This window comes from Pinus tabuliformis, chromosome 5_2 (assembly GCF_031772625.1).
Source record: "Pinus tabuliformis cultivar Carrire ecotype Pingquan chromosome 5_2, CPIR1, whole genome shotgun sequence".
NCBI lineage: Eukaryota > Viridiplantae > Streptophyta > Pinopsida > Pinales > Pinaceae > Pinus > Pinus tabuliformis.
The window spans coordinates 627,088,690-627,160,778 of record NC_142306.1 but is presented as its reverse complement, the minus strand read 5'-3'; the positions used below and the strand labels follow the sequence as shown (position 1 = coordinate 627,160,778).

The following is a 72,089-nucleotide window of genomic DNA, read 5'->3' as shown; positions in this document are numbered from 1 at the left end:
TTTTCCTAGTTTACCCCTTTCTTTATTTTGTGTCTTTGATTTCTAAGATCAATTAATTGACTGTTAAATAACATCCTCCCCATGGAAAAACTCCTTAGTGGAGCTTAGGTTGAGACTAATCGTAATAGTTTCAGAGTCTACCAATCAAGAGAACCCCTGTGATGAGAATCCTGGTCCTTTTCCTTCTTTTGGAAATATTGTTGCTCCTTTTATGGCAATGTTGTCCCTTCCCACACTTACCATTGGTTTTCCAGTTTGGTTATTTTCGACCACTATGGTTCTGAATGTCCAAACTACTTCTCAACTGAGTTCTCCTTCACTTGAACAACATTAACCTCATGTTGATCCTAAAGTTGACCCTTTTCCTTATTCACCTAGTGTTTCTTCATCCCTTTCTTCCTCTTCTCTTGGTGAAAGTATTGATTCTAGTAACTACGAAGCTAAGAAGAAGTAGAAAAGGATGAAGAGGAAGAAGCAAAATAAGTAAGGCAAGAACCAATAAACCATTGCTATAGACACAACTATTAGGGAAAAGTATTCCAATCAGCTCCATAAAGTTAAATTCCCTTGCAGGTTATGTAAATGTGACCACCTTCTAAGATATTTTCCTAGTATTCCAAAAGTATTAGATGTGTGGTCCACATGCTCACATCATCCTTCGTCAGTAGCCTCTAGATATCATGTTGGTAATAAGCCCTCAACTAGTGATAGTAAGGTCCATGGGAAAAAGGGTATAGTCACTTTTCCATGTAATTTATGTGAAGGGAATCATCATATTAACCTTTTCCTTATATGGATGAAGCCTAAAAAGTGTTGGAAAACCTTACAACTTTTCGGCCACGACTTCTAGCTGGTTACCAAAAGATTTATCCCAATCCTCCACTAGTTGATGAAGTGTTTGGTCAGAATCTGAATCCCATCAATCCCACTCTCTTTGAACATGAATCCCATGAGTTTGTTCCTGACCAACCATTGGTTGAGAAAATGGTTGAACCGATTCCACGTTTAGTCGATCACACTTTTACCGTAGAGAGTAAGGATCATACAACTCAAGTTCTTCTTGTTTCTTCTTATTCTACCAGACAAGGGGGCATTTCTCTTGTCCATACAAAACCCCCTCCAAGGAAATAGGTCATTGCCTTTGATTAGAGTCGATTGACAGAACCTCACCTCCCTTCTTACATGCCTTTTAAGATCATGGTAAAGGGTTCTAATAAGGAAACCCATCACAATTTTAAAGATGAGGGAACTTCTGTTAGTTATATATTCTCCTATGCTTGGAAATTTTTTGGTTCCCCATAACTTGTGTCCTCTACTCCAAATATATTAGCTTTTAATATAAGAACCAATCAACCCTTAGCGATGCTTGCTCATTTTCTTGTTACCATGGGAGGAAAAATTATATGTATTGATGTTATGGTTTTCATAGACCCTTCGGACTTCAATTTGCTCCTGGGGCGAGACTATGTTTATGCTATGATTTTTTTTGTATCCACACTCTTTTGAGTGATGTGCTTCTTGCATGATGGACGAATAATGGCTATCGATCAACTTTCATTTGCTCGTCTTAAATTGACTACCAATAATCCTACTTCCATAAGTGTTTCGAATGTGCAAGTGGTATGTTCCCTTCCACAAGTTAATTATGTTGCAACCTATCCCATTCATGTACTACTACTGAAGATAAGCCTTTCACTTTCTGCTCAACTTCTTTCAACCTAGATCTAGTAGGAGATATGGTGCATCATTTTCTAGGGGCATTGGAGTTTGATTTTTCCATTGGATCCTTTGATCCCTTCTAGAGTGTAGTTCTCCCATACGTTGAGAAACTCTTGGAATCCATGGTCTCTCGGAGGCCATGATTAGGATCGGATCAAAGTTCCTCTTCTTGTGTCAAACTCGTTAAGAAATGAATCAAAGCTCTTATGAGGATAGTTATTTTACTATCTCAACCTCGTTAAAAATGAAATAGGTTCCTATGAGAATAGTTATTTTCCTATGTAAGGATTGTTAAAAAATGAAACAAATCCCCTTTCTATTAGAGTCTTTGATTATATCTCGTAAATTCCTAGTTGAGTCTTTCACGTGATCTCGTAAATGAACCTTCATTCCATCCACCTGTTAGTAACTAGTAGTCTTTTTAGGTGTATGAACTGAAGCATAGGGGGCATGTACCTTGAATTGAGTCATTATGCTAGGGGCATGCAAACTTATTTCAATCATAGTTTCCCATATTTCAATCTTCCGTGAAAATGAAACCAATTTCAAGTATAGTTTCCCATGTTTCAAGCTTCTGTAAAAATGATAACATTCCCATTTAATCCCTCATGATTTCCATTTTTATTACATATTTATGCAAGATGAACCTTGGTTTTTACATTCCATTGTCACCATCTTCTTGGCCTATCATATGCTTTCACTTGGTTATTTTACCCTTTCCTAAGGAACCACTATGATGAGTGGGCTTATTAGCCAACCCCTTGACCTCTGCATGTTTTGAGAAGTCCCATCATGATCAGGGCCAGTTTCTACCCTTTATACCACTTGTTCCTCCAGTAGGAGTCCTCTTTTGTCTATTTTCACACTCCCAAAATATGAAAATATCGTCGATGATTTTTCTTTTCAAAGTTGTAAAAGTAAATGAAAAGACTTCTACTCAGTATAAGTTTAACCCTTTTCCAGACTAAGATAGAGTAACTATGAAAAAGGAATAACTTAGTCGAGCATGGATAAGAGGTTCTCTTGGGTATTTTTTTCTACCTTTTTAGACCTAAGGGACTACCTATGAAAAGGGAGATCGGGAGTTTTCTTTTTCACCTCTTTTTCAAACTCTTTAAACATGAAAAAGACGTCGAGTTTTACCTTCGCTGGACTCGTTAAAACACAAAAAAACTATGGAATTATCAAACATGGCAAGGCCGAACCACTACTTCTTAGGGTTCATTAAATATACTCGGAGGGATTCATTCGATGGATGAACTTATAGATGAATCATATGTTATCCTCCTCAAGCTTGTTAAAAAATAATGAGGTACTAACTAATATGGTTGGGGAAATTGGGAAAACATGGTACTTTGTTTGTTAATGGCAATGATTCACTCTTGAACACAACACCCTTCCACTTCATCTCTGTGGATGTTGGGTTGGGTAATCTAATTTTCTTTTGGTTCATCATACCTTCGTAGAACCTCCATTTTGGTTTTGGGTCAATGCTTCCAATTCCATTTTGGTGTCGCTACTGTGTTGAAAAGAAGTCATTCAGTTGATATCCATTACAATACTCTTAAGCCTTCATTCCATGTTTTCCTTTCCTAATCTAGTTCCATATCAACATCATTCTATATCACTAATGATACGTATTTCATGTCGATGATGGGGGATACATCAAGGCCATCCTACGATGGGTCGCTTACATTCCATATCAACACATATACAAGAACTTAACTTAGAAACACCCTTTGGTACCTTGGTGCTTGCATAAATCAATGGCAAGCATCATTTCTCTCAGCGACGAGTTTGCATCATTGGCCTTCGACCAAAATATTCCATGTGGTGTTCAACATCAACTCATTTATTCACACCATATAGATTGTACTTGAGTACCTTGAGAGCCATTAACATCATCAGTCGTTTATGTCACATCTGTTAATGGCTTAAATCATTAGATGGTAATCAAATCATGTCTATCATGTTCAACTTCAACTCATTGATTCACATGGTTAGACTCATGCATTGGTTGATCATGTGAATGAGATAGAAGACCCCAGATCTAGTTTCCACTATTCGTTTGTAATTTTAGGATTAGACAAGATCACTATGTATGATGGCGATGATCATATTGACAGTCATCCAGTCATGGGTCCACCACTAGTCATTAATGGACATGTCTTTTGATCATTGTACATGTTATTTTAGCTTATGTGCTAAGTATGGGTATGCCTCCATTAGCAAAAAAGGATGTCATCATGTAAATGTATTGTAACAGAAGATGATTGTTATGAAACCAGCTCACAAAAAGATATTAAAGATAGATTAATGCCTTAGAATTCAGCCTCTTCGACGGGGAAACCTCCTTTACATTACACAAATGAATGATTCCTTGATGATTCAAATGAAAAAACCTTCTTTCTATATATAGGAGTCTATAGAGTCACAATATAACCCAACCAACCTAACAATAATAATATAAAGGCACAAAAATAACAATAGAGGGATTCTATGGGGCACATTAATAACAATATGGGGAAATAGGGGCACAACAATATTAATAAGGGATACAACTACAATAGTTGTGGGGTAATCACTAGTATTGTAGGGACCTAACATGCCCCTCTCCTTCAAAAAAGTGTTCTCCTCAATGCTTGAGTAGTTCTGGATGCTTCTATATAAAATTCTCATCCTCCCATTTGGAATCTTCAGCAGATAAATTCTTCCACTTGATGAGATACTCCGAAATCGATCGATTTCGTAGCTATCAAGTTCTTGTTTCTATGACTGCTTCCAGTTCCAATATAACTTTTCCTTCCTCTTCAAGTTCTGGCAATATTGTTTGAACTGGGAGCTTGTCGCCTATAACCTTCTTTAAACATGAAACATGGAAAACTAGGTGCACTTGAGAATCTGCAGGAAGCTCCAATTTGTATGCCATAGTACCAATCTTTTGCAACACCTTGTACGGACCATAATACTTTGGTGATAATTTATTATCCTTCTTAGCTTGCTTGAGGGACATTTGTTTATATGGTTGTCACTGTAGGAATACCCAATCACCTACATCAAAACTTCTTTCGCTGCGATGTTGATTTGCCTGTTGTTTCATTCTATTCTGTGCCAACACGAGGTTATCCTTTAAGAGTTGGAGGACTTGTTGTTGATGCTCGATGTGATGTTCCACTGCTTGAACCTTAGAATTTTCTCTTAAATATGATGTGATGGATGGTGGCTGATATCCATAAAGTGCCATAAATGGGGTCATTTTTGTTGATGTATGGAAGGAAGTGTTGTACCACCATTCAGCCAGAGACAACCATTTGACCCATTGTGTCTGTTTATTAGACACAAAGCAACGAAGATATCCCTCCAAACATTTGTTTACTATCTCAGTTTGCCCATCAAATTGAGGATGATAAGATGAGCTATGAGCTAACTGAGTACCGAGACAAGAAAATAATTCTGTCCAAAAATTTCCAATGAATTGGACGACTTTCAAAAGAAATGGGTCTTTCATCTTGCATTAAAACAACACCAATTCCGTTTCCTGAAGCATCACATTCCATAATAAAGGTTTTTGTGAATTCCGGTGTATCTAAGACTGGTGCTTGGCACATTTCTTCTTTAAGATGTTCGAAGGCCTTTGTTTCTTCTGGAGTCCATGAAATTTCATCTTTCTTCAATAATGTTGTTAGAGGTGCTGTTGTTCTCCCATAATTCTTAACAAACTTGCGATAATACCCTGTCAACCTGAGAAATCCTCGCAGATGCTTTATGGATGTGGGGATTTTCCATTTCTTAATGGCTTTAATTTTGCTAGGGTCTACCTTAACTCCTTCATGAGATACAATATGATCCCGATATTCCACCTCTTGTACTCCAAAGAAACATTTGGATCTTTTTGCATATAATTGTTTCTCCTCCAATAGTTGTAGCACCCTGTCAACATGTTCAACATGATCCTTCCAAGATTTGCTGTAGATTAGTATATCATCAAAAAATACTAACACAAATTTTCTAAGGAAGGGTTTGAAAATGGAATTCATCAAACCTTTAAATGTAGAAGGTGCATTGGTAAGGCCAAAAGGCATGACCAAAAATTCATAATGACCCTCATGAGCTGTAAATGCTATTTTCAGAATGTCTTCAGTCTTCATTCTGATTTGATGATATCCTGAACGAAGATCCAACTTGGTGAAGTAAATTGATCCATGCAATTCATCAATGACAGGAATGGGAAACTTATCTTTAATAGTGAGTTTGTTGAGCTCCCTATAATCTGGACACATGCGCCATGATCCATCCGGCTTGTGCACCAATACTACTGGAGCGGAGAAAGAACTTTGACTAGGTTGAATTATACCAGCCCCTAGCATTTCTGCCACCATACGTTCAATTTCACTCTTTTGGGCATAGGGATATCTATATGGTCTGATGTTTGGCGGAACACTTCCTGGAATTAGATGAATAACATGATCATGATCACGAACTTGCAAATTACAAAATTCTAGCCTCTGGATCTCTAGGATGAGGGATCCATATATAGATGTTTACAGGAGAGTGAGTCAGCTTCTGGGATTTTGATTAGTGTCATTTCATTGATAGTTCTTGGTTCCACTTGGAGATTTCATGATCTCTTACTCATCCTTGGGCGAATTCAGAGAGGCAAGTGTCATATGAGCAGTTTCTAGAAGATTCTTTGAGTTTCCACCTAGAAAACTGCTTCTGCCATTTGTCTGCTCTCGCTCATCGCACCCTACAGAAGGGCTTTCCAGTATGCATCGCACCCCCCGTGTGTAATAGGTGAGATGCATCGCACCCTCAGCATGGAGCAGTCTATATGGTCCAATTTTGACCAGTTCTGAGTAGTTTTTCAGAGAGAACTTCTGGGAAATGATGTAATCAGCTGACCTTGTTCCTTTAGGATATGAAACAACACTTTTAGGGGTTTAGAATCCCTTGGTTTATGGACATATGTGATTGGGGTTGCAGTGCCCAAATATGTCTATAATAGTTTCCCCCTAAAGCATGAGGTCGTAAATCTTCTGATGTCGGGTGAAATGCTTTATTATGAGGATCTGAGGTTTTTTGAACTGGAAGGTGACCTGTAATAAGATACAATACAATACATTATCTTCATAATATTTTCATGATCTAGCTGAGGTAGGCATTCCCATGCTCATCTTTATAAATTCATTTTCATGTACATAGGACAGACAATCATCTGTGTGGCAGACTGATGATTCTGGTAGAGCCATCATCCCTTAGCTTGGATCATTATCTGTGTAGCAATGATGTACATTTGATGTCTTTATTTTCCTGAATATATCGCAGCCCGGATGGATGAAACTAGATCCATGGTATTGAAACTCATTTAATCTTCGCCCGAGGTACAAGTCGATCCATGTGAAAAGATGTTCTGATGTCGAACATGGAAAGACATCGCCTGATTACCAGCCAATGATGTAAGATATTAACAGGCGTGAGAGGAATCACCGATAATGATGATGACCCTCAAGGTACTGCAGTACAATTCATGTGGTATGAATATGAGTTGATGTCGAACACAACGCAAAATCTTTCGATTGAAGGCCATTGATGTAAACTTGACGCTGGAAGTGAGAAACTTGCCATTGAGGCATGCAAGCTTCAAAGTACTAAAAGGGTTGTTCCTAAGTCAACTTCTTGGATAATGAACTGATGTCAACAAGAAGTGACCCGTCGTAGGAAGGCCTTAATGAATCCCACATCTATGACACGGAACAGAGCAAATGACTTTATGGAGGTGAAAACAATCTGATGATACAAGGTTCAAGGTGGCGGTCATGAAAAATGGAGAGTGAAGGTATTGCAGCGGATGAGGCATTGGCTAGGTTGGTGAATTCTCTGAGTGACTTCTCTTGAACATATTGGCAACACTGAAATGGATTGGTAGCGTTAACCCCAAAATGGATGGCATGGCGGACCAATGGTGATATGACCGGTGAACAGAATAACCCAACCGGACTCAATCATGGTGACGGAGTGAAAGTGTGATGTTCAAGAGTGACCTGCTACCAATGAAGCTATTCAATTTTTCTTCCCTTTTTCCCTAGTCATTGCTGACCAGTACCTCTTTATTTTTGTCAAGCTTGAGGAGGATAACATATGCCTGTTCTATAATTTTCCCTTTGGGCAAACCTGTCACTATTGTTTTAACGAGTTTAACGACAAAGATAACTCGATCCTTTTCAATTTTAGAGAGTGTAGAAATAGATGTAAAGGTAACTCTAGTACTCCTTTTTCGTAATGTAATCCCTTAAGTCCGAAAAAGCATAAAATAATACGAAAGGGATGAATTTTCAATAGTTTTAACGAGCCGAACAAGACAAGCACTTGATATTTTTGTGTAATGATCCCTCAGGTCCAAAAAGATTAAAATCTAGAGGAGGGATGGCACTTCCAATCGCTTTAATGAGCTGGAGAGGCCAATTGCTCAGCAATCTTTTCATATTTTACGAGTCAGATGAAAAGAGATTAAAGGAGACTCATTTTTTGAGGAACGAGTGATGTTTTTGGATAGCAATTGGTTCCAGGTGAGGTTTGGAACTTTTCAATCACGACAGTGTAAAGAAGGTGGCTAATAGAATCACTCATCGCAGTTGTTCCTCAAAAGGGTAAACAATCAAATGGAGGCGTATGATCAGCTAAAAAAGAGTGGAGGTGATGGTAAGAACACGACCAAGGTTCAAAAGCTGATAGCCATGCGATCGCAATGGTTATTTACCGAAGGTGGGTTCATTTTTTAATGAGCTTAAACTCTAGGGGAACATTGCTCGTTGCTAGGTTTATTTTTTAACGAGCCTGAACTTCGCGTAAAACTGCTCGTGGCTAGGTTTATTTTTTAACGAGCTTGAACTTTGCGTAAAACTGCTCGTGCCAGTCGTATAATAAGGATGTCTCTTATCAGTAGGTTCATTTTTTAGGGAGCTTGCCCCATGCGCAACTTTGCTCTGGAGCCTTTCGTTATGCAAGCTAGGAATGACCAACCTATGAGTTTAAAGGTTTAAGAGCTTACAAACTAAGAAAATAAATGGTCGCTTTTCACTTGCATGCAAAAAGGTTTGCATGCCCCCAGGTATAAACTAGAGCTTCCAGGTCACCATATGGAAGTTCTCGCATTAGCAAGATTGTTCCATCCACGTAGCAGAAAAAACTCTTCCTTGGCGATGTCCATCAAAATGGACAAAGGTGACTGTTGTCAGTCCCAATCACATAACCTTTCATGAAGGAATCCTTTTCCAGTCTGATCCATTTTCCTAAATGGACAGGATTGTCAAACTAGTCATATTCCTATGTGGAAACCTACCTTATATTTGAGGATTTCCTACTGAAGCAGACCAGGGCACATGCCTCCTGGGTTTCAGTCACAATCACTAAATCACTTGCGATCATCAGGTGGACAGAATAGAGATTGATGAGACGTTCCTTGTGCAAAAAGACCAGTTAGGGATGGCATTTGACTAATAGTTGTGTTTGAACCAGGGAATGAAAGCTAGTCAACTAGCTGGACCACTCTGCCTTCATGTGGAAAACACATCACTCGGAAGAGTGAGGAAACGATAGCCCCCATGCTATAAATGTAGTCACGCCTAAGGAGTAGATTGTAATCTAGAGGACCTTGGACTACCATCACATTTAGATGAATGGTTTTCCTTCTCAAAGTTATAGGCAAATTTGGAAGGATCCCTAACAGTCGATTGGTTCCTTTGTTGAAGCCTGTCAGATTTCGAATCTCAGGCAGAAGCGATGGCGAACCAAGCACTTTCCAAGCAATTGAGGAAAGGATACTCACAGAAGCCCCTTCATCTATAATAGTACCAACCATGATCATTCTATAAGCTTGTACTATGATTCAGAATGGTACATTAGATGGTAGGCGGGGTCTGCCTAGTAGATTCCAATCGAAGGAAACGACTAGATTGCTTGGAGGTGGGACCGAATAAACGGCCGGATAAATCTATGACAAACTTCCTTCCCACGGTAAAGGAATGGGTAGATTTCCCCCATTCTCATCGGAGTCTGTGTTTACGAAAAGAATTTGAACAATGTCGTTCTCATTCTCTTTGGTGACAATATCATCTGAAGGTGGATCCTCTGAAGACAAGATTGGGTCGACTACCATCTCGACCTGTTGACTTTGGTCCGGTGTGGACTCAGAGGGTTTATCTTCAATGATATGTGCTTCGACTGACAACAACGGTGTGTCAATCAGATTTTCAACTAGCGATGGACTTGGCAAGGGTTTCTTGTATCCACGAGGAAGTCATTGTGGTGACACGGGACGGTTATCCAAGACTCTTTTAGCTTCGTTTAGGAAAGGACAATGGTGGAGGACATGGTCGCCTTCACACAGTCTACAAGGAAATTTAGATCTTCCTTTCTTTCCATTGGCTTCATTTTCACTAGTTGATGGTGTGCTCTCAACATGATCGTCAGATGTTGAAGAAACTGGATTGTGCAAGCTGGGCAACAAGTCCCTCAGGATCCATGGGATGCAGGGACAATCTCGATGATAGTGGTCTCCCTTGCAAATGACACATGTAGATTTATGTTTAGAAGGTGCAGTGTGTGGATTTTCGCCAGACGATGCACGGTTGCCCCCTTTTGCCATTCGATTCTTCTTCTTCTTCTCCTTCCCTTTCTTCTTCTTCTCAGTTACTTGGTTTTTAGAATTACTAGCTTCACCAGGCGAAAAGGAAGAAGGAGAGGGAGAAACAAATGAGGTAGAAGGTAGGGGACAAACTTCAGTACCATCTGGCTGCGATTTGATTGCTGAGGAATTGCAGTGTTTTGAATGACAGAGGTTGAGAAAAGCCATACTAGCAGGCCAATTGTGAGTCCTAAAAGGGACAATGTGGCCATGTGTGGAGCACCGACATCCCCCCAAGAGGAGAAGGGACTAGGATTTCCTCCAAGGGGAAATCCTTGATTGGTAGAGTCCATTTTTCTCAACCCAAAGACCAATGAGGGAACAATGACGTTATTCCGATTAAAATAAATTTTATGACGCTTTGACACAACTTGCTTTTTCAATTTTTAAGAGTCGAGAAAAAACTAAAGATCACTCTAGTCGCCTTCGATTTTTAATGAGCCTAAAGTGACAAGTGCTTAGATGGAACTTTTCTTTTAAGGAGTCTGAAAAGGAATGAAAGTGACTACTCTGGAAATCTAGACAGAGGGATTACGAAACCAATCACAAAACTGCAGAATACTTTTTATGGTACGGCAGTCAATCTTCCCGAATGTTGTGTTCAGTGCATTGCGATCGATAGGGCGGTAGACACAGCTTCCTAAGGATAAAGGATGTAGCCTATTGTGGTCTCCTAATATATACTCAACGGTACATGGGAGCACAAGTCCGTACTGGCACTTGTCGTCTCAAAGAGGAGGAATCACCCAACCTACGATGAAAGGGATAGTTACCAGGCTTTACGACGCTGGAATACGTCTCTAGCCTAGACTTCTAAATGTTGTGCATTAGGTTCCAAATCATTTTTATGTTCATTGAGCTTTATTTTACAGTTGATCTTTCTTAAGAAGTTTTCCTTTAAGGTTCACCACGTGATGTTGATATACAATTCCTAAATATGCAATCTAAGATGATAAATAGTCATTTTCTTTCTTTTTGCAATGAAAATCCTAGCTACTAGGGAAAGAGAAATGAAATTCTTTCAACATAGAGCAGAGAGAGCACACTAGATGCACTTTTCCTAAATCAATTTCAGCATGCAGTCTAAATACAAATGCACATGCATGTATTGTTTTTCAGTTTCCTTAATGTGAGAATGACAAAAAGAAAACTACGTATAGATCTGAACTATCTTTTTTCAAAGCGATAGTACTAACAATTTTCTCTTCAAAAAATGAAAGGGAGGCTAAGACGACACTTTGCGATTTTGAATTTAAAACTACTTTCGACACGTGAAATACTAATGATTCAAATCAAATACAATGGAAAAATTTTAATCGACTATCTAAAAGAGGAATGCTTTGCGACACTCTTTTTCTTGACTAAAAACAACACTTGCGACACTTTCAAATCAAAAGATGACAGTTTGATTAAGCTACTAGTTGCAAAGGAGAACTATAAATGATGAAAAATACATTAAAAAAAATTCACAATTCCTTCTGATGGAGGCTGAATAATGCAAAGGAATATGGTTTCAACAAAGATATACTAATCATAGATAGAAAAATTATTGAATAAAGCTGAAGACAATGAAGAAAAAACTAAAATCTGGAGGCAGAAACAGTCTCATTCAATCATCGCACCTGTAACACAGGGAAATAAGGATGCATCTCACCAGCAACACATGGGAGGTGCGATGCATCCAGATTGCCAAGAAGAGATAGTGTGATGGTCCAGGGACGAGACTGAGCTTGGTTTTCACTCACATTTTGCATCTAAGTTCAAGGATTTGGGCTGAGCTAATGATAGTCAGTAAACACAAAGTATAGGGGTTGATCTAATGAGGTTATTTGAGCTACCACTAGGGCACTTAGGATGTTTGCAAGCTAGATGTTCAGTTCATAAACCAACCCAGAGATTGACTGAAGCAGCATTAATCTACTTTGTAGTTGCATAGCAAAAGCAGTTCGAAGGCTAGCTGGCTTAACTTTAGGCTTCGTCTATGGTTTATAAAGCAAACAAAAGTAACAAAACAAACAAACTATTTGCTCCCCAGCGGAGTCGCCATTTTGTTATCGGGAAAGCTAGTGTCCATTCAGAGCTGCTAGTCCCACTAAGACGGGTAGCTATCTTAGAAACAAAAAAACTAAAGTCACTTGTGTTTTCATTTATGAGAGATAGATGAGAGAGAAGCAGAGAGTACCAACCTCAGTCTTTTTCTAGTCTCCTTGCTTGTTTCCTCTCCCCCTTGATAGAGCTTTTGCCACTCCTTTCTCACTTGTTATGCTTCAAAGAACACCTGTAGAGTCAAAGTAGCAAAATACCATCAAAGCATAGAGATATATAACCATAAACAATGTAGGATTAGATGTACATTAACCATATAAATGCATATACAAATACAAGATTCAGAGATATACAAGCATATGGAGGAAAACTCAAACAGCTTTATTGATAGAATTAGTAGAAGAGAGGATTACAACCAGGTTGTCTGATCCAACATCATCCTCCCAGCATGAAAGCCCTCTTCACCTCATACAAAGCAAGATCACCCAACAATGTCTTCAAAGAGAAACCAACAACACTTCCTTGCAAATTACAAAATTCCAGCCTCTGGATCTCTAGGATGAGGGATCCATATATAGATGTTTGCAGGAGAGTGAGTCAGCTTCTGGGATTTTGATTAGTGTCATTTCACTGATAGTTCTTGGTTCCACTTGGAGATTTCATGATCTCTTACTCATCCCTGGGCGAATTCAGAGAGGCAAGTGTCATATGAGCAGTTTCTAGAAGATTCTTTGAGTTTCCACCTAGCAAACTGCTTCTGCCATTTGTCTGCTCTCGCTCATCACACCCTACAGAAGGGCTTTCCAGTATGCATCGCACCCCCCATGTGTAATAGGTGAGATGCATCACACCCTCAGCATGGAGCAGTCTGTATGGTCCAGTTTTGACCAGTTCTGAGTAGTTTTTCAGGGAGAACTTTTGGGAAATGATGTAATCAGCTGACCTTGTTCCTTTAGGGTATGAAACAACACTTTTAGGGGTTTAGAAGCTCTTGGTTTATGGACATATGTGACTGGGGTTGCAGTGCCCAAATATTTCTATAACACTTCCATCTTTATAGTTGTGAGTGGTATGCTTCCTGGTTGCCATAATTTTGCTTTCCATTTTTCTTGCTAACCTAAATGCCTTCTCTAATGAATCAAGTTCCCAAAGGCAAACATCATGTTGGATATTATCCTTTAAATTCCCTATGAACACATCAATCCTATGCTCCTCTGGAATATTTTTTACCCTTATGTTCAATTTTTGGAACTCCTCAATGTGCTCCATTATTGAACCCTTTTGTTTGAGACTTATCAATTGGCTAAAAAAAGTGTTGCTTTTTGTACCCTCATAATGTGTTGTCAATTATTCCATAAAAATTTCCCAAGTGATAATTTGTTTACAAGAGCAAAGCCATTGATACCATACAAACTGATTTGGTTCCAAATATAAAGTTGCAATACGTACCTTTTGCGTGTTTTGCACATTATTGAGATCGAAAAATTGCTCCATCTGTAATATCCATGTTGCGGGATCCTTGCCATCAAACTTCCTCATATCGATTTTTGGAATATGGTGGGTTTTCAATCCAACATTAGAGTCTATGAAATCATGATTAAAATTTCTTTTGTTCGCATCATGAGTTTCCTTTACTACCCGTTCACCATTAGTAAGTATTTCTTGTAGAAAATTTGTCAAATTTGTCTTCAAATCTGCCATGTCTGTCTTCAAATCTACCATGTCTGTCTTCAAATTCTTCTTCAAATCTATCTTCAAATCGTCCATCTTAGCTTCCACTCCATTCATTTTAGCTTCCACACCCTTTATCTTAGATTCCACACCATTTATCTTAGCTTCTGTTAGCTTTTGTGAGAGTGACATTTGTTGCACTTGGTCTTGTAATTTTGATATATCATGTAGTATTTCTTCCTCTTCTTCATGAGTCATGCTAGAGCTTTTAGGTTTATTACTAGGTGTTTGCATTTTATTTCCTCGTGGCATCAGTTACCAATAATAATGCCCTACTATGCCCTTTTAATTCCTTCAAAATAATTTTTCAAACCAAGCTTAAGCAAAAATTTAAAAAATCTACACACCCTTTTTCACTTTGTAGGAGCTCGATATTGCCTCTGATGTATCTCTGTAATTTCGAATCATCCAGTTTAGAAATTTTGACCTACAGTAGTCCTCTGTGTCCTCTTTCCAATGCCACCAGTCTGATTCAAATTGGATTCTCCAAGGAAGAGTTATACCAAATCTCCCACAACGACCTGATTATAGACTAGTTTAGTAGAGCGAACTTGTATGACATGCCGCGTCTCCCTATTTCAACCTTTGGCTCTAAAAATTAGATACAAGAAACTAAAGTCCGTCCTCTTTCTGTACCTTCTTACGAATTTTCATTCCGATGCTCAGAGAGAAAGTTATGACGATTTTCCCCAGGTCACCTGTTTGGAATGTAATTCAGCAGTCTGCAAAAAGACCAACTTCCTCAGATCATATCTCTGTAAATATAGCGCTTAAAGCTCTAAAGTTCAGACCCAAGGTTTAGTGCGATTTTTTCTCAAATGGGTTTTTTTTCACTTCTGAAACATCGTAGAAAAAAAGTTATAGCAAAAATGCCATGATGACCTATTTGGAGCAGTGAAACCCTAGAATCCAAAGCTCTGATACTAAATGTTATGAAACCAGCTCACAAAAGGATAGAAAAGATAGATCATCGCCTTAAAATTCAGCCTCTTCGAGGGAAAAATTTCCTTTACATTACACAAATGAATGATTCCTTGATGATTCAAATGACAAAACCTCCTTTCTATATATAGGAGTCTAAGGAGTCACAATATAACCCAGCCGACCTAACAATAATAATATAAAGGCACAAAAATAACAATAGAGGGATTCTATGGGGCACAGTAATAACAATATGGGGACAATAGGGGCACAAAAATATTAATAAGGGATACAACTACAATAGTAATGGATTAATCACTAGTATTGTAGGGACCTAACAATGATCTCGCCGGTTATTTTTGATCCTGACTTATAAAAGGTAAATCACTTCAGTCATCAGTCATCATCTCTGACTTTGCGCTTTGGGGGCACTCTGTTATAGGCCATTTTGTCACAATTGATCGATATGCCTCCTAATGGGATCAATCAACATCCTATTCCCCCTTTGCATCATCATTTCACAAGGCCCTATGCATGACTTTCTTGTTCCATACAGTTTCTACCATGAACTACATCATTTGAGCCAGTTTTAGGACCAATGCACCCCCGACCTCTTGCTGGACATCATTCACCTACAGGTTGATCCACGGTGGCCAGTGTTGATCACTTAGAGGTTGCTCTCGTTGCACCTCCATTGGTTTTATAAATTTAGGCAAAAGGGAGAGAATCCTGAAGCCTCCATTTCCAGAAGCTTCCAGAATATGTTTTAACCATTTACCTCAGATAAATATTTCAAATTTTATCCTATCCTACCTTGGATTTTCCATCACTTATCCTTAGATCTCATCCTCCCATCAAGAGTGGATCTCTATCCAAAGATTGGTAAAGGATAAGAACTCCCAACTTACCTCACTCCTCTATATATTTACAGCCTTCCATATGTAAGGGGTTAGATTTTGGAGAGTGATTATACCCTTATGTTGTTGTTGTGAGAGTTATCCTTTCATGAATTTAGGGTGATTGGAGGCACACTTTGTGACAAAGTAAGTGGAATTCAACACTTTGGAGGAGCTCTTCTACAAGATCGACACCTATTTATGGTTGTAACTCACTCCATTTATATCAATACAAAGTGTTCTTTGTTTTGCTATATGTGATGTTGGTATTTCATATATTTCAATACCATGTTGATCTATTGAATGAAGTAGATAAATGATGCTACATAGATCTCATAGTTTCTTGGTTTGTGTTTTTTGGTTGTGCAGGTTCTAATTTTGGTAGTTGGAACTAAGATTGGAGCATTCAAGGCAAAGAAGGAGTGAAACATATGATAAATTCAATGTCGGTTTCTACCCATCATCAAGGAAAACATTGGGTCCTTTGTCATTCTATTGTTCTAGGTTAGCCACCAAACATAGGGGAGGTATTTTTTTCCGCAATCATAAATCCCACATAATAGAGATCATTCATTAACATTTAAATTATTTTATCTTTAAAATCAAGAAAGCATGGTCCATAAGAATGACACATCAAAATACCACACCTCAGCTTGGTTTTAAAACAATGGCTGCAATATTTTTATAACCTACTTGTCTATCTGACTGGTAAAAACATGAAAGAGTTATTGTGAATTTTTCATTTTAGACACGAAACATATAAATAAATTTGACGACAATAGTTAGATGAATAAAAAACATGCATGTGGAAATTGTGCATGGTGACCTTTGTGGTCCCATGAGAATTTAGTCATTGGAAAGTACAAATTATTTTATAACATCCATCAACCATGCTACAATGAAATCTTATTGAAATATTTCTTTCTCTAGCCTTAAAAATCGTGAGGCCTATTTTGAAGTTAAATACCTTGTATGATTATGCCAACTTGAATGCCTCATAAATAAAAAAATAGATCATGATTTTCTACCTTTGAAATCATAGGTTGTTTTGGTACAATTCCTCCATATTTCTTCTTCATCACTTCATTTTGTTATAGACAACCTTAATCAGTACAAATAATTTTTTTTATAGTTTGAATTATGCGTTAACAAAGGACTATAACACTTTTGTAAATAGATTTTGAATTTTTGTGTGAATTAAGATCCACCCTTGAATAAAACTACACATACATTTCATCTGGAAATTGAACCTAAGAATAGCATCAACTACACTTCTTCTTGAGGATATTTCATCTGATTCCTTGCAAGAAAAAATTTGTTGTACTTTCTCAAGACAAGTCATTAGCTTTGAAGTCAAAATCCACATTATTATACATCATGAAATCGAACAAATATTAACTCAAAGCATGCATACTATACAAACCCTTCTCAAAACATTTTGAAGCTTAAAAAAATGCAATCTGATGGTTTAAAGTCAGTGAATTAGTTGTCCCATGTGAATGGACAAAAATGTACATTGGCAGTCATGTCATGAATATGAAACGTGGTATATTGTTTGTATATACAACATAACTTGGTGCATTTTAGGGTTCACAAGGAATTTAGAGTGAATATCAAGTCCAACACACTTAATCTAAACTCATAACATATAAAAGGTCTCTCTAGATATTGACATTCATTACTAACTGAGAAGACACTCGAAATGCATAAAATATGAAGCGAAGTTCAAATACTGGTCACCTTCACCAATCAACCAGACAGGGATTTCCTTTTATGAAATAAAAAATACAAAATGTCAACATTTAAAGAAATTTCTTCAAAGAAATATGAAAAAGGATAAATCTCCAAATAATGAGAGAATTGACTTCCTACCAATGCCAGAGATAGATCGATTTTTATGTGCCTCCTAGTTGATTTAACTTGTGGCAACACTATATGAGTCCTTGGTAATATATTATTGGGTTTCCCATTAGGAGTTGTTGAAAGAGAATGTCTCCTTATTATAGGAGATCCCTTCTCCTGAACATCTGGACTCGACCTTGGAGAATGACCATGAAGCTTTTCCTTTGCCGACTTAGTAGCAATCATGTAACTTGGAATCGATGGACTACCTTAAGAAGCATGTTCAATATGATAAATTTTAACAGATGCAAATGAACTACGTATTTTTGGTTCTTCCTTTTATAACATTATTTTTCCTATGTTCCTACCCTAATAGTAATTTACACCTAATAATAACAACATTGTGAGTTATATCAAACATAGTATCTAAATATCATTACCCTTTAAAGAACACATTCAATTCTTCTACCACCCACCTTGGAATCCACTCTAGACATACTAGGTTATTCTTATTTGATCAAGAGTATATAATTTTTAGGGTGGTGTTCTATGTGAACTAAAATACCTATGAGGTCCATCACTATGTATGGGGGTTCACTGTAGCCTTGGATATATTCTATGAGCTAATGTGATGGTTTTTTTGTGGCTACAACTTAGTTCTGGTTGTCACCTAGTTATCATGATTCAAAAATCAATCTTCATCATAAAGCATTGCATGATTGGATATATTTTTTGAGCTAATGTGATGTTTTGTTTGTCACAATGATTCAAAACTCAGTTATTATACCTCAATATTGAAATTATCACTATTTGTTCTATATATGAACCCTTTAAAAAAGCACAAGAAGATTTGATTTTACACTATAATCTCCCAGGCATGCGGGGGGTGGGGGGGTTCAGAAATTAGAGAGAAACTTGAGAGGTTATTGTTGTTGGAAAATACTGAGATGGGGGGGTGAATCATTATTCCTTAGAAATTAGCACTTTTAAACATTTTCAGAGCATTAGTTAATCTTCAATTATCATTAATGTTTATGCAGTAACAATAGTGAATAAAAGAACACAGGAGGCACAAAAATTTTAGGTGGAAAACCCCCTCCGGGTCAAAAACCACCGAACGCTTTTCTAATAATTCTTTAATCTTCAAATCCAATTGAAAAGAAAGCTCCAACTTCTTACAATCTATAAAAGAATTCTTCTCCAACTCCCACTGGATGGACACTCCAACGCTCGAGATTCTTCAGTAGTCAACTGAACGGATACCCCAACACCCAATGAGCTACAACTCACCCTAGCACCACCCTACCACCTTGAAGTTTTCACAGGCTTGAACCTGTTGGTGACTTCATGCACCAACTTAGCACCACCCTACCACCCTATAGAAGAATAAAATAAGAATGGACTCCTGCACCAGGGAAAATGGTCCACTTTACAATGATATAGAATGATGTAGAAGAAGAAGACACACTAGACCATAACCTCAACTATGACACAACCACCTAATGATGATCCTAGACCTCCCAACACTGCCTCTTCAACTATTGGAAGATAGACACTTGTACAACTTTTACAATGATGGTTTTACACTGACTCTGTACAATGATACTTTTACAATGATTGTATGCAGTGCTTCCCACTTGAAGACTTCATATAGTGAACTTCTTGCTGTTGTTTTGTACCTTGATTGCTACTCTTTTCATGCTACCATTTATCACTCTTCATAACAATATATTATGCATTGAGTCTTGTCTTGATGAATATATAATACCTGCAAAAAGGCTTCAAGGAAGTACCCATGACATGATAATAGCAAAACTTACCTCATCCTGCAGAGCATATGTTAGTGCTAAACAAAAACAACAAATTAGAATAAAAAGAACCTAATGAAATTAAGATATGAACATTCATATACATAATATACTTACCTGTAGCTTTGTTATAGACATTTTTGGACCCTACAACCCCAAGTATGAAATGTCCATAAATCAAGGGCTCCTAAGTCCCTAAAAGTGTTGTTCTAACCCCTAAAGGAACAAGGTCAACAGATTACAGCTTCTCCCAGAAGTTCTCCATGAAAAACTCCTCAGAATTGGTCAAAAAAGGATCATTTCAGTTGTTCCACTGGCTAAGTGCGTTGCATTGCACCTAAATACACTGTGTGGGTGCGTTGCATTTCAAAAATCCCTTCTATGGGGTGCGATGGGCGAGAAATGACAAATGGCAGTGTCATTCCGCGAGGTGGAGAGGCAATGGAAGCTTCCAGAATCTCCTCCTGTGACACTTGCCTCACTGAATTCGACCAAGGATGAGTAAGAGATCATCAATCTCCAAGTGGAAGCAAGAACTACTAGAGGGAAGACACTAATCAAATCACAAGTTGACTCATCCCCCTTACAGATATCTATATATGGATCCCTCATCCCAGAGATCCAAAGGCTGGAATTTTGCATATTGTAAGGAATTGCTGTTGGTTTCTTGAGACAAACATCAGATTGTTGGGTGATCTAAGCTTTGTTTGAGGTGAAGAGGGGCTTCTTTGCTGGGAGGTTGATGTTGGGCCAGAACAACCGGTTGTAACTCGTCTTGGCTCTTTCTTGTTTATCAATAAAAGCTATTCTAGTTTTCCTCCATACTCTTGTGTCATTCATATTTGTTGCATTTGTATGGTCAATTTACATCTGATCCTAGATTGTTTATGATTATAGATCCATGTCTTTGTATAGTGCTATGCTACTGTGATCTTACAGGTACTTGGTGAAGCTGGGCGTGCAAGGGCGCAGGTAGCTAAAGACTATCAAAGAAGAGAGGAATCGAATCAGGAGATTAGCGCAAGACAGAGGTTGGTCTTCTTGTTCTTCTCTATTTATAATTCATAAAGGAAAAACGAAAGTAGCTTTTCTCTGTTTGTTTCTAAGGCAGCTGTCACACCTTAGTGGGATAGAGCAGTTCTATATAGACACTTTTCCCTGTAAAAAAATGGCGACTCCACTGAGGACGAGTTAGTTTGTTTGTTTATCTTCCTTGTTGTCTATTTCATAAACTTAGAGACGGAGCCTGAAGTCGTGCCAGGTAGCTTTCGAACTGCATTTTCTATGCAAATTCAAAGTAGATAAATGCCGCTTCAGTCAATCTCTGGGATCTGTTTATGATTTAAACAACTGATTCACAAACTCTCTGATTGCCCTTGTGATAGCTCTTAGATCCTCCTTAGATCTACCCCTGATTGTTGCATTACTAATTGCTTTTTACTCGGCCAAAACCCAAGAATTGAACTGCAAACTGTGACCCGGAACCCGAACAGAGTCTCGTTTCTGGCCCAGCATAGGTACTGTTCATAGATTCTAAATTTCAGCGCACTTCCCGAGTGGACAAGCTGCGCTGCATTTCAGATTCTCTGTGTTACAGGTGCACTGATCAGACTAGCTCTGTGCAATTGTGGCTTCTGTGATTCATTCTCTCCAGTTCTATTCCTGAATTTTGCTGCCTGTGATCAGTATATGTCTGTTTGAAACCCCTTTTCCTTGCTGTTATTCCGCCTCCTTTGTACAAAAGAACTGTAGATGTTTTTGTGTGTTTGTTGAGTCATTTACAATTCTCCTTTGCAAAAGTAGCATAATCGTACTGTCGTCCTTTGATTTGAAACTGTCGCAAGTGTCGATTTCAATCATAGGAAAGAGTTTGATTGCTGTTGATGGTTGATTATCCTGTTACTATTGCTTTTGGTCTGAATTTGCAATTTTCTAGTGTCAAGAACAAGTATTCAGTTCAAAATCGTAAAGTGTTGTGATCGTCTCCATTTTTTATTTCGAAAAGAAACTTGTTGATATTTGTCGTTTGAAAAGAAATTCAGATTTGTGCATCAACTCTCTTCTTATCATTCATATACTAAGAAAGTCGAAAACAAATACATGCATGTGCATTTGCATATAGACAGTCTTATTGGTTTGATTTAGGAAAGTGCATATAGAGTGTGCTCTTTGATCTTTGTGAAAAGATTCTGTCTTTGTCTTCCTTAGTAGCTAGGATTTTCATTGCACAAAGAAGATAAAAAGTTTGTTTATCATCTTAGATTGCATTCTAGGAATTACATCTACATCTCGCGGTGAACCTGAAAGGCAAACTTCATAAACAAGATCAACTTAAAATAAATTCAATGAATCTAACAACGCTTTGGAACTTAACGCACAACATCTAGAAGTCTAAGCTAGAGACGTATTCCGGCGTCGTAAAGCCTGGTAACTGTTGTTCTTACTGATGGTTGGGTGATTCCTCCACTTTAAGACGATAAGTGCCAGTACGGACTTGTGCTCCCACGTACCGTCGAGTATATTTTGGGAGACCCCAATAGGCTTAATCCTTTATCCATAGGAAGCCGTGTCTGCCGCCCTATCGATCGCAATGCACTGAACACAGCATTCAGGAAGATTGACTGCCGTACCGTAAAAAGTATTCTGCAGTTTTGCGATTGGTTTGGTAATCCCTCTACCTAGATTTCCAGAGCAGTCCCTTTCGTTCCTTTTCAGACTCTTTAACAGAAAAGGTCCATCTGAGCACTTGTCACTTCAGGCTCATTAAAAATCAAAGGAGACTAGAGTCATCTTTTGTTTTTTCTCGACTCTTTAAAATTGAAAAAACAAGTTGTGTCAAAGCGTCTAAAAATTTATTTTAAACAGAATATTCATTACCCTTTCCTACGTTGATCTTGGGTTGAGAAAATGGAATCCACCAACCAAGGAATTCCCCTTGGAGGAAATCCTAGTCCCTTCTCCTCTTGGGGAGATGTTGGTGCACCCCATATGGCCACATTGTCGCTTCCAGGGCTGACAATTGGTTTGCCCGTATGGCTCTTCTCAACCTCTGTCGTTTAGAACACCGCAATTCCTGAACAATCGAATCAGCAACTAGACGAGTCTAGAGTTACCCACCAACCTTCTACTTCCTCTAATTCTTCCTCTCCTCCTTCCTCTTCGCTTGACGGGGCGTGTAAAGCCAAAAGTCAAGTACCCAAGAAGAAGAAGGAAAAGAAAAAGAAAGAGAAGAAGAAGAAGGAGCCAAAAGCAAATGGGGGCAAACGAGCGTCGTCTAGCGAAAATCCACACACTGCATCGACCAGGCCTAAATCGCCATGTGTCATTTGCAAAGGAGACCACTATCACAGAGATTGTCCTTGCATCCCGCGGATCTTAAGGGACTGGTCTCCTCATTTGCACAACCCGATGTCGTCAACCTCTGATGATCATGTTAAAAACACACCGTCGACTAGTGAAAGTGAAGCCCATGGACAAAAAGGAAAATATAGATTTCCTTGTAAACTGTGCAAAGGTGATCATGCCGTCCACCGTTGTCCCTTCTTAGACGAGGCTAAAAGAGTTTTGGACGATCGTTTGGTTTCACCGTTACGACTTCCTCCTGGATATAAAAAACTCTTGCCGAGTCCGTCACTAGTTGAAAATCGGCTGGCCCGCTCAGGTGGTCAGCTGAAGCATCTATCATTGAAGACAAACCGTCTGAACCCATACCAGACGAAAGTCAAAAGGTCGAGGCGGCAGTTGACCCGGTCTTGCCTTCAGAGGTTCCATCTTCAGATGATACAATCACCGAAGAGAACAAGGATGACACCCTCCAAATTCTTTTCATAAGCACAGACTCCAACGAACATGGGGGAAATTTACCCGTTCCTTTACCGTAGGAAGGAAGTTCGTCAGAGTCATACCCGACCATCTATTCGGTCCCACCTCCAAGCAACCTAGTTGTCTCCTTCGACTGGAATCAACTAGGCAGACCCCGTTTAGCAGCTAGTATACCATTCCGAATCATTGTTCAAATATATAGAATGGTTATGGTCGGTACCATCATAGATGAAGGGGCTTCTATGAGTATCCTTTCCTCAACTGCTTGGAAAGCGCTTGGTTCGCCATCGCTTTTGCCTGAGATGAGAAATCTAACAGGCTTTGATAAAGGAACGAGTCGACCGTTAGGGATCCTTCCCAATGTGCCCATAACATTGAGAGGGAAAACCGTTCAAATGAACGTGATGGTAGTTCAAGGACCCCTGGATTACAATCTACTCCTTGGACGAGACTATATTTATTGCATGAGAGCCATTGTCTCATCACTCTTTAGAGTGATGTGTTTTCCGCACGAAGGAAGAGTGGTCAAGCTCGTAGACCAACTTTCATTTCCCGGATCACGCATAGCAAATAGTCATATACCATCCTTGAATGGTCTTTTCACGCAAGAAATGTCTCAGCCCCCAGTCCGTCCACCCGATGAACGCGAGTGATTCGGGGGACATGACTGAAACCCAGGGGGCATGCACCCTGGTCTGCTTCGGGAGGAAAAATTCGGGTATAGGGTAGGTTTCCGCGAGAGGATATGACCTTCGTACTCCCGTCCGTGATTGGAAGAGGGAGTTGGACTAGAATAAGATTCTCTTGTCAAAGTTATGTGAATTGGTGGGCATCGCCACTCACCTTTGTCTATTTCGGTAGATATCGCCGAAGAAGTGATTTCTTTGGTAACTTGTAAGAGGTAGGCCTCTCTCGGTAAAATAAATGTTTTGGTGGAAAGAAGAAGGGTTAACCTTGAAACTCTGTTTTATACCTGGGGGCATGCAAACCTTTTGGCATGCAAGCGAAGAGCGACTATTTATTTTTTTAAATTTGTAGGTCCTCTAACCCTCTAAACTCGTAGGATTGGTCGTTTCCTAACTTGCATAAAGAAAGGATGTGGGGCAAAAATCTAAAGGTTGCCGTTTTTATATGAGACATTCTTATCATATGACTGGATTAATTGAGCAGTTTTAGCACATAGTTCAAGCTCGTTAAAAAATAAACATAAGCCATGAGCAAATGTTTCCCCCAGTGTTTAAGCTCAGTCACAAAAAAAATGAACCGATCTCCGGTAAATAACCATCGTGAATGTAATACTTCAGCCATTAAAGCCTTGGTCGTGTTTGCACCGTCACCTCCACTTTTGCATTGGCCGATCATTCACCTCCATTTGATTGTTTACCCATTTTGAGGAACAGCTGCGAAGAGTGATTTCACTAGCCATCCTTGTAACACTGTCGTGATTGGAAAATTCCAAACCTTACCTGGAATCAGTTGCTACCCATTTTATCACTCGTTCCTCAAAAGACGAGTCTCCTTTAAGCTCTTTTCAACTGACTCGTAAAATATGAAAAGATTGCCGAGCCATTGGCCTTTCCAGCTCGTTAAAGGGACAGGAAGTGCTATCCCTCCTCTAAATTTTAATATTTTTGGACCTGAGGGATTATTACACAAAAAGATCAAGCGCTTTTTTTGTTCGGCTCGTTAAAAGCATCAAAAATTCATCCCTTCTGTATTGTTTTATACTTTTTCGGACTTAAGGGATTAGATGACGAAAAAGGAATTTTGGAGTTACCTTTACGTTCCTTTTCAGACTCTCTAAAATTGAAAAGGACCGAGTTATCTTTGTCGTTAAGCTCGTTAAAATTTCAATAGCGACAAACTTGTCTATAGACGAGAACGAGTTTCACTATCGCTAGGCTCGGTAAAACATAGCGATGGGTTTGCCCGAAGGGCAAATTATAGAACAAGCATATGTTATCCTCCTCAAGCTTGATAAAAATAAAGAGGTACTGGTCAGCAATTACTGGGGAAAAATTGGGAAGAAAACTTGAAGAAACTTTGTTGGTAGCAAGTCGCTCTTGAACATGACATTTCCGCTCCGTGTCCGAGTCGGGTTGGGTTGTTTCATTCACCGGTCACATCACCATGGTCCCATCATACCATCCACATTTGGGGTAATGCTACCAATCCATCACATCAGTGTCGCCGATATGTTCAAGAGAAGTCATTCAGAGAATTCACCTGTGTCTCACCCACTACCATACATTTATACTCCATTCTTTCATGACCGCCACCCTGAACCGTATATCACCAGATTGTTTTCACCTCCATTAAAATCATTTGCTCCGTTCCGTGTCATTGATGTGGGATTCATTAAGGCCCTCCTGTGACGGATCACTTCTTGTCGACATCAGCTCATTATCCAAGAATTTGATCTAGGAACACCCCATTCAGTACTTTGAAGCTTGCATGCCTCAATGGCAAGTTTCTCACTTCCGGCGACAGGTTTACATCATTGGCCTTCGATCGAAAGATTTTGTGTGGTGTTCGACGCCAAGTCCTTTATTCACACCACGTGAATTGTACTGCAGTACCTTGAGGGTTATTGTCATTATTGGTGATTCCTCTCGCGCTTGTTAACAGCTTACATCATTGGCTGGTAATCAAGCGATGTCTTTCCATGTTCGACTTCAGAACACTTCTCACATGGATAGACTTGTACTTCGAGTGAAGATCGAATGAGATTGAAGACCCCGGATCTAGTTTCATCCATCCGGGCTGCGATATATATTCAGGGAAATAAAGACATCACATGTACATCATTGCTGCACAGATAATCATCCAATCAAAGGGATGATGGCTCTACCAGAATCATCAGTCTACACTCAGACGATTGTCTGTCCTATGTACATGAAAATGAATTTATAAAGTTGAGCATGTGAATGCTCGCCTCAGCTAGATCATGAAAGTATTATGAAGATAATGTATTGTATTGTATCTTATTACAGGTCTCCTCCCGACATTGAAAGAACTTCGGATCCTCATAATAAAGCATTTCACCCGACATCAAAAGATTAACGACCTCATGCTTTAGGGGGCAACTGTTATAGACATTTTTGGGCCGTACAACCCCAATTATAAAATGTCCATAAATCAAGGGCTCCTAAGTCCCTAAAATTTTTGTTCTAACCCCTAAAGGAACAAGGTCAACAGATTACAGCTTCTCCCAGAAGTTCTCCATGAAAAACTGCTCAGAATTGGTCAAAACAGGATCATTTCAGCTGCTCCACTGGCTAAGTGCGTTGCATTGCACCTAAATACACTATGTGGGTGCGTTGCATTTCAAAAATCCCTTCTATGGGGTGCGATGGGCGAGAAATGACAAATGGCAGTGTCATTCCGCGAGGTGGAGAGGCAATGGAAGCTTCCAGAATCTCCTCCTGTGACACTTGCCTCACTGAATTCGACCAAGGATGAGTAAGAGATCATCAATCTCCAAGTGGAAGCAAGAACTACCAGAGGGAAGACACTAATCAAATCACAAGCTGACTCATCCCCCTTACAGATATCTATATATGGATCCCTCATCCCAGAGATCCAGGGGCTGGAATTTTGCATATTGTAAGGAATTGTTGTTGGTTTCATGAGACAAACATCAGATTGTTGGGTGATCTAAGCGTTGTTTGAGGTGAAGAGGGGCTTCTTTGCTGGGAGGTTGATGCTGGGTCAGAACAACCGGTTGTAACTTCTCTTGGCTCTTTCTTTTTTATCAATAAAAGCTATTCTAGTTTTCCTCCATACTCTTGTGTCATTCATATTTGTTGCATTTGTATGGTCAATTTACATCTGATCCTAGATTGTTTATGATTATAGATCCATGTCTTTGTATAGTGCTATGCTACTGTGATCTTACAGGTACTTGGTGAAGCTGGGCGTGCAAGGGAGCAGGTAGCTAAAGACTATCAAAGAAGAGAGGAATCGAATCAGGAGATTAGCGCAAGACAGAGGTTGGTCTTCTTGTTCTTCTCTATTTATAATTCATAAAGGAAAAATGAAAGTAGCTTTTCTCTGTTTGTTTCTAAGGCAGCTGTCACACCTTAGTGGGATAGAGCAGTTCTATATAGACACTTTTCCCTGTAACAAGCTTACCTCTGCTGCATCATTTTGCTGCACCTTGCTCTTTGCTTCCCTAGAATGTCTGGTCCTTTGCACCCCTTAACAACACTTGATCTAGTTTTTCTTGCCTTCTAGGAGCACGCTATTTAATCTGATGTATCTCTGTGATTTCAAGTCCCACACATGTGAGCTTCGGTCTTGTAGAATCCCTTTGCGTCTTCTTTCCAATGCCATAGGTTTGACCTGATTTGAACTCTTCAAGACAAAGTTATGCCCAATCTCTGACAATGACCTAATTATGGACTAGTTCAGTAGAGCGAACTTGTACGACGTACCACTTGTCAATGTTTCCTCCTTCAACTCTAAAATTGACAAACAAAAAACTACAGTCCATGCAATGTCCGCCACTTTTTATAGAATTCTAATCCTCTTCTCTGGGAGAGAGTTATGATGATTTTTCCAAGGTCACTTCTTTGAGATGAAATTCGGGAGCCTGAAAAAACCCTAACTTCCAGATCATATCTCCGACAATTTAGCGAACAAAGATCAGAAATTCAGTCATGACGTTCATCAGGACTTAAAATAAAATGGGTTTTCATTTCAGAATCTAAGACTTCGTAGAAATGAAGTTATAGCGAAAATGCCACGGTCACTTCTTTTGGAGGATATATGAGATTTCTTTTTATAGAGTTGAGAGGGGGTTCTATAGAGAATGTTGGAGGGATTTTAGGAGCTTAAAAAATTATTAATTATTGACTATTCAATGACCAAAACCAATTATGAGTGCCATGCCACAACCCCATAGGGTTTTATCCCACTAACTGGGGTTACTAACTTCAAACATGAATATCTCTCAAACCGTGAACAATTACTTGGTGTTCCATATATCAATTGAAACATATTGACGAGTAGAATCTATCTAGAAGATCATTGACTCAAAATAGAGTAATTTTTCAAGTCAAAATTCCCTTGCAAGATTAGGGTAGCCCCTGGTGTTGATTGTGTTGACATCAATGACAACCTCAGATCATCTTTTGATCAATAATCTAGCCCTTTGGCATTGATGGCAACACAAGTACTCCCCCTGCGATCAGGGCACCTCTTCCTACTTCCTTCTCTCCCCCTTTGACATCAATGGCAAAGGCTAACTCCCCCTGACACACAACCATCCTGTGGACCTACACACACTTCTAGTCCCCCTTTATTTTCTGAATAAGGAAAATCTAATGAGAACTTGGAGAATTCAAAGCTTCTGGCAAATATATTCAAATGCTTCATGAGGTAAAGGTTTAGTGAAGATATCAGAGCTTCGTTCTTTTGTACCAACATATATAAGTTTGATATTCTTTTCAATGACTTGTTCTCTAACAAAATGATATTTTATCGAAATGTGTTTTGTTTTTGAATGCATGAAAGGATTCTTGGACATGCTGATGGCATTGGTGTTATCACAGAAGTTGGGAATAGGCTCACTGAATTGTACTTGAATATATTGCAAAGTTTGTTTCATCCAAAGGACTTGAGTACAATAAGTTGTCACTGCAATGTATTCTGCGTCCACTGTAGATAACGAGATTGAGGTTTTCTTTTTGCTCTGTTTTCTTTTTGCTCAACCATGATACGAGACAACCACCTAGATAGAATGTTGATCCACTAGTACTCTTACGATCGTGAATGCTTTCTGCCCAATCTGCATCTATAAAGGCTTGAATAATGAGATTGTTTCCCTTGGGATACCACAATCCATATACTGTTGTGCCCTTTAGATATCGAAGAATTCTTTTGAATGCAATAATATGTGATTCTTTTGGTTCTCCTTGGAATCTTGCTACTTGTCCAACTCCTTGCATAACATCTAGTCAGAAGGTTGTTACATATAGAACACTACCAATCATAGATCTATACAACCTCTGATCCACATCCTTATATGAGTCATCTATGCTCAATTTGCAACCTGTTACCATCGAAGTAAGGACGGGTTTGCAATCTTCCATTTTGAATTTCTTGAGCATTTCCTTGATGTACTTGGCTTGACATATAAATATTCATTTCTCTTGCTGAGATATTTGAAGCCCTAAGAAGTATGTCAACTCCCCAAATAAAGACATCTCGAACTCACTTTGCATCTTTGTAGCAAAGTTCTTACTTAGTCAATCATCATTGCTACCAAAGATTATATCATCCACATATACCTCAACGATTGTTAAATTATCCTTATCTATTTGTACGTAAATATTGCTATTAACAATACCTTTCTTGAACCCTTGTTGATGTAGATATCCATCAAGACGAGCATACCATGGTCTGGGAGCTTGATTGAGACCATACAGAGCCTTGTTTAACCTACAAACATAGTCTTCTTTTTCTGATAGTAGAAAACCTTCAAGTTGTTCAGTGTAAACTTATTCTTCTAATTCTCCATTCAAAAATGCTGACTTAACATCCATTTTGTAGACTTTTATTTTTCTTGAGCATGCATAGAAGAGAAACATATGGATGGCTTCCATTCTGGAAACTGGTGCAAATGTTTCGTCAAAATCAATTCCTTCCACTTGTGCATAGCCTTTGCAAACTAATCTTGCTTTATTTCTAGTAACCTATCCATCTTCATTCAGTTTGTTCCTAAAAACCCATTTAGTCCCAATAACATTTTTATCTTTTGGTCGTGGAACCAATTCCCAGGTGTTATTCTTCTCGATTTGATCCAATTCTTCATTCATAGCTCCTACTGAATGTTCATTCTAGCTAGCTTCCTCAAAACTACTAGGCTCAAACATTGCTAGAAAAGCAATGTGAGCTTGTTGTGATGAATGAAGTTGTCGACCTTTTCTTGTTCCAATTCCTTCATTTATGTCACCAATGATTTGATTTGATGGATGGTTCTTTTGAATCCATTCTTTTGTTCTCTTTGGAGGAGCTTTTTGTTTTTGTTCTTGTATATCTTGTTGATCATTATTTACTTCTTCCTGGTTGACAGTTTCTTCTTGTTCTAGAATTTTCTCTGTACCTTTTTCAGCCTCTGTCTCAAGTTTCAAAGATTCTAGATTCTCATCATTATTAATTAGAACACTATCTTCGTCAAATGTAACATTTATGCTCTCCACTATCTATTTTCTTCTTAGATTATATCATTTATAGGCCTTTATTTTGCGTGAGTAACCAACAAATATTCCTTCATCGGCAAGCGATTCAAACTTACCCAACTTTTGATCTTCTCTTTTGATATAACATTTTCTTCTGAAGATTCTAAAATATTTTACATTAGCCGGTTTTCCTTTCCATAATTCATATGGGGTCTTATTGCAATTATTTTTTAGAAGACTTTTGTTGATAATGAAGACTTCCATATCAATTTCTTGAACCCAAAATGTTTCATCCAATTTTGAGTCCTTCAACATTGTTCTACCCATTTCCTATACGGTTCTATTCTTTCTTTCAGCAACTCCATTTCGCTGAGGTGTTTGTGCTGTTGAAAATTGTCCTTTTATTCCATTTTTGTCATAGTATAGTTGAAATAATTTGGAAGTGAATTCTCTACCATTATCTGATATTAGACACTTTATTTTTAAATCAGTTTCATTTTCGACCAACTCCTTATAGATCTTAAAGCACTCAAATGCTTCATATTCTTTCTTTAGGAAACTGATGGTTTTCATCCTGGTATTGTCATCTATCATTAACATGAAATATAATTCTCCATCTGAGACATTTTTTTCTTATAGGACCACATAGATTAGTATGTAACAATTCCAATGGATGTGATGCAAAGTGTTATTTTGTTTTAAATCCACATTTTGTTTGCTTATTGTGCCGACGGGCCTCACATAGTGTGTTGGAAGGTTTTGAGATTTTCGGTATTTCTCGTACTGCTTCCTTTTTGCTTATCCTGTTAAGATTTTCAATGTTTATGTGACCCATTCATTTGTTCCATAACCAGCTTTCATCTTCTTTAGCTAGTAGATGCTTTAGTTGCTTCATCCAGAACATATATGTCGTTTGGAGCTCGACTTGCTGTAGCCACAATTTTACCATACTTGCCTTTCCTGATTTCACATTTTGTGGAGTTGAATAGCATTATGTGTCCTTGATCACACATTTCTCCAACACTAAGCAGATTCATGTTTTCAACCAATAGAACATTCGTGGCTAGAGCATCTTTGCTTCCAAGACTGATCGTACACGATACTATAACATTTGAGGATCCATCATTTCCAAAGGACATGTTTCCATCCTTCTTCTCTTTCAGAGATACAAATTTCTTTCTATCTCTGGTTATATGCATTGAGCAACCGCTATCAACATACTACACATATTTGTTGTTTTGAGCCTTGAGAGCAAGAGCACAATTATCAATGTTCTTCTTATTCCATGTTCGTTCGTTTTGTGGCTTCAAAGATTCTGCTAGAGCATTTTAATGTCTGTAGTGTCTGGCTATGTGTCTAAAGTTTCAACATTTGTAACATTCAATATTACTTCTTAAATGTTCAAATCTATTGATGTTTCATTGAGTCCTGGGAGGTTCATATTTGACAGATCTTCTGGAATTGTATTGGTTCCTAGGGTACGTTCGACATTCTACAGCTTTATGACCAAATTTCCACATGAATAACAATAGCCATAAAAAATATGTTGCTACCTAGATGGAAATATTCGTCGGGGAATTGTCTTCCAAGGCTGTTCTTGTGAATCTTGTCCAATGAAGTCTACATGCTTGTCAAATCTCATAGGTTCATTGTATTTTGTTGTAGAAGGTCCTACTTCTTCTTCTTTGTAACTGAGGCTAGTTCTTTCGTTGTAAGATCATTGATTGTTGATGAGTTCTTCCAATGCCCTTGAGTTGTTGGCATAGTTTTGGACAGTTTTTCCCTTCTTCACTTCCTTACGTAGCGAGACTACTTTGGCTTATAATGCTTCCATTTCTCGGTTGCCTTCTTCCAACTTAACAATGTAAACTTTGAAACGGGAACTATAAACTCAAAACGGGAACTCTGGCCCAAAAACCCCAAAAAAACCACAAAAACAGTGCTCAAAACGAAAAGTGTGTATACTGGAACGATGTTTTTTTTTTTTAGGTGTCAATTTTGCAGCTGTTTTAAAAATGGCAGTGACTACGAAATTTTCTACGAAATTTTCCTGCAAAATATAGCTTCAGAACGAAAGTGTTGATACTGGAATAATGATTTTTTTTTTAGGTGTCAATTTTGTGGCTGTTTTAAAAATGGCAGTGACTACAAAATTTTCCTGCAAAATATAGCTTCAGAACGAAAGTGTTGATACTGGAATCGACCCGCCGCCGGTCCGGCGGGGCGGGGCAGCCCGGGGGTGCCGCTGCATGGAATTGGTAATGTGGATCGTCATTTGATGCGTGGAATTGGTAAAACCCAAGCTGCCCGTCAATGGAGAATGTCTGCGTCTTTTGACTTTGCCGAGTCTGTCTGTCGCGTACTGTCTCTCTGTCCGTTGTATCGCACATACAAGCTAACGTCCACCCTCGAAACCTGTAGTCGGGGATGTGAAGGCAACCTAACGTCACCTTAAAATTTTCATCAAAACTATAATGCTAACTATATATAATTGGAGTACAGACAAAATAATAGAGCTCGACCAAATATAGATATCGTTGCTCAAACATTCACATAATAAATAACAAATTTAATATATACAATTAATTTTTCAAAAACATGCTACTTGGACCATTGCTAACCTAAGAGGCATCCTTCACAGTATCATATAATAAAATACAATATATTACAATAGTCTTTAAGAGTCCATGAAGTGTAATATGGTCTTGAAATACACTATACATGTGAGGACTTCCAACCAAAGGGCGTATGCATCACTAAAGAACTTATCCAATCCTAATATTTGTATTGTTCCAAAGCATAAGGGTTCAATGAATATGCACGGTTGTTTTTTAACTAAGCGCAATCATATCTATGAGAATCCTCCTATTTGAATTCTCTCATGCATCCCCCCAGCAACTTCCCCTGAATCCTTCTTCTTATTCCAAGAATGGAGGTGAGACACCTCTTTAGTCTTCCTAGTCAGAATTTGCCTCCAAAATTTCTAAGGAGCTAGCTTAGAGAGGTGTAAGAGATTCCCTTGTCTTTGACGAATGTACTGCCTCTTTTTCCTTTTAGTTAGGGCTTTATATATTTTTATCTTGTCCATTTTAAGAGATTCATCAATAACTTCCTTAATTGCTCTCCTCGCACTTTTACACTCTTTGTCATACCATGGATTGGTTTTGCTATTTCTTTTATTATTTGAAACTTCAATTGAGAACTTGTTAATAGAATATGAGAGGGTTGTAGTAAAATTATGATAGAGGTCTTCTATGTTGTCTATACTAGATAAAGGAAGCAAATTAGTTTTTAATTCATTTAGAAAGAGATCATTTTTATTTCTACATATGTTACAGAATTTAATCGTCCACCTTATCGATGAATAAACTTGAAATCACTTCATTCTCATCAGGGGAACTTCGCTCACTAAAAGAGAGCACCATTAAAGAAAGCCGCTGCAAAAGAAGAGAAGTTGTGAAGTTGGAAGAGAGATAATTACAATGTGGAGTATAGAAGCATAACTTTGATCGCTTTCATCGCCTCGCTCTTTCGAGCTCTCTCTTTTCTTTGACAGGAGCCTGTTCATGGTAAAATGGCAGACTTCGAACACAAGTCAGAAGATTCGAACAAGAATTTTAAAAAGGGAATTAAGCGCAACTGGTCCAATCTGATGTAGTCATAAAATATAGGTGTATACAAGTATTGTAGATTTTATGTCATAGCATTTTAATGCTCGGAATTCTATATTTGATATCAAATATAGAACTTTGCCACCGATAGCGTCGGTTGCCGGAACAAATTACTTCAAAAACCATTAAAAAAACCCTATCCCATACCCTGCAGTCGCTCCAAACTCGAACCTCAGAACGACAAAACCATCATTCCTCCTTTTTTAAGTCTCATTGTCTTTCATATTTCTTACGTCAACAAATTTTAAAGCAAAGCAATAATAAATAAATAATAATTATATTAATAACTTTATAATATTTTATCCCTTCGTTTTTACCAAATTTAATATTTAAAATTCCTTTCCCATTTTAAAACATTTAATTAAATTCCTTTCCCATTTTAAAACATTTAATCATTAATTAGAAGAAACTTAGATTTTCTTCTATTTCTTTTCCATCAATTATATTTATTTGTTTTTAATAAATCTTCAATTTTATTTAGTGTTATCAATATTTCTTTACATATTCATTTTTTATTTAACATGATTCAATATTCTTACGTAACATATGATGATATGATGGTGAATGAGACATCCACCCAAAACATGAATGATATTAATCAAAATACACAATTTTATCCACGGGAAAAAAATCAGATTGACAACAATCTTAACACAATCTAATGTTCAATAACTATATATCTATTCAATAATTTTTGCTTAAATAAATGAATAACTCGATTCAATGTCATTACACGCTAAAATATAGAATTCCGAACATTAAAATGCTATGACATAAAATCTACAATACTTGTATACACCTATATTTTATGACTACATCGGATCGAACCAGTTGCGCTTAATTCCCTTTTTAAAATTCTTGTTCGAATCTTCTGACTTGTGTTCGAAGTCTGCCATTTTACCATGAACAGGCTCCTGTCAAAGAAAAGAGAGAGCTCGAAAGAGCGAGGCGATGAAAGCGATCAAAGTTATGCTTCTATACTCCACATTGTAATTATCTCTCTTCCAACTTCACAACTTCTCTTCTTTTGCAGCGGCTTTCTTTAATGGTGCTCTCTATTAGCAAAACTATCCACTCTCTTGCGTATGGCGCGGGTCATCTCTCTTATTGTGAGACTGGTTAGTGGCTTACCGGCTAGCGACGACCTTATGCCTTATGTTTATCACTATCATTTTTTAAGTGAAGCCGGTACGGGTCGATTCCCGGAATCGACCCGCCGCCGGTCGGGCGGGGCGGGGCGGCCCGGGGGTGGCGCTGCGCTGCAGCGCCACCCCCGGGCAGCCCCACCCCGCCCGACCGGCGGCGGGTCGATTCCAGGAATCGACCCGTACCGGCTTCGGAGCTTGTCTTGGATGAATGTGCAGCTATATCAAATATAGAATTCCGAACATCCCGTTGGCCACTTTCGCTTCCAGTCCGGGCATTCCCCAGGAAGTGCTGGCCAAGTCATTCGCCATCAGTTCGCAGGAGGTGAAGCAGATCAGAAAGCTCCTCGGAGGTAACTGAAGCAGTGATATATAATGATAAGAATAATAATCGCACTGTACCCTGTAGGTTGGTGTGTAATCATAAAATGTATGTACTTTCCTTGGGATAGGATGTTTGAATTATGCAATATGAAATTTATAATGTTTATGGGCATACAGAAATATGCGAACACAGTTGGTTCAGATATCAAGACAATCCACACGTATTATTTCATCTTGTCGTCGTTATTGTGAATTTTTTTAATATCATTTTTAACGGTTTAAATAACACAAATTTAGATTTTACTTTCAATTTTTCCAAAATTTCAAGCATCATAAAATTTAAGAATTTGAACTAAATCAACTCCAATAAATTGAAAAATTTAGATTTTATTTTCAATTTTTGGAAAAATTCAAGTACCATAAAATTTAAAAAATTGCACTTAAACAACTCCAATAAATTCAAAAATTTGAAAACAGTTCTATAGTCTCACTTGAGTAATGAATTGTTTGGTTGCGAAATTCCACGATACATCTCGATCGACAATAAAACGCACTCAAACTAAATAGAATTGCCAAAGGTGTTTTGATGGGTGGGCGGGGTGGGGCCGGTGGCGGGGGAGGGGTGGGCGGGCTGGGCGGGGGGGCCGGGGAGGGGGCGGTGGCAAGGGATGGGTGGGCGAGGTGGGCAGGCAGGGGGCGGTGGCGGTGGGCGGGGAGGGGGCGGTGGCGGTGGAGGGGTGGGCGGGGTGGCGGTGGCGGTGGAGGGGGGGCGGGGAGGGTGTGGGCGGGGTGGCCGGGGGGCAGTGGTGGTGGCGGTGGTGGGGGATGGGTGGGCGGGGAGGGGGCGGTGGCGGTGGAGGGGTGGACGGGGGCGGTGGCGGTGGCGGTGGAGGGGTGGGCGGGGGCGGTGGAGAGCACAACTGTGATTTTCGCATTGATTTTTAAGTTAATTATTATTTTTTGAAAAAAAAGTTGTTATTATTATTTTTTTGACATGAAATTCATAAAAAAAACTATTATTTGACCATTTTTAGTTAATATTTTTGTATAAAAATTGTGATTTTGACATGTTAATTCTAGCAAAAAATTATCAAAACGTTTATTTTTTTTGTTATATTTATGTTAAAAATGGCTATTTTTATGTCCATTGTTAAAAAATGTTGTTTTTTAGAAACAATTATTTCATGTGGATTGAAAAATTAATTAAGGATGTATAAATATGTAGATTATCTAAAATTCAAACTATCGACTTTCTAATTTAAAAACGCAAAACAATAAAAACCCCACTAAAAAAAAAAAAAATTAAGATAGAGAACAAGAAAATATGAATAAAATGACCACTTCAAAAACTATCAAATTTAGAAAATAATTTTTTACATTTCACACACTAGAAAATTTAAAGTCAAAAAATAGGTCTTTTAAAAAAAGGGTGTGATGCAGAATACTCACTTTTTAAAATCAGGATGAAAATCACTACCATTCACTACCATTCTAAAACTTAATGCACATGAAAAAAATTAAAGTTCCAAAAACCATGTTCTAAAAAAAACATGTGTATTCTGCATCACCACTTTTGAAAATCGGGTCATTTTTTTGCCACCTCTACAAAACGGGTAACAGTATCAGTTCCCGTTTCAAAGTTTACATTGTTACTTCTTTTGAAGTGACTCTTCAATACATTTGTGTTCTTCAACTTCAATTTTGAGACCTTGAACTTGTTCTTCAAGAGTGTTGGAATGGATCTTCTCAGCCTTGAGCTCTTTTATAAGCTTGATTGCCTACTTAGAAAATTCTTCTATGGTCAACCCTTTTTCTTCAATGTTTGATACCTTTTATTCATTGTCATTGGCCATAAACAATACTCTCTCATTGGCTTCTTCTTCACTGTCACTGTCTTCATCGGATGATGAGCTATCTTCTTTAGAGAGAAAGTTCCTTTTGAATCCTTTCTTCTTGCCTTGCTTGTTGAATTTCTTAAAGCCTTTCTTTCCTTTTGAGTTTCCATCACTTATGTTTGGACATTTTGTTGCGAAATGCCCAACCTCACCACAATTGAAACATATGAGTGAAGTTTACCATTGAATTTTCCCTTACCAATTTTTAGTTTTCTCGTAAAGTAATCATATTCTCCATCTAAAAAACCTTCTTCATCATCTTCCTTTTCTTCACACTTGTAGGTGTAGGTGTAGGTCTTTGCCATTGAAGGTTATTTGTCCTTATTGGTTTTCTTAGATGCAGCGAATGCAGTTTCTAGATGCGAAGTACCCTCTTCTTCATCAAGTCTCATTTCATATGCTATGAGAACTCCATGTAATTCCTCTTTGCTGAGTTTGTCCAAATTTTCACTGTATTCTAAGACCGATACCTTTGGGTTGAATCTTCCTGGTAATGTTCTAAGAATCTTTCGTATAATAGTCTTCTCATCAAAAGGCTCTCCCAATCCTTCTAGAGTGTTGGTTATTTCATTAGCGTGTTGGAAGTATGCAGCAATTTTGTCATCTTCTTTCATTCCGAGTTGCTCAAATTTTGCTCTGTAGATTTGAAGCTTTTCTTCTTCGACATTTGAGTCACCTGTATATATATTCTCAATCTTGTCCCATACATTTTTGGTGGTTTTACAACCCAACACCTTATGATAAGCAAATTCAATAAGTCCATTGATAATAATATTCTTTTCTTTTGCATCCTTTACCAAATTCTTCTTACCTTGTTCATCCGCGGTTGGTGTAAATCCATTTTGAACAGTGTCCCATACTTCGTAACCTTGCACCAAGAGATAGACCTCCATTCTTCCTTTCGAGAGTGCATAATTATTTTCATTGAATAGAGGTACACCATTCTTGGTATCCTCCATGATCTCCTTCCAATTGTTAAACTGCTATTGAATGAACCAAGCTCTAACACCAATTGTTGGAAAACACTGAGAGGCAGGGTGAATCAGTATTCCTTAAAAGTTAGCACTTTTAAATCTTTTCAGAGCATTAGTTAATATTCAATTACCATGAATGTTTATGTAGTAACGACAGTGAATAAAAGAACACATGAGGCACAAAAATTTTAGTTGGAAAACCCCCTCCGGGTCAAAAACCACTGAACGCTTTTCTAATAATTCTTTAATCTTCAACTTGAATTGAAAATAAAGCTCCAAATTCCTAGAATCTAGAAAAGCATTCTTCTCCATCTCCCACTAGATGGACACTCCAATGCCCAAGATTCTTTAGTAGTCAACTGAACAGATGCCCCAACACCCAATGAGATACAACTCACCCTAGCACCACCCTACCACCCAATAGAATAATAAAATAAGAATGGACTCTCGTACCAGGGAAAATGGTACACTTTACAATGATATAGAATGATGTAGAAGAAGAAGACACACTAGACCATAACCCCAACTATGACACAACCACCTAATGATGGTCCTTCACCTCCCAACACTACATATTCAACGCTTGGTAGATAGATGCTTGTACAACTTTTACAATGATTCTTTTACACTGACTATGTATAGTGATACTTTTACAATGACTGTATGCAGTGCTTCCCACTTGAAGACTTCATATGGTGAACTTCTTGCTACTATTTTGCACCTTGATTGCCTCTCTTGTCATGCTACCCTTTCTCACTCGTCAAAACATTAGATTATGCATTGAGTCTTGTCTTGATGAATATATAATACCTGCAAAAAGTATTCAAGGAAATACCCATGACATGATAATAACAAAACTTACCTCACCCTGCAGAGCATATGTTAGTGCTAAACAAAAGCAACAAATTAGAATACAAAGAACCTAATGAAATTAAGAGATGAACATGCATATATAGGAGATACTTATCTGTAGCTTACCTCAGCTGCATCATTTTGCTACACCTTTCAATTTGCTGCCCTAGAAAGTCTGGTCCTTTGCACCCCTTGACAACACTTGATCTAGTTTTTCTTGCCTTCTAGGAGCACGATATTTAATCTGATGTATCTCTGTGATTTTAGATCCCCAACATGTGAGCTTCGGTCCTTTAGACGCCCTCTGAGTCTTATTTCCAATGCCATACATCTGACCTGATTTTGACTCTTCAAGACAAAGTTATGTCCAATCTCTCACAATGGCCTAATTATGGACTAGTCCAGTAGACCGAACTTGTACGATGTACCACGTGTCACTGTTTCCTCCTTCGGTGCTGAAATTAACACACAGAAAACTATAGTCCGTGCACTATCTGACACTTTTTACAAAATTCAAATCCTCTTCTCTGAGAGAGAGTTATGATGAGTTTTCCAAGGTCACTTCTTTGAGATGAAATTTGGGAGCCTGCAAAAATCCTAACTTTCACAAATCATATCTCTGACAATATAGCAAACCAAGATCTTAAATTCGGTCATGATGTCCATCAGGATTGCGAATCAAATGGGTTTTCATTTCAGAATCTAAGACTTCGCAGAAATGAAGTTATAGCGAAAATGACACGATCACTTCTTTTGGAGGATATATGAGATTTCCTTTTATAGAGTTGACAGGGGCTTCTGTAGAGAATGTTGGAGGGATTTTAGGAGCTTAAAAAATTATTAATTATTTACTATTCAATGACCAAAACCAATTATGAGTGCCATGCCACAACCCCATAGGGTTTTAGCCCACTAACTGGGGTTACTAACTTCAAACATGAATATCTCTCAAACCATGAAGAATTGCTTGGCGTGCCATATATCAACAGAAACATCTTGACGAGTAGAATCTATATAGAAGATCATTTACTCAAAATAGAGTAAGTTGTCAAGTAAAAATTTCCTTGTAATATCAGGGTAGCCCCTGGTGTTTCTTGGGTTGACATTAATGACAACCTCAGATCATCTTTAGATCAACAACTGTTATAAATTGTTATATAGGATGGCAAAGTTGGATGGTCTGTAGGCAATCTGGATGCCATTACAGATATCTAGTTCAATTTTTCTAGTGTCTCTTGCCATCATGTAGCTAATAGGATCCATTTCAAGTGAGAATGTCAATACATCACTGCGGCACTGACAAAGACCATTTATTTTAGGTTGTAACATCCCTAAACCTTTTCTATAATTGTGGATCAAGTTATATAGTAGAATAGACTATTTCTTCAAAAGGCTCTGCAGTATCTATTGGATGAAGGGAAAGGTTGTAATAAAATTTGTATTAAAATCTCCTTAAGGTTGTCTCAACATACTGTGTGTGTGTTGTATATACTTAGTTCTAAAACTTTTTTCATATAGCTGCTCACTTGCTTATAGGAAAAACTGAACACGCTATGTAAACTTTAAACCATTTAGATATTCAAGTTCTACTTTTATCCTTCTTGCTTACTCTCAATCCACATCTTTGAAAGTTGTAATTTTTTTTATATAACTACTTGTTTAGAGGCCAAACTCAATGTGTTATATAAAATATTCAAATCTCCATCCTTTATTAGTTTCTCGTCCTTCATGATATATAATACATCACAACATCATATGCACTTCATCATCAACTTCTCCCTGCCTCGAAAGGAAGCATAGAATTTTCTTGATTTATATATTTATATCTCCTTGTTTCCAATGCTAGATGATGCGAGTTCTCCTAGAAAGGAAGCATAGACTTTTCTTGATTTATATCCTTCTATCTTCTTGTTTCCAAAGCTAGGTGATAAGAGTTTAGAATGAATTAACAGATTTTCTATTATTCATGCATGAATATCTTTTCTCTTGAGAATATGTTGTTCTATTTTATCTTTTCTTTAGGTACTATTATTTCGAACCTGAAGAATCTTAAGTTTGTACTATGATGAACCTAGATTTTGTAAAAATTATACTTCCATATTGATGACGACTTTATATGGATGTCATCAACCATTTTATGTTGATTTGATTTCATACTCACTGAGTATGTTTTTTAATTTATGGGTTCTTGGCCTATTAAAGATTGTTTAATCTACTAAGTTTTCATTGTATTTATGAGTGCCTTAGAAGGAACTGATTTATATTTCAATAGCTCATAAATTTGGTCACCTTTGTTCTTTGTGCAGATAGTAAAAATATATGGAGTGTGAAAAATATATTCAGGGCACATTTGTCATCACATTTGTAGAGAAAATTATAACATAGTATCACACTTTTCTTATTAAATCTAAATGATCCTATATGAAACACTTTTCTTATTATATCTAAATTATCCTATATGTATCAATGATAGCTTTCATCACTTCAAGAGTAATAAAAAAAAGTCTATTGAGAAAACAACTCCAACACTGAAAGAGATTTGGTAGCAACTATGGAATTGGTGAACATGTCATGCTCTGTTGTCTTAGCTATTGGGCATAGCTTTCTTGATATTGTATAGAAAACTGTAAATTTTCATTTAGCTTATACTGCATTAACCATGAAATTCTCAACATTGAGGGAATACTTTCCATCACATTTGTAAAGAAAATGACAACAAAGTATCACACTTTTCTTATTAGACTTAAATGTTCCTATATGCAACAACTACCTATCACATTTGCAAAAAATATTAAAATAGAGTATCACACTTTTCTTATCATATTTAAATGCTCCTATATGCAACAACTACCGAGGGATTAGATTTATCATGGAAGATTCTATCAAGAGAGGTTGAGGTTCAATCAATCTGTTCAATTATTATTTATAAGATCTTTTGTTAATAAAAATAGATGTACAAGTCATCTAGGTAATTGTTATTATCTTTGCCGCCATGTTATGGAATATTATTTTAAGGTTTATTGCTTTTAATTTTAAAACAAGACTAAGGGCAACAATATCCATTTATGTAAACATTTTTAAATGTAGAGGCAAAAAATTATGTTTCAAAGGAAATAATTCCAAAATGGGAAAAGTTTAGATTGGATAACATATCACATCTCTCTTCATCTATGCTTTTCTTCCATATGCTACCATCGACATTTCCTTTACAACATGTGATGTAATTGCTAGTTTTATGATTTTATGTTTTTGTCTTTTCAAATACTATTGTCCATGATGTTTGAATGCAACAACATTAAAGCTAACTTTAATTTAAATGTAAAAATTATTTTCATCTAAATAAAATAATGTCAATATTGAAATACCCATTGAAATAGATTATTTTTTCATAAACCCATTCTCATCTCTTTTCAATTTTTTAAATAAACACCATACAAATCTATGAAAAAGTTCATTACTACATAGGCATCATAATTATCAGAGAAAAACGAATTGAATGGATGCAAAAGTTCATTACCACATACAATTAAGGTGATTAAAATGATAGAAGCTATGTTGAGGAAGGAGTTGCTGCAGAGTTATTTTTGTTCTAGTTTTAATCTAATAAATACATTTATAACGGTAGGTGTGGTGTTAGAATCTCTTCCAGTGGCACCACTTTCACAAATGTGAGTCCAAACCTATCGCCCATGTCCACTTTCTCAGCGCTTGTGGCTTCGGGAAGAACACAATCAAATGGATGGGGGAGGGATACCAACATCAGATGGATCATCTCACTGGACAAAGGAATCACCATGCACATTCTCCTACTATAATGAATCTATATTTTGTACAAATCCTACTCCCATATTGAAGACAATTTTATGTGCATATTGTTAACCATTTATGTTTATTTGATTTCATACTCACTATGTATGTTTTTTTCTTTTTGGGTTATTGACCTATTAAAGATTGTTTAATCTACTAAGTTTTCATTGTATTTCTGAGCGTCTTAAAAGGAACTGATTTATAGTAGCTGATACGAAGTTGGTCAGTTTTGTTCTTTGTGCAGATAGTAAAAATATATGGAGCGTGAAAAATATATCGGGCACACACTTTCCGTCATGTTTGTAGAGAAAATTATAACAGAGTACCACGCTTTTATTATCAAATCTAAATTCTCCTATATCAAATACTTTTCTTATCATATATAAATTCTCCTACATGCAACAACGGTGCCTTTCAACACTTCAAGAGCAATAAAAATAAGTCTATTGAGAAAACAACTCTACACAAAGAGAGATTTGGTAGCAACTGTGGAATTTGTGAACATGTCTTGCTCTATGGTGTTGGATATTGGGCATAACTTGCTTGATCTTGTATAGAGTACTATAAATTTTCATTTAGCTAATACTACATTAACGATGAAATTTCCAACATTCAGGGCACACTTGTCATCACATTTTTAAAGAAAATTACCTCAGAGTATCACACTTTTATTATCCGATTTAAATTCTCTTATATGCAACAACACCTACCACATTTGTAGAGAAAATTTCAATAGAGTATCACTCTTTTCTTATCATATTTAAATGCTCCTATATGCAAAAACTACCTAGGGAGTAGATTTATCATGGAAGATTGTGTCAAGAGAGGTAGAGGTCCAATCAATCCATACAATTATTATTTATAGGATATTTTGTTAATAAAAATAGATTTATAGGTCATCTAGGTAATTTTTAATATCTATGCCACCATGTTATGGAATATTATTTTAAGGTTTATTGCTTTTAATTTTAAAACAAGGCAATGGGAAACAAATCTCCATTTATGTAAACATTGTTAAATGTAGAGGCAAAAATTTATGTTGCAAAGGAAACAATTCCAAACTTGGAAAAATTTAGATCGCATAACATATCACATCTCTTTTCATCTATGCTTTTCATCCATATGCTACCATTGATGTTTCGATTGCAACATGCGATGCAATTGCTAGTTTTATTATTTATTTTTTTTGTCTTTTTAGCTAATATTGTCCATGATGTTTGAATGAAACAACATTAAAGCTAGCTTTAATATAAATGAAAAAATTATTTTCCTATAAATAAAATAATGTCAATCTTGAAATACCCATTGAAATAGTTTATTTTTTCATAAACCCATTCTCATCTCTTTTCAAATTTTTAAATAAACACCACAAAAATCTATGAAAAAGTTTGTTACTACATAGGAATCATAATCATCATAGAACAACGAATCAAAAGGATGCAAAAATGCATTACCACACACATTTAAAGTGACCAAAATGGTAGAAGTTTGGTTGACGAAGGAGTTGTTGTAGAGTCAGTTTTGTTCTAATTTTAATCTAATAAATACATTTCTGATGGTAGCCATGGCATTAGAATCTTTTCTAGTGGCACCGCCTTCACTAGTGTGAGTCTAAAACTATTTCCCATTTCCACTTTGTCAGCACTCATTCCTCAGGGAATAACCTAGTAAAATGGATGGAGGAGGGATGCCAACAGTAGATTGATCATCCGACTGGCCAAAGGAAGCCCCGTGCACATTCTCCTTCCTGTATTGAATGGAATTAGCTCGAAGTTTTGTCCCTTGTAATCTACACTACTCGTCTAAAAAGTATCTCTAGCATAAATTTCAAGGGTTCTTTCCAAATTGAAGGGTCCCCTCCAATTGCCCACACATTGACTATCATTTGAGAGTACTCTGGTGTCATGAATCCCACGACCTCACAATGATTATCGACTCTGTGAGGGATGAGGAAAGGACTCGCTGAGTGTAATCAAAGCACTTCTTTCACCATGGCACGAAGATAAGGAAGATCCTCTGCATCACTTTCTTCCACCATTCGGTCATGCCCGATTACCTCCTATAATTCAGCTTGGATGTGTTTCATCTTTTCTGTATTGTAGATGAGTTCTGTAACCACCCATTCTATTGTCATTGAAGTGGTATCACTCTCGACCCCAAATATGTCATGTGAAGAAAAGAGAATGAACATGAAAAAGAGGACCATAAATACATTTTCCATCAAAATTGAATTGAGAAAAGTTGATCAATACAGTGAAAATGATGTTTGCTTGATTGATTATTTGACTTTTCAAATGAAATTGAAGGGTGAGCAATAGGATATGACCCTCTAAGCCTCAAATCCCCAAAAATTTGACACAAATCTTACCAACTAAAATTAAGGTGTTGACAAGATGAAGAATTATTGTCACCCGATTTGCGATTCATCTTCCCAAATGGAACACGGTCTAAATATTTACTCAACTAATGCACATATAAGATAAGTTTCCGACTACAAAACTTGCTCAACATAGGCCTTCTGCAATGCTGCCAAGTTAAATTACAGAATAACGAAGAAACTAAATTCCACCTCTCCCTCCAACTCCAACTTCCCCTTTTTGTTGCGTAGCCTTGACAAAGATAACGAGAGATTTGCAACAACTACCCCATAGACAACGCCTCCAAATGGGGTTTTTGTTGAAGAACTTTAACAACTAGAAGGGATTAATTTCTTGCCTATGAAGCACCTGCAATATGTTCATGGGTTATAATAAATATTAGCAGGTTGAATGGTTGCACAAATTAAGATTTAGTTGACAGTTAAAGAAGTGAGAAGTAATGGTAGACGAACTTTCAATCATCTAACACTGGATCTTATAGTGCAGAAGAGTATAGAGTGGTAGCTCGGGGAGTTCTTCACAGAGGGGATGCCTTACGACATAAATATATAAAATTTAAAATCTATATAAAAAATGAAAATCTATGTTAAATATATTATTAAAATTTTGTATAAAATTTAGAAATATTTAAAAAAAATCCATTTCTATTATATTTTTTTTTATTTTCATTTTGATTTAATTTATAAATATATATATGATAAAGGACAATAATAAATAATAAACCATAAAAAAATAATGACAATTTTGTATGAGAACATTTTGGATTCACAAATGTACTGTATATAGTTAAAAAATAAATATGAGTATATCAAATCCATTTACAAATGTGTAACACTCTTTTATGTTAAACAATAAAATTGACTAATTGTTATTTTAGAAATTTATTATAATAGAGCAAAAAATTAATATTCAAGTTAATATATATACATTTAAGAAAACATCTAACAAAAAAATAATAAATAATAAAAATTTAATTATATAAATAAAAATCAAATCTGATTCAATACTGGTGAATATGGCATTTTTTTAATTAAATTAAAAGAAAAAGACATAAATAACTTTTAAATAAATCTCAATACTTTATTTCTAGCTAATATAAGCAATACTAACAAATTTAAAGAAATTAAATTTGTATCATGAGTTAATAATTGTTGATAATACAGATGTAGTTAACTGTCTAAAACTTCATATCACATATTATTAGCTCTACTAATATACTTCTAATTAAAAATATAAAATTCCATAGTAACTCTACTCTAGGATTGTGTTGTAAATTTAATTTGAAATCCTACGCTATGTTTGTTCCCCATATCTTATATTTTTTTATTAATACAAAATATATGAATTAAATGACGAGATTTCATTGATTTTGAATTTCAAGCAAATATTAGAGCATAGACCTGAATCTCAATAACTCACTCAATTGATATGGCAGGTTATAATAACGAAAATACGCATATAAGAGAGAGATTTAGATTGCTAGATTAGTCAAATTACTTGCAAAGAAGGAAGAAAATTTCCGTAACATGGAGTTTCAATTCAATTATACCCCGACAGGAATTAACATAGACCTATCTTCCTCAACCTTAGAAAACTAATTGAAAGTTTGGTCTCATGATAGTCCAATGGAAATTACAACACAAATTTCATGTTGCTACTGTATAAATGTGAATCAGCTCTGTAAACTATGAGATGAGGCCAGTATATAATATGAAAATTTCAGGCTCATCATGGTTCATGGCTCCTTTTTTACCCTTTTACTTGGGAGGCCTCGTGCAGATGTGGTGGAAATGGACCTTTTATGCATCTTCTGTATATCTTGAGAAAAATACAGAAGGTCGTTGTAAGAAGGTCCATATTTATCCACAACAATTTTTGCAAGCCTGCTCATTTGCTCCGCGAGAAGAATGTTCACTGCATTTTTTACATCCTCTTCATCTGACACAATGGTCTCAACCACACACATTTTGATGGTTATACCCAAGTGTTCTATGAGCCTCGAGTTAAACAGTTGTTCTGTGAACATGGGCCATGTTATCATGGGAACTCTCGTGCATATGCTCTCCAGCATATAGTTCCAACAGTAGTGAGTGAGGAATGCACCGATGGAAGGATGCGAGAGAATAAGTAGGTGAGGAGCCCAAATCCATATATTTAGCTCCACCTACAATATATTCATGGGTTATAACTAGAAATTGCACCACATGTTGCAAAGGAAACATCGTAAGGTGGTAGTATAGGAAAGACTTCCTTGAGTCAAACATGGCTCCTTTTTATTCCATTTGTGTAAGCCTGCTACTGCTCCTCTTCATTCCCTTGCAGCGCTGGAATGCTCATCCTTTTCCATTAATGTTACCAAAAGGTAGTGTTTTATTTAGAGGTAGCATGAGCTAGATAGAAAATACCTTTCCCTTACAAGTTGTTTGAGCTGCCATGTTAACTCCATCCTCTCATTTTGATATTGAAGAAATTGCAATATGGGTTTCTGCTATAAAAGGGTTAGACAAAAGAAATGTGGACCTTTTCCCCACAAGGGAATTCTTGAGTCAAACATGACTCGTTTTTCATCCATTTGTGTAAGCCTACCACTATTCCTCTTCATTCCCTTGCAGCTCTGGAATGTTTGTCCTTTTCCACTCATGTTACCAAAAGGTAGTGTTTTATGAAGAGGTAGCCTAAGGTCAATAGAAGATACCTTTACCTTACAGGTTGTTCGAGCAGTCATGTTAACTCTATCCTCTGATTATGATACTAGAGAAATTGCAATATGAGTTTCTATTATGAAAAGGTTAGACAAAGAAAATGCGACCCTTCCCCCACACGAGAAAAACCTTATGGAGGAATAAAGTTTGCAAAAAAATAATGGATAGGACCGAGAACTGGTGAGACTGAAGCTTGAGCATTCAAATTTGGTGACATATCAGTTTTGAGCCAAAAGGGTGAATTAACAGTTGGAGATAACATGGTTGGTGATCCTAGTTCATGACATAAAGGAAGCAATCTAGTTGAAGTAACTCTCAAGTCTACTAAATCTTGGCAAAGATATTTTCTAGAATAAAGTTTATCATCACAAACCTCATGCATATTTTGAGTGTGAACCTCTTAACAAAGAGAACTAACACTGCATAAGAGCCACTACATTAGATTTATGACATTAGGTTTCCCTCACACCAGTGACTCCTAGGTAAGCAAAACCTCTTATGCATTTGAATCCTCGAAAATCCACTTTAAAGAAGCCAACACACATAAACAATGACCCTAGTGATACCAAGACCTTCCAATGCCATAAGTGGGTATCATATGGAAGAACATAGATGAAGAAAAATGTGATATGTTATGTAATCTAAATGTAAACTAGCTTGACTCAAAGAGAAATATTAATGTTATTGATAACTTTTTATAATTGAGACCTTTGTATTTCCTTTATTAGGTGAAAATTCAAATAAATAACTAAATTTTTTAGATATTTGAATGAATATTAACTATAAAACATTTAAAACATCAATATATAGTTGAGGTGAATTATTATTTGAATACCGTCAACATTTTCATTTTATTATTAATTTTTTTTATAACAAGCATATTTCTTGAAATTATAGATTAAAAATATTTTAATAAACAAATTTCTGAGAATAATTTTATCTATTAATAATCTACTAGAAAGGAATGGCATGTATGATTGTCAAAATAAAGAGAATAACTTTTTTGGTAATAATATACATGAAAGATTTTATATCTTGAAAGTAGCACTATGTGTTTTGCTTCTCAAGAAAATTTCCAAGTAGAATTTCACAAATATTAATTTTCATTATATATTAATTTGATTTTAACTATGTATTAATTTATTCTGCCTATATTTTCAATCACAAATGGCCAAATCTAAGAAGATTTAGAAAAACACATTTTTAAATTATAACATTAAGTATATACATAATAGTTATATTTTGAAAAAAAATCAATTTCGAATATGCTTTTCAAAAGTGGAATAAATAACTAATACTTATGAAATATAGAAGATACTATAAATGAGATGGAACAACATCCATTGAATTCTAAACAATGATGGATGGTTGTTGTTTGAGATGTAATGAAAAACAATAAGATCTTTGGGTAAGGAAATAAAGGTCTAATTCACATTTGTAATTAAATTTTGATTGAATTAAGTTTAGAAAAAAAATCAAATTTTCAACTTCTAATTCACTAATGCTAGTTAGCTTTTTTAGAATAAAATTAGTTTTTGTTCTAGTTGATTTGATTTAATTCTCACAACCAGTAACAAATTCCAATACCATCATCACGAGCAACCAGAAATGGAAATATAACTAACCAGTGGTGTATGAAACTCCTAACCTAAAATATCCCCCACTCTATTGGATGAGTTGCCCCAGTCCCTTCTTCCACACATAGGAAATACAACAATAGCAACATGTCTGTGTCACATTGTTCATGACCTCACATTAAATGTAACAATAAATATAGAGTGGTGGCTTTGGATCTCTCAAGAAAAAACCTCACAGGTAAAATATCACAAGCGGTGGAGCTGCTTGACCACCTTGTCAACTTAAATGTTAGCCAAAACCACTTTGATGGACCAATCAGCGAAGCCATTTTCAGGCTCCCCAAATTAGAAACCCTGTATATCAACGAGAATTCCTTCAATGGATCATTGCTAGAGATATTTTGGGGTTGCAAAATCTTGTGGAGTTCAATGCTTACAACAACGACTTTACTGGCCCCTTTCCATTGCAGTTTTCTCAGCTCAGTAAGTTGAAGTTTCTGAACCTTGGTGGAAGTTTCTTTAATGGGAGCATTCCCAACTAGTATGGTGACTTCCCTAGCCTAAAATTCCTATATTTGGAGGGCAATGAGATCATTGGTTCAATCCCAACAGAGCTAGGGAAGATGCCAGAGCTCAGGCATATGATGATCGAGTACAATTCTTACACAGGTGGGATTTCGTGGCAGCTCAGTAACTTGTCAAAGCTAGAGCCTTTACATATTCCATTTGCTAACTTATTTGGGTCCTTGCCTGTAGAATTAGGTGAGTTCCAGAATCTAAGTAGGTTGGTGTTGAACAACAATAGACTTACTAGATCAATACCATGGCAGTTAAGCAACATCACGAGCTTGAAGTCATTATATTTGTCAAATAACATGCTCACTTGACCAATTCCTGAAGGGTTTTCAAGGCTCAAAAATATGGTATCCCTAAACCTTTGTTAATAACCTTAGAGGAGACATCCCTAAGGGAATTGGTGACCTTCCGAGCTTGATGTATCTCGTCATATGGAAGAATTTCTTCATAGGAAGCCTTCCTCAATAGTTGTGAAGAAAGTATAGCCTAAAATGGTTGGAGGCATGTTTAAATAAATTAACAAGACCAATCCCCTCTCAGCTATCTATAGGAAACCAGTTGGGTGGGCTTATCCTCTTCAGAAATCCCTTATAGTCTTACAAATTGGCCCACTTTTCACAGAGTCATAATTCAGCAAAACAAGTTTAGCGACCACATTCCTTTGGGATTTGGAAATCTTAAAAAATTGTCCTATGTAGACATGTCATGGAACAAATGAATACCAAGCAAAAAAAAAACTTCAACTCAAGTGTAAAAAACCATGCGCACAAGAAACAACAATGTTGTATGAAACTTGAAAGAAGACCACAAAAAGGACCCAGAAAAAACCCTAGTAGAGCATGGTTTCATTTGTATGTCTGTGGAAGGTTCATGAAAGAGGGAAATAATTTGAAGGCCTGCCTGTGGATAGTGCCAAATTTCTCCCTTTTCAACAATAGATATCAATCCTTCCCTTCATGAATGTTTTTTTTGGTACAAAAAAATCATGATTTTGTATTAATATATAATGATTTACATAAATAACATATTTTTTTGGCAAATACCATAGCAGATAATCAAAACATAGACATATCAAGTCTATGAAAAAGTCACCATATAAACAAAACCTCCTATGGACTGTGAGGAGGAGAAAAGAAATGTGTGACCATACATAGGAAAAAGTATGAGATCTATATACAATCCAAAAGGTTAGGCAGGAGAGGCAGATAAAACCCTACTGATATAGAAACACCTTCTATAAGGAGAAGGAAAGCTCTCCTCGCAGAAAGACTGTGAGAAACCAAGTGGCCCAAAAAAAAAGCAAGACGAGAAAGCAAAAATAGTAAGATAAAAGAAAAAGAAATACAGATTATGTTCCAGGAAGGGAGAAATCCTCTATATGATAAGTAATGTTACCCAGAAGAATGTCCATCTTCCAATTACCCGGCTGAAGTAGTAGCCCTTTCTTTGACAAACTGTCTGCTTGAACATTTTGCGATTTGTCCACATGTTGAATAGAATAATCATTTTTTCCTTTCCAATAAAAATCAATTCTGTTCATCCATCCTGTTAGTAATTGATTTTTTATAGAAATTTTCCCTATGACATGATCAATTATGATTTTAGAATCTCTATAGATGTGAAGATCCAGAATGTCAAGGAAAGTATTGAGATATAGGAGACCTGAAAGTGCCATTGCTTCAACCTTGTTGTTTGTACCTTCTCCTCCATTCCAGTGAATGTAGAAATTTTGATGTTCATTCATGGAGATGAAAATACCGCAGGCACATATTCCATTTTGCGCTGCCCCATCAAAAAAAGCCCTGGGGAACTCCAACAGGGAAAAATTTTGTTTACTAATTTTGTTTTTACATTGTTTGATCTGAGGAAAATAAAAGTTACAGGGGGATATGATCTTGTAGCAAATTTGTTGAAAATCTTCATGTTTTTTTGGAAACAGAACCTTGTTCCTTCACTTCCAAATTGTCCAAAAAACAATTTGTGGGATGGATCTCCATGAGGATTTCTGTACACTCCACCATTCAAGTGAGTCTTTAAGAGAAGAGTGTTTTATAAGACTGAAACCTAAATAAGAAGATAGTTTCCTCCATACCTGAGAGGTGATGTTGCAATTAAGGAACATATGATAGTTATTTTCCCCATCAGCTTTATAGATTAAGCAAAAACCCGATCCTCTCCATTGTCTCTTTTGCAGATTTTTCCATGTGAGGCTTTTATTATGGACACAAGCCAAAAGAAAATAATTATTTTGTAAGGGACACCCGTTTTCCATAATGAATAAGGGAAGAGACGATCTGAGAGAGAAAGTTGACTCCTAGTTAAGATTAAATAGGTTTCATCAACCCTTATGTTTTCCTTTCCCCTTTTTCCCCTCCAGGTGAGGAAGTCCTGTGATTCGGTTCAGTAGAAACCGATATTTCTTATGATCATCAGAGTCTTATTCCATTGAAGGGAAAAATTTCCTTGTAGACCCAACTCCTTGGCTTCTTTCCATATGGGTGAAGGTACCTGCCAGCCTGCGATGACCTGACTCCAAACAAAAATCCACGAACGATGGAAAGCATTTTTAATTTGTTGCAATATAAAGAGATCTTTCCCTGCACCGGAATTAGGATCAAAATCTATATACACATTGTTTCTATTCTGTATGCTCCAAGTGAGATCTTGAAGGAAAAAAGACTCAATTTTATGGAAACTCAGCCAGATAGCAAAGCCATGTGAGGATCCTATAGTGCCTTTCCTATACCAGAAAAAGAGATCTTTATTTCCCATATACTTTCTACTTATCGATCTACTCCATAAACCATCTCCGTGTATACCCCTCCATAGGGATTTACATAACAGGGCAATCCCAAATTTACAAAGATCCATAATTCCCCATCCTCCTAGGTCCTTTGGGAGAGTAATATTTGAAAGTTTTGTCATATGAAATTTCCTTTTTTCTTTGCATCCACCCCAGATAAAATTTGTTGTCAGTCTATTCAGCATTTTTATAATACTGGCCGGAATGTAGAAAAGGTGGGCCCCAATACACTGTCAGTTGTGCTAACACAGATTGTGCCAGTACTACTTTTCCTGCCAGTGATAAACACTTATTTTCGCAGCCAGATATCATTTTGAAATAACGATTTGTGATCCATTTCCACTCCACTCTGGTATAACAAGTTAGTTTAAGGTGGTATCCGAGGTATTTCATGCCGTCCTTTATAACCCTTGCTTTTATGTTATACAGTTCTACCATGAAATCAATGATTTCCTTATCACATTCCCCATGATAGAAGATGGATTTACTTTCATTTATTTGAGGGCTAGTAGCTTTTCCAAAATTCTTTAGGATATTATAAATACATATCCAGGTCAGTCGACAGAAATATCAATATATCATCCACAAATATACTGTAAGAAATGTAATTTCTTTTACTGGTCATCATAGGACGACAGTGTCCCTCAAAGACGACCTTTTTAATATGTAGACATAGGCAATCCATTGCCAAGATGAAAAGTAGCGGGGAGAGGGAGCATCCCTGTCTCAAACCTCTAGTAGCAGGGAAGAAAAAAGAAGGATATTCGTTGACAAGGATAGAAAAATTAACATTTTCAACACAAGCCATGATCCAATTTGAGAAAATATGATTAAGGCCAATTTTAGAGAGCATACATCTTATAAAACCCCATTCTAGACAGTCATAGGCCTTCTTGAGATCAATTTGTAAAATAGCAGCATCTAGTTTTTTTGTATGTAGAGAGTGCAAACTTTCCTGAGTATTTGCAACAGCATCTTGGATATTTCTATCTTGGAGGAAACCATGTTGTTCCAGTGAAATAAATTTGGATAGGGTACCTCAGATTCTGCTAGCAATAATCTTTGAGATAATCTTATAAATTGCATTGCATAAAGATATGGGTCTGAAATCTGAGAAAGAGCATGCCTTCTTCTTTTTTTGAATGAGGGCAATGTAGGTTGATGATATATATTGGTAGATTTTGACCGACATTCTTGATTCTTCAACCATACTTAGAATTTCCATCTTAACAAGATCAAAAAAGTGGATGAAGAATTCTATAGTCCATCCATCTGGGCCTGGACATTTATCTCTCTTAAAGGATTTCATTACAGATAAAAGTTCTTCCTCTGAGACAGGTTCAAAAATATTATCATTTTTTCCCTCATCAAACATGGTAGGAAAAGGTTCAATACCCCAGAAGATATCTTCAGCCATGCAGTTCTCATTTCTGTTGTAGGACTTTTTGAAATAACTTACAACCACATTACAAATATCTTCTTGAGTGTGTAAGGTATTACCTTCCTCATCCTTTATCTCCCATATAGAATTTATATTTCGTCTCTAATTAGCATATCTATGGAAAAACTTTGTATTTCTGTCACCTTCCTTTAACCATATAGCTCTACTTTTTAATCTCCATGTGGCTTCTTCTATGGCAAGAAGGATGTGCTTTTTTGATTCGAGGTCCTTCAAACGATATCTTAGCTTTAGATGAAGGCAATTATCAGACATTCTAGAGGCAATCCTGTCTAGTTCATTCTGAATATCTTCCAGGGCCTTTCTGTTGGATTTTTGCTTGTTGATTTGCCAGGGTTTGACTATCTTTCTAAGGGAAGCTAAATTGTCAAAGAGATTCTGAGAAGAAGAGGAGCATTGAAGAGGGAAATGATAGATCCATGAATTCTGAATGAGTTCATTAAACTCGAGGTCATCCAACAAGATTCTATTGAAATTGAAATGCAAGCCCTTTCAGATGCCCTGATTTTTCCACTGCAGAATGATTGGCCTGTGATCAAAGATAAAACTATTGACAATATCCAAATGTAGAGAGCCCAGACATTCCAGTAACTTATCATGAAACAAAAAACAATCAAGTCTTTTGGCAAGATAAGAGGGGCTAGATCTGCCATTGTCCCATGTGGGGGCTAATTTAGTCGGACAAACATCAACAAAATTATGATGAAGTAGGGCATCCTGGATAGTCTAGCCAATGGATCTGCTTTCCTATCCTTTCCCCAAACTTCATCACCACTCAGGGTACAATTTAAATCTCCAACTATCATCAATGAGTCCAGCTCCATGATTTCAGATGAAATAAAACGATTCCAGAAAGAGAAACGATCTTTATAAGGAGCATAAACATTTAGAATATGGATGGGGCCGGGTATGTCGTGAAAATTTTCCGAGAGCAAGATACCAGCAAAACATCTGAAAGCTTTTATCGATACCAAGGTTGGATCCCATAAAGCAGCAAGCCCCCCCGATAGGCCATTGGATTCTATGGCTGAAATATGCCAGGTTGGGAACATTTTCCTAAATAAGAAATAGTTTCAGATCGACCATGCATTGTCTCCTGGATAAGAATAATCTTAGAGTGAGATGAGAGGAGCATGTCCATTAGGGCTAGAAATTTAAGGTCCGCCCCAGACCCTTGATATTTATAGACATGATTCAGGTCATGGAGAATGGTCAATAGGCTAACTTTCTCTAAGAGGCCCATGGGAAGATAGATCAGTAATGGGAATATCTATGAGGAAACGATCCATACTTGTATTTAGAAGGCTATTATGCCTTCCACAGAAATGTCTGCTACCCCTATTTTGCTTCCTCCTGACAGTGATATTTCCAGCTGAGGCAAGGCTAATATGAGGGGAAACAAGCAAGGAATGTTTATGAATGGTGAGGGTATGCAGATCAAGAGTATTTTTTTTTTTAGAAGAAAATCCAGGCCACTTCCAACTGAGTTTGTAGGTGAAGAGATGTGGGAGATCATGGGAGTAACAGGGAGACAAGGTTCTTTTCCTTTTGATAGACTAGAGGTACCGATAGGAAGAGGTGAGGGGGAGGGAACGTAAGTGATATGAGATGAAGATGGGACATTGTAGAGAGGATAAGGAGAAGGTAAGGGGGTAGGGACTTCCTGACAAGGAGGGGGTTAAGAAGGGGGAGGGGAGATGGGATGAGCATGGATCCCGAAAGGAGGGGAAACAAATTTGTTGGGAAGAAAGATGTATAGGGAGCTGACGTCGGAGGAGAACCACTTGAATTTTGCATGGGGGAAACATGAGGGCAAGAGCAATTTGAGTTACCTAGACATGTCGACGTCCGGAATGACACCTTCCTTGATTTTTCAGCTTCCCACTATTTCTTCCCAAAAAATAATGAATTTTATTTATCCGTAAGCTTCCTTCCATGTAGATGACCTCCTAGACGAAAGGGGCAATGATCTTTAAGATGACCTGTACTGTGACAGGTCGAACAACAGAAAGGGACCCCCAAAAATCCAACCTCTGCTGCAAATTGATATCACCCCAGTGAAGGTCAATGTGGTCAGGAAAACCACCCCGATATTCCTTTTCTATAAGGATCCAGGCAACTCTTTTGTCCTTTGCCCCTAGGCATTTCGGGTCCACACAGACAAATTTCCCGATGGCATTCCTAATATCAGTCAATGTATCCTTTGTCCATAATTCTATTGAAATGCCTGATAATTTAACCCAGGTGAGTTTATTAGAAGGGGTATTATGCAAAGGGTTATATCCAATGTCCCAGTGGTGGAGAGCCAAGAAGCTCTTACCATGAACCCAAGGTAATGTTTTAATTGTCTCAAGGTCCTCTATACTCAGAAAATGGAAGCTATACCAGTTTTTTATGAGTCTGACAATTGTAGGGATATATCCTAATAAGGATTTCCATTTGGATCCAAGCGAATTCCTCATTTGGGGGTTGTCCATGTCAGGGAAATACCATGAACCCCTTCATGAATTTTATCCCAACCTGAAACTAAAATAGTGTAGTTAAAAGTGTAAAACTAAACAAAAGAAATGGCATGATCAACATAAAAGGTTTGACTAAGGGATTTAAGGGGCTTAGCCTTCATGTTGACACATCTCAGACTCCATATCCATTTTCTATTATGTTCGCTTTCTCTTGAGCCTATCTTTCCTTTCATCATCCTCCCTCTTATCAATAAATCTGGCAAATTTGGAGAGTTTAGAGTAGGCCAAGATCACATTTTTCCTGTGAATTGCTCTCTAGTGGTTTTTTTTTCCACGTGGGAAATGACTGTTACTGCTGGTCAACGGAGCTCAAAACAATCTCAGAGCCATAGGAGAATGTTTCCAAGATGCAGAAGGTTGATACAGGCTACCCAGGTGGCATGGAGCTCATTAGGGACACTACATATTTGAATAAAAATGGCATGAAAGTTTCCTCATAGCCAGTGTTATGTGTAAATAATCTTTCGCCTAATATTATTCTGTCATCTAGAGGTTCTGATTTGGTCGTTGGATATGATCTATCTAGTGCAACTTCTTGTGTGGTGCCCACGTGAGGGAAGGCCATGTGCCCACAGATTTTTCCATTGCCATACCTGAAGGCACATATGCTCGTATAGCTCCTAGGTCTGGGCTTTCTTGGAAGCACTCGATAGACGTTGGTGCCAATGTCATAGATGCAGATTACCATGGTCAAGTGAGTGTTGTTCTCTTCAATCACTTTGATCAAGGTTTTGAGATCAAGGCTGGAGATTGTATTGCCCAGTTGATTATTGAGAAAATTCTCACCCCGCAGGTTCTGGAAGTGGAGGATTTGGATTCCACTTTCAGGGGATTTGGTGGGTTTGGGTCTATAGGGGTTTAAATGTAATTTTTGATGATGCACGTTTAAGGTTCTTAACTATTCGTGCCTGTTTAAAAGGCCATCATCTAAAGGTGAAAATGTATTCCATATTGTCTCATTTTTGTAAAATGGATGGCAATTGGAATACCTGTGAGAAATTATGTGTTCTTTCTTCTTCAATAAATCTGGGAAATGATTTATGCATGAGGAGTTAGTGTTATTGGAAGAGGCATGGGGCATAACACTTCCGAAATTTTTACCTCGTCCTTATTTCATTTCTCTGTTGAAAAAACAGATATACTCTATCTTTGAGATAAGAAGAAACTTAACACTTTCCAATAGGTAGTCACAATTGGATGCATTTCTTCGAATTTTTTCTAATTCCTCTGAGGGATGGTTTACTTTATGAAAGTGTTGGATGACATTAAAGGTATCTTGAACAATATTACGTTGATGGGTGAATTTGAGGATTTAGAGGATAAGCCTAAAATTCATTGCGCTCCTTTTCTAAGTAGAAAATTCAAGAGTTATTTTTGTGATCTGTTGAAAGAGAGAGAAGCATAGGGAAATCATTTTTTGTATGAGGAATTAGTGTTATTGGAAGAGGCATAGGGCATAACACTTCCAAAATTTTTACCTCATCCTACTTTCAAGACTTTGTGAAGAAACAGATAGACTTCGTCTTTAAGATAAGAAGAAACTTAACCATTGATGCCTGTGAGTATTTGGAAAAATTCATATGTCGTGTGATAGATATTCAAATAGAAAGATGGCCCAAGCTTCAGTCCGCTTCATGTAAAGCTTTTCAAGCTCTCATAGAGAGAAAAAAACATGAATGCATTCAGTACATTGAAGAGATGATGGAGATGGAGAAAATCATAATGCTCTCGATGAGTACCAACTACTCAGTGACACTGTCCTCTCTGCAAGAAAAGAAGAATCGTTACTGTCAACAAAAAAAATGGTTGAGAATAACCATCGAGGGTGTGCAATAAATTAATTTCGATGGAGTGCCAAAGGAAAGTGATTTGTTGGGTGCATGCTTCAAATTGAAAATAATTTTTATTTCTCATTGGAACATGGTAAGAACAATGATAGGGGATTCGATCCCTCTACATCTTCGGTTCATTTCACACAAATTGGTTAAAAATGAAATTGTTGTTGAGATTTGTGGTGATATTTGTGAAAAAAGTGACCGATCAAGGTTTTCATATAATCGAACATGTACTGGAAGAAATTCTAGCGATCCTCATAAAAAGAAAGAACCTAAATAGTAGCGTGAATACGTTGAGAGAATCAAAATCAAAATTGGCAAACCTGCTTGGAAGCTACAAGAAGCTAAAGACTTATAGTGGTGATAGTTATAAGTCTCAACGACTAGAGGTACACACAGCCGAACCAAACAGTCAAAACAATAAATGGCATATGTGCATAGATATAGGTATAATCTAAACCAAAAAATACCAGACAACAGTGGATAGCCTAGAGCTTCAGGCCATAGCCCCAAGATTAAGCCCAAATGTGTGTGACCAAAACCCAGGTTAGGGTTTGCTTCCCATTCAGAGTCCTTTAAATCTATAGTTAAAGTGCGCCAACCTGGGAGAAAAGAATGCAGCCATAAGAAAGAAACCCAAATATGGGACTAAGGTTGGGTGCAAGTCTGAATATCTAGCTTAGGAGCAGGTTGGGTACCTGCAGTTTGCGACCACGACGAGAACACAAGAGAAATAAGATTAGTGAAGAGTCTCTATATAACTGAAAATAAGTTAAAGAAAGACATACATTTAAGTAAACCCTGCTTGAGGAAGAAATTTATCACCTAAGCAAATCTTGACCACGACAACTCTTCACAACAGGGATGTCAAGCCACCCCTATGCAAAATTAGAAGGGAGCAAACTTAGGTAACAATTGAAGAAAAAAAGGAGGGTATAGCAAGCAGATTACCTGAAAACTGGTGAAGCGAGGGCTAACCCCCAGAAGGAAACCCTACATCTTCAGTAGGTAACCGTGCCTCCTCAAACTAACGTTGAAAGTTGAAAACCCTGTCGAAACCACAACACTCCTTGTTGTTTTTCCTTGTTGCCAAGACCTAGAAACCTTGAAGAGAATGTTGTAAAAATGTTGGAGAAGAAAAAACGAGACCGTAAGTCCTTGTCTTTGTCTCTTTGTCACCAAGAATGGAAAACCCTAAAGAGAGTGCTGTAAAAACTCTGGAGAAAAAGAAAATGAGACCGTAAAACCTTGAAGAGAATGTTGTAAAAATGTTGAAGAAAACAAGAAAGAGAACACAAAAAAGAATATGTACCTGTATAGTGCGTATAGTGCATGATGGGCGTGTTGGGAGCAAAAAGGAATATTTTCCTGTATAGTGCGTGATGGGTGCGCTAGGAACAAAAATGAATATTTACCTATATAGTGCGTGCGTGATGGATGTGATGGGAAAAGGTGTAAACCGCGGCTGTAGAAATTTTTTTATCTTTTCTTTTCTTCTTTTTTCTTTTTCTTTTTTCTGACCTGACTATTCTATTAAGGTTTTTAAGAGGCTTCACTATTAATATTTTTCCCAACTGACTATTAATCCAATAGTTTGAAAATTTTCAATCATCTAACATCTAATCTAATGGTGCAGGTCATTACACGATGGCAACTAGGGGAGTTGTTTTCAGAGGGAAACATATTACGATGTAATAAAGATTAACAAGTTGAACGGTTGCACAAAATCAAGATTCAATTGACAGTTAAAGTAGTGGGAATTAATGGTGGAAGAAATTTCAATCATTTAACATTGGATCAGACAGTGCAGAAGAGCGTAGAGTGGCAACTGGGGGAGTTATTTCGAGAAAGAATGCCTTACAACGTAAATATTTCTTAATGTTTAAATTATAATTATATATATATAAACTAAATCATGATGATGATTATTAACATCCACGAAGATGATTGTTGGCTATTGGACTTTTAAAAAATAAGAGATTAATTCCGACCTTTTAATATGTTATTTCTATTATTAAAAATAAGATAAAAAAACTCCTAGATCACTATAGTTTTACTAACATAACAAGTCAAGAAAGTTAGTAATGAGTAAATATTTTGGAAATGACAATAAAAATAAGTAAATATCAAAAAATCCAAAAAAAAATGTTTTTCATTTTCAACCCTCTTCAAAATTTCACTTTAAAAAACATGAAAATTAATTCTTATATTAAAAATTTCATAAAAATATCCTTAAAAACAAAACACTCGTGACAAAGTTATAACCTGTGATATCAAATTACTATCTAAGTACACTCCCATGTTATAAAAGTACTTATTGTCACGATATTGTCATCGTGTATAGTAATACTAACCGAATCGCCATTAAAATACTGCGAACCGATGTAGCAGGAACATAGATTCCATTCATTCAGGTGTGTGCCCTTGATTTTTATTCAAACACGTGTTCAACTCTCGTGCACAGGGACGCAACAAATGGAAATTAAATTTACCTTTATTTTCAAAAGTGATTTTAATAATTTGAAACCTCTTTTTTATTATTTATTTATGGGAACACACTTTGGAATCAACGTTAAGGATTACCATTTAAAGCCAATCAACTAGAATTGTCTAACAAGTGGAACAAATGAAAGTGAAAATAAATTGCATTTCCAAAACTAATATATCAACAACATTTATTTAAAAGATAAAATAAGGAATCGAACCTGCAGCTAATTAAAAAATAAAAAATAATATTTTCTTTTTATTAATTCGATTTTTAAATTAAAAATATAAATTCTAATTAATATTAAAGGAGTATAAGTTAATTAACAATTTGGTAAAATTAAAATTAATCAACAAATAAAGTAAAATTAAATTTCATTTTTCAAATATTTATTTTAATAATTATTTTTTACCATTTATTTTGTGGCTTTGACCAAGCTAAAACATTTTTATCCATAGTTTTTTCCTAAAAGTAGTTGAAACAAATCAGCCTCGCCTTTTCCAAAACACCTTTGGGAATCCAAGCAAGGGCTATTGCAGTAGTTGAAACAAATCAGCCTCGCCTTTTCCAAAACACCTTTGGGAATCCAAGCAAGGGCTATTGGAGTAGTTGAAACAAATCAGCCTCGCCTTTTCCAAAACACCTTTGGGAATCCAAGCAAGGGCTACCCAATTGATAGGGATGCCTTCTAACGTTGATTTTTCCAAAACCAATCTTCTGACCCAAGAGAGCCATTTGTGACTCTAGTTTGAGAGCGTCTTCTCTAGTTTTGTAATGAGCGAGTGCCAATCTTCAATTTTGTAGAAATTTGGCTTTAGATGGAAGCCTAAGTATTTCTGGCCAGTCTCGAAGGCTAAGACAACATATGGGAAAAAATATATGATATTTAGAATGCATTGGTACTTAACATTATGAATGGTTATTCATGATTTTGAAACTTTGATGATCATATGAGTAGCTCAACAAAATAACCCCAAAATATTATAAAGGCATTTAAGATCATTCAAAGTGGAATTTCAAAAGATTAAAACATCATCGACAGAAAGAAGATGGGAGATGTGCAAGTTCTGAACAATTCCCATGTCCTCGAAAACTCTTGTTCTCTTTTCCACCTCGAGTGTTCTGCTCAACCCTTCAACAACAACAAGAAAAAGAAGCTGTGATAGAGGGCACCCTTGATGCAACCATCTCCTAACTTTAAAAATGGGGAAGCCTCCCCATGGATGAGCATTGCAAAATATATTGAGGACATGCATCCCTTATTCCAATTAATGAAAGGAACTTCAAACCCAACCATAGTGAGAATAAGATGGATAAAGAGCCAGCTCACATGGTCATAGGCCATGGATAAGTCTAGCTTGAAAAACGCCTCCTTCGAATTCTTAGCCTTGATGTTGTGCAATCCTTGTTGGGTCACCCTATAGCTTCATGGATTTGTCTACAATATAGGAACCTGAACTATTCACAGGAAATAAATTGGGAAATGATATGTTTAATCCTCATGGAAATCACTTTGGCAATGATTTTGTAGATGAAATTGCAAAGAGAGATAGATTTGAAATATTCAAAGGTGGAAGGGTTGGTATCTTTTGGGATCAGGGCAATGAAAGTTGAATTGAACATTGGAGGAATACATCCCTCTCGCTTAGATTCATTAATTACCTACAATAGGTCCTCACGGAGGATCTCAAGGAATTCCTAACAAAAATCGATAGTCCACCCAACACGACCAAGACTCTTGTCTTTCTAAAAAATAGACAAGACACCTTTAAGGTCGTCAACAGAAACCTCCTCCATAAGATTTGGATTTTCCTCAACCACAAAACTTGGAAAGTGGTAAGCAACTCTAAGAACTTCGACAATTGTGGTTCCACCGGTTGCAGAAAATAAGCCTTGAAAGTGATCATTTCCTATTTTTTCCAAATCACCGAAATCTTATACCTCCCTTCCAAGGGAGTATTTTAGCTTCCATATAGTATTTACCATCCTCTGATTCTTGCCATATGCTTGGAAGAATCTAGTGTTTTCATCCCCTTTCTCAAGCCAAATGGCTCTACTTTTTAGCCTCCATTCCGCTTCTTTTGTAGTCAAAAGCACCTTCCTTCCAGTGAAAATCCATCCTAATTCTTTCTTAGAATCTTGGTCACCAAATAATTCATCTAATGATTCTGAAATAAGAAGTTTTTTGTTCAATTGTTCGCAATTCCTCCTCCTCCCTGAGTTTCTTTTGATAAGCCCAAGTCTTTGTCAAGGATTTTATGTGTTTCAAATTCGTAGAAAATAGTTGTGTTGCTGAAGAGTGTACACTTGCATCAAATAGCCTCAAACTTTCTTTTACCAAGGATAAGATGGATCCCATAGCCACTCAGAATTTAATTTAAAAGGACAAGCTAGCTTTGGGAAGTGCCCTTTTAACTCCAGGATGATAGGTGAGTGGTTCAGGAACCCCCAACCCCCACCCAATGTTGAAGAAGAATAAGATGAGTAACCAGAGCATTCAAAATTAGGAATTTGTCTATACATTTTGGCACTCTATCATCCCCATCCCTATGGTTCCTCCAAGTGGGCTTCAGTTGAATAAAATGCAAATCTATCAATTTTGACAATGAAATGTGATGAAAGAAAAAACCTGCAAAGGGTTTGGTCTTGTTCGCACACCCAAGATTTAACAGCACCAATGGAGAAATTGAGATGTCCTCCCATAATTAAGCTTCTTCTCTATGTGTTTGAAGAATTGAAGAGCCTAGTCCAGAACCCAACCCAGTCTTCAAGTGTCCAATAGATGTTTATAAATGTGAAACTCCTCCCTAATTCTACCAATAATCCTTCCATCCCAAGACCAAAGGGGATCCTCTATATGTTATCAACGTATATTTTTCTAGAGTCCCATCCCACGGCCATTCCCCCATACCATCCCCTAAAATCTGAACCTATAAATTTCTAGAAGGGAAGATATCTCTCAAGAAAATACATGATACAATCCCCTTCTCCCAGCGTTTCCTACAAAAAAATAACCTCAAGATACTCCACCTTAATGATTATTTTCAAAGCAATCTTTTTGAGGGTACTTACTAACCCATGTCGATTGAAAGAGACTATAATCATAGGGTCAAACCACACTGGCCTTCAAATCTCTAAGGGCCAGATCTATGGATGATTGTTTACTGGATGCTAATTCTTCCCTAGCTCTAGCTTAGGCAAGGGATATGTTTGATTTTCTACCCCTACCACACCCAGGGAGGGGCAAGCCATGAACAAGACCAAGACCCCCATAGGGAGGCTCACAAAAATGGTTGATTCGTCTCGATATGAGATTATATCAAATGAGATTTAAAGCAGGCCCTTCGGAATATTTAGTGTCTGAGGTTAAAGAGGGGGCACCATTTTCCCCAACTGTGCTTGGAATGACATAGGAATCCATTTGCAAAGGAAATGGTGGAGCTGGAAGATGGGAGACTCTTAACACAATAAAGAATGAAGCACTTTCCAGGTTGAGATCCAAAGTATAAAACAGACAAGAAAGAAACAAACTTGAGTATGAGGGAAAAGAAGTAACATGTGAGCTGCCCCCCTAAGAAGGATCATTGACCTCAACCATTGCCGCAGCCGAAACAGAAGAACATATCTCTTCAGGAACAAGCCTAGGAGGCATGAGGGTTGATTCCCGTGAAACAGTTTCTGACACTATGGCATCCTGTGAATCCTCAAAACTTTTGATTTGTTGCACACCATCAGTAGGAGCACCCTCCCCCAAGGTCATCGGTGTAGTGCTTCGTCCCATCTGATCCAAAGCCTCCCCTAGCTTTGTTTGTACCCCCATATTGGTTTTTACTGAACTGGGAGCCACAACATCCTTCTTTTTTGGATCTCCCAACATCACTGAGCCACTAATATTCCTGAGGTAATTGTTAGGTCTCGATACAATATGCTTGGTGTTGAAAGAAAAACAGTAGCTCCTATCCAAATGTTCATTTTTATGGAACCTGTTACATTTGAATGGAATCACTTCATAATCCAACTCCATTAACCACTCCTCCTTACCTATGTTCATGGTTTGGTAAAGATTATGGATCAGGTTTAGATTTATAGGGATTTTGGCCACCAGGAAATCCTTGGTTTCCTTATAAGAGTAGACTTCCACCAAATATATTTTGAGGGTGTTCCCTATGTTCGTGAAGCTTTGTGTATTCCACATGTATGAAGGCAAACCCAAAAGGTTGACCCATACTGGCATAATGTCCATTTTGTCCTGCCAAGCATCAAACAAGGGAGTCCATGGTTTGAAAGCAAGAGGAGTGGAGTCATTGAAAAAACCTCCTTTTCTATCTTGTTAGCACCCTCCCTAAACTTACATATGAACTAAATCCAACCATTCACTAGATAGTGGACCTCAGGAGTGGTCGTAACATTTCCATCGATGTTTAGGTCGCACCACTTCTCCAAGGTACCAATGCTGAAAATCCTCTTTCTAGCCCTTCCAACTAAAAAAAATTTCACTGTCTCCACAGCTTCAAACGTTTCCATGTCATCACCAACACAGAGACAATAATGTATAGGACCATCTTCACTCTTCAAGATTTTTTCTTTCTTTTTCACCTTGTTTGAACTCCTTTTCCCAGTGCCTTTAACCTATGGAACAACCTGATCTTCACCTTTAGAACACTCCACAAGGGTCGAAGGGAGGGTTTCTCCTCAAAGTGAGGGAATCAGCTAAGCACCAATCTCCATTTGGCATGTATTTCTACCCACTTCCTTCCAAAATGGGAAAGCTTCAAAACCCACGCTCTCATGCCTACTGAGTCGCTAAGGATATAATGTGGAAATCCCTTGACTTTCCATGACTCCTTGACCTGCTTCACTGGGGAGAGTACCCCGATACCCAAATATGTCTGAAATATCCCCCTTGCTCGTAGAATAATCGACCCCTTTGTTCAAAGTCGTGTATTCAGAGGGTCCGGCTCAGGATGAAATACCTGAAAAGAAATCTGAGTATGTAGAGGAAACAACTGGATCCTTGAGGCGTTTAATGACATGTGCGGCGGAATAGGGAGATAAGTTCAGTTGTGGGTGAAAACATCAAGCTTGCAGCAAGTTTAAATCTTCAACTGAGCTCAAGGCCTGAGAAAAAACTAGCATGGAAAACAAAGACCCCTCCATTGGACTATCTGGTTTATAGTCCACAAGGTCCAAATCCATCGTCATAAGAAAAAAATATGCCAGCACAGCAGAAAATAGTGAATAAAGGAAAAAGACCAAAGGCACCATGAATACTGGGAGATGGCAAAGAGTCCATGAAACATCTAGTTAAAAACACTGAAAACTTTAATGGTGAAAACTGAAGTGGTTGTGCGTTGACCCAAAACCCCTAAGAGGTTAACAACCAAGGGAATGCACACGTGTTGGTCTAAGGCATTGCAGGGTGAGAGCCCTCCCATATTGATGCGGTCTGGTAGTAAACCCTAGCCTCCTTTGATACATTCAAACCCTAATTACCTGAAATTCGTCATTACCTGCCCATCCTAGTATGGCAATAACAATCATATAATTATCACATTAAATAAATAATCATCTCTTTTTAAAACCAAAAAAATCGTATAGAATAAAAGCTTTCGTATTATCACAAGATTGACAACATATATGAGATGAGTTGTTTTCTTTTTAAATTTTGAGTAGACACTATGAAATCCATAGTTGTCAAAGACGTGTTCTGCCTATTAAGGGAAAAAGGTGAATAATTTCAATTATAAACATTGAATCTAAGTGGTCGTACAAATGAAGAAAATTTAAAACACCTAAATTCAAAATACAAATGGGACAGAATCACGAGATAATGGTGTGTACTTAAAATTTTTTTTTCAGAGTTGTTTATAGTGTGATTTTTTAAAGTTTTTTTTTTAGATTTTTCTAGGTTAGTTTCTCTAAAATTTGATAAGAATTTATTGAAATCACAACTTTGATAGGTAACCTCTGCACATGTTTTTTCACGGTGCTCAATCCATATATATAGTAAAAAACAAGTTTAAATAACACAAATCAAGATTTCACTTCAAAATTTCCCACCAAATTCTCACACTTAAAAATATCCCAAAACACAATATTCAAATATCATTAAAAACATTACGAATTATGCGTGTTCGTTTTTAGCCATAACAGGTAATAAGGTAATCCATGAATATTTGTGCTAATATTTTGTTTATGTGAAGTAATTCAAAAATACTAATTATAGTTCGGCCTTAGAGGTGGTATCATGTCAATATTTATTTTTTATTAGCTACTATGAGTATTTAGGATAAAATTGTTTATGTTTAGGGAAGATTGTTTAGAGATATTTTAGTTTGAAAAAAGTACGTATATAAATGTAATTCTTGTGAATAAACGTTTTGTATTATTATATTAGGAATGAAAAAAAAAATATTTATTAAATATTTATAGTGTTTTTATTTTAATATAATAAGATTTTATTAATATATTATTTATTTTTCTTAATTTTCTATAAATATAAAGATAATAGATTAAATTTGGTTAATATTTTAGTTTTAAATGAATTTATTAAAAAATTGGTAAAATAATTTAAAAAAAGCAATTTTTAAAATTATTTTTTGTTAATGGAAATAGATTTATTGTAATTTTTGAGATTTAAGATGGTGTAAGATATTATGTTATTGATGTTTTTATTTTTATATATAACAACACATTATTAATTATTTATTCTTGTAAATATAGTGAGCAATATATCAAGTTTTTTTAGACATTCAACAAAACATTATCAATTTTTTAATTTTTTTGAGTATTTGTTTGACAGATTTATTTATATAAATATTATTCTTATAAATAAAAGTATTATGCCATGAATTTTATATTTTAATAAATAAAGTATTATATTTGATGTTTAATAAAATAATTCATATAAATTATTTTTATTAAAAAAATAATTTTGACATTATTATATACATATATTTTTTCAATATATAAAGTTATCGTGATTTATAATGATTTATTTCAAATTTTTGAAATAAAATGAAAAGAAACAAAGAGGTGATTAGTATGAGATCATTATTTTTTTAATTATTAGTTTATTTTAATAAAATATTATATTTAATTTATAAATTTAATAATTTGCTTAATTTAATAATTTATTGATCATTTAACAAATTTCTTTTCTCTATAATTTATTTAATAAAATATTACAATACCAAAATATAAAATATTTTTATTAAATTATTATTTATTTATTAAATATAAATTATCTATCAATATAATATTTAATAAAATACATATTGATGATGATGATGGTGGTTCCACTGAGTCCAAACTTTGGTCTATCGGACCTAAAGAAACGAATTATTTAGTTTGATTTAAGATTTTATTCCTATGCTCAAAAAACTTGGAGAGAAGCCTCCCAAGTTGACTGTAGTTTTCACAACGTAAAAGGCTAGGAAGGTCAGTGTTGCAACAAAGATTTTGAAACTGAGATCTAATGTGGTTGTACGTGGGGCAGTCGAAGAGGAAGTGATTTTCATCCTCAATGTTCGTATTCTCACAAAGATGGCAAAACCTTTCCATCCATGGTGTTTTAGGAACTTCACAACAACCCGATTCACTATGAAGCTCATGAGAATTCATTTTAGTCTTGGCTATATTAATTTTCTTCTTTGAGCTAGTTAAAACAGAGAGATACTTTCATTCTTCTAGGGTGGGGTTGATGACCTCCTTATAATATCTTAATTTTCTTTTAGCTACTAAATCTTTCTCACACAACATTTTTTCTTTGAACTTAGAAGTAACAATATTTTTGATGTTATTAATGTTTTGCAATGCAACATTCTCGTCGATCTCCCAATGGTTTAACTAGGCCCGGTGTATTTATATCAATCTCGTTTGAGCCTTAGGTGGTTTTGGCTAGAATTTAAAGCTAGCTTAGGAAGTCTATGGTCTCCTATGTTATTAAGTTTGTGCTTGTATAACAAAAGCCTAGTCATAGCTAGGCTCTCGATAGGGGAAAGACCCACTTCTATAAGGAGAATAGGATAGTTTGTGTTGCTTTTAATTTTGAGGTTATACTTTATAAAACGCTTCTGGATTTTCTCAATCTTTCTCCAGGATTCTCTAGAGATGCTACAACCCCAAACCTCACATCCATATAAGATAATCGAAGTGACTATATTTTCAAAAAGGAACTTCTTTCTATCCCACATTACGAGGTTTTCCATTTTACAATTATTTTCAAGACCAAAATAAGCTTTCCATCCCCATTAATCCTTTTCTCAATGCTATAGTTCCAGTTGAGCTTGTGATGAATATCAATTCCTAGGTACTTGTAAGAAGACACTTCCTCCAAGTTACTATTGTCATACATAAAATTAGCGTAAGTGTCCTTCTTGGATTTGATAATCATAACTTTTGTTTTGTCAGTGTTAACAATCATACCCATGGTAGAGCAAAAATCCTTAAGAAGTATAAGTTGCTTATCAAGATCAGATGGGCACCTTGCGAGAAGAATAATATCATCAACGTAGAGAAGAAGGATGATCACTATCCCAGCTAAGATCGTGCCAGCACATCCTGCTTCCTCTAACAACCTTCTAGCTTGTTGATGTAAATGCCAAATAGGGTAGGGGAGAGGGGGCAACCCTGTTTAACTCTGATATTACACTTAATATCTTTCGACCATCCCTCATTTATCTTTAACTTGGTAATTACATTCTCGTATAACCTTATAGCGACAGCTCTCAACTCAAAAGGAACCTTTAGCTCTTCTAATCTATTCCAAAGGTTGTTTCTAGGAACCAAATCGAAAGCCTTTCTAAAGTCCACAAAGCAACAAAAGAGATTGGATTTATCATTGCGGCATTCATCCAAAATGATCCTAAGCGTAACGAGGTGGTCTATTGTTGAGTGCTGCTTTCTAAAACCTGTTTGGCCTTTAGCCCACTTACCTTCACTTTCAAGCCATATGCTCAACTTCCTTTCCAAAATAATACCATATAACTTGGCTAGGAGAGGGATGATCATAATTGTCCGATAATTAAAGGGGTTATTTGTATCCCCACTTTTAAAAATAGGGATAATGAGGCTTTGAGTCCATGGTTTAGGGAACCCTCGCTTGACCGCTTGATTAAAAATCTTGTGAATGTGGGGGATGAGGACAGGACCTCCAATTTTTAAGATTTCCACCTGGTAACCTTCAATGTCCTTAGTTTTCCCATTAGCCAAGCGATTAACCCCAAAATCAATGTCTTCTAATAAGAAAACTTCTTTCGTTATGAGCAGGGTTTCAAAGTTATCCATGACATTTGGAGATTCATAAAGCTTTTTAAGATAGGAATTCCAGTCGTGTAAAGAAATTTTATTATTAGCTTTAGTTTTCCTAGTTAGAATCTGCCTCCAGAATTTCTTAGGAGCTACCTTAGAGAGGTGTAAGAGATTCTCTTGTATTTTATGAATATACTGCCTTTTTTTCCTTTTAGTTAGGGCTTTGTATATTTTTATCTTGCCAATTTTAAGAGATTCATCAACAACTTCCTTAATTGCTCTCCTCACACTTTTACGATCTTTGTCATACCATGGGTTGGTTTTGCTATTTATTTTATTACTTGAAACTTCAATTGAGAACTTGTTAATAGAATATGAGAGGGTTGTAGTAAAATTATGATAGAGATCTTCTATGTTGTCTATACTAGATAAAGGAAACAAATTAGTTTTTAATTCATTTAGAAAGAGATCTTTTTTATTTCTATCAAAGATTAACTTCTTTTGGCTATAAGGATTATCTTCTATGGGATCTCTATGCACGATAAAATTGAGGGTTTTAAGTAAAGGCCTATGATCAGAGTCAAGTTCGTGGTCGTTTAAGATGTCAAAATTTGTTATTTCATTCTATAGAGGGAGATCGAATATAATATAGTCTACCACGCTGCTACCAAGCCCATCGATGCAGGTCATCTGGCTAGAATTGGGCCACCTCTTTAGACCGTTGCAAATTATTAATCATTTATTATTCTTATCATTTATCCAATAAATTTGTGAGAATTTAAAGAAATATTTTTTAATTATCACATTAACATATATAAGTTTTTCCTAAAATGAACATATATTTTTAATCTAACAATATTTGTGTGTAGATAAAATGTTATATATTATTAGCAAATATATGTGATATTTAAAATTTGAAATTAACATTGTCGTTAATAAATATAGGCCTCATTTAACTTTATACACGAAATAATTTTTTTCATTAGAATTCACCAAATTTTGGCAATACAATTTGATGATTTTTTGTTATTAAAAATATATTTTTGAATGCATAAATAGATTCACTAGCCAAAAAAACTTCTTGGGAACTTAAATTATCCAGATTAAACAATTTAAACTCAAGTTTTTTAAATTCTATATAGGGTTTTGATTAAAATTAACAAGAAAAATGTTGTTAAAA

The 72,089-nt window shown here is 36.6% G+C and overlaps 1 pseudogene; it reads left to right on the top strand.

Annotated features, from left to right (window-relative positions):
• The first annotated feature begins 34,226 nt into the window (after positions 1–34,226).
• Positions 34,227–58,199, top strand: LOC149160600 (deoxyuridine 5'-triphosphate nucleotidohydrolase-like; annotated as a pseudogene).
• The last annotated feature ends 13,890 nt before the right edge of the window (positions 58,200–72,089 follow it).